At 51.1% G+C, this 70,996-nt stretch overlaps 1 protein-coding gene and 2 pseudogenes across 1 annotated transcript; 1 reads left to right on the top strand and 2 right to left on the bottom strand.

Moving 5' to 3' along the window:
* Nucleotides 1-30,352: 30,352 nt before the first annotated feature.
* LOC101413068 (C5a anaphylatoxin chemotactic receptor 1) lies at nt 30,353-44,221 on the bottom strand. Its single transcript, XM_004476392.5, has 2 exons — nt 44,155-44,221; nt 30,353-34,047 (listed from the first exon to the last, which is right to left on the bottom strand). The coding sequence occupies exons 1-2, from the start codon at nt 44,155-44,157 to the stop codon at nt 32,986-32,988; spliced, it is 1,065 nt and encodes a 354-aa protein (XP_004476449.2). The 5' UTR covers nt 44,158-44,221; the 3' UTR covers nt 30,353-32,985.
* Nucleotides 44,222-65,616: 21,395 nt separating this feature from the next.
* On the bottom strand, nt 65,617-67,054 carry LOC101412632 (tubulin alpha-1B chain pseudogene; annotated as a pseudogene).
* A 2,648-nt stretch (nt 67,055-69,702) lies between these two features.
* Nucleotides 69,703-70,602, top strand: LOC101412202 (DNA replication complex GINS protein PSF2 pseudogene; annotated as a pseudogene).
* The last annotated feature ends 394 nt before the right edge of the window (nt 70,603-70,996 follow it).

Below are 70,996 nucleotides of genomic sequence, written 5' to 3'. Positions count from 1 at the left end.
GAGCGCCAGGAGCAGCGCGGGGGCGTGCAGGGCCGGCAGGGGCGCGGCGGGCAGCGCCAGGAGCAGCGCGGGGGCGTGCAGGGCCGGCAGGGGCGCGGCGGGGAGCGCGGCCAGGAGCAGCGCGGGGGGCGTGCAGGGCCGGCAGGGGTGCGGTGGGCAGCGCCAGGAGCAGCGCGGGGGCGTGCAGGGCCGGCAGGGGCGCGGTGGGCAGCGCCAGGAGCAGCGCGGGGGTGCAGGGCCGGCAGGGGCGCGGCGGGGGAGCGCCAGGAGCAGCGCGGGGGCGTGCAGGCCCGGGGCGGCGGGCAGCGCGGCCAGGAGCAGCGCGGGGGTGCAGGGCCGGCAGGGGCGCGGCGGGCAGCGCCAGGAGCAGCGCGGGGGCGTGCAGGGCCCCGGCAGGGGTGCGGTGGGCAGCGCGGCCAGGAGCAGCGCGGGGGGCGTGCAGGGCCGGCAGGGGTGCGGTGGGCAGCGCCAGGAGCAGCGCGGGGGCGTGCAGGGCCGGCAGGGGTGCGGTGGGCAGCGCCAGGAGCAGCGCGGGGGCGTGCAGGGCCGGCAGGGGTGCGGTGGGCAGCGCCAGGAGCAGCGCGGGGGCGTGCAGGGCCGGCAGGGGCGCGGCGGGGAGCGCGGCCAGGAGCAGCGCGGGGGCGTGCAGGGCCGGCAGGGGTGCGGTGGGCAGCGCCAGGAGCAGCGCGGGGGCGTGCAGGGCCGGCAGGGGCGCGGCGGGCAGCGCCAGGAGCAGCGCGGGGGGCGTGCAGGGCCGGCAGGGGCGCGGTGGGCAGCGCCAGGAGCAGCGCGGGGGGCGTGCAGGGCCGGCAGGGGCGCGGCGGGGAGCGCGGCCAGGAGCAGCGCGGGGGCGTGCAGGGCCGGCAGGGGCGCGGTGGGCAGCGCCAGGAGCAGCGCGGGGGCGTGCAGGGCCGGCAGGGGCGCGGCGGGCAGCGCCAGTTGCAGCGCGGGGGCGTGCAGGGCCGGCAGGGGCGCGGCGGGCAGCGCCAGTTGCAGCGCGGGGGGCGTGCAGGGCCGGCAGGGGCGCGGCGGGCAGCGCCAGGAGCAGCGCGGGGGCGTGCAGGGCCGGCAGGGGCGCGGCGGGCAGCGCCAGGAGCAGCGCGGGGGCGTGCAGGGCCGGCGGGGGGCGCGGCGGGGAGCGCCAGGAGCAGCGCGGGGGCGTGCAGGGCCGGCAGGGGGCGCGGCGGGCAGCGCCAGGAGCAGCGCGGGGGTGCAGGGCCGGCGGGGGGCGCGGCGGGCAGCGCCAGGAGCAGCGCGGGGGCGTGCAGGGCCGGCAGGGGCGCGGCGGGGAGCGCCAGGAGCAGCGCGGGGGGCGTGCAGGGCCGGCAGGGGCGCGGCGGGCAGCGCCAGGAGCAGCGCGGGGGTGCAGGGCCGGCAGGGGCGCGGCGGGCAGCGGGGCCAGGAGCAGCGCGGGGGCGTGCAGGGCCGGCGGGGGCGCGGCGGGGAGCGCCAGGAGCAGCGCGGGGGCGTGCAGGGCCGGCGGGGGGCGCGGCGGGGAGCGCCAGGAGCAGCGCGCGGGGGCGTGCAGGGCCGGCAGGGGCGCGGCGGGCAGCGCGGCCAGGAGCAGCGCGGGGGCGTGCAGGGCCGGCGGGGGCGCGGCGGGGAGCGCCAGGAGCAGCGCGGGGGCGTGCAGGGCCGGCAGGGGTGCGGTGGGCAGCGCCAGGAGCAGCGCGGGGGCGTGCAGGGCCCCGGCAGGGGTGCGGTGGGCAGCGCCAGGAGCAGCGCGGGGGCGTGCAGGGCCGGCGGGGGCGCGGCGGGGAGCGCCAGGAGCAGCGCGGGGGGCGTGCAGGGCCGGCAGGGGTGCGGTGGGCAGCGCCAGGAGCAGCGCGGGGGCGTGCAGGGCCGGCAGGGGCGCGGCGGGGAGCGCGGCCAGGAGCAGCGCGGGGGTGCAGGGCCGGCAGGGGGCGCGGCGGGCAGCGGCAGGAGCAGCGCGGGGGCGTGCAGGGCCGGCAGGGGCGCGGCGGGCAGCGCCAGGAGCAGCGCGGGGGCGTGCAGGGCCGGCAGGGGCGCGGCGGGCAGCGCGGCCAGGAGCAGCGCGGGGGCGTGCAGGGCCGGCAGGGGCGCGGCGGGCAGCGCCAGGAGCAGCGCGGGGGGTGCAGGGCCGGCGGGGGGCGCGGTGGGCAGCGCCAGGAGCAGCGCGGGGGCGTGCAGGGCCGGCGGGGGGCGCGGCGGGCAGCGCCAGGAGCAGCGCGGGGGCGTGCAGGGCCGGCGGGGGGCGCGGCGGGCAGCGCCAGGAGCAGCGCGGGGGCGTGCAGGGCCGGCGGGGGCGCGGCGGGCAGCGCGGCCAGGAGCAGCGCGGGGGCGTGCAGGGCCGGCGGGGGCGCGGCGGGGAGCGCCAGGAGCAGCGCGGGGGCGTGCAGGGCCGGCAGGGGTGCGGTGGGCAGCGCCAGGAGCAGCGCGGGGGCGTGCAGGGCCGGCAGGGGCGCGGCGGGCAGCGGCAGGAGCAGCGCGGGGGCGTGCAGGGCCGGCAGGGGTGCGGTGGGCAGCGCCAGGAGCAGCGCGGGGGTGCAGGGCCGGCAGGGGCGCGGCGGGCAGCGGCAGGAGCAGCGCGGGGGTGCAGGGCCGGCAGGGGCGCGGCGGGCAGCGGCAGGAGCAGCGCGGGGGCGTGCAGGGCCGGCAGGGGTGCGGTGGGCAGCGCCAGGAGCAGCGCGCGGGCGTGCAGGGCCGGCAGGGGCGCGGCGGGGAGCGCGGCCAGGAGCAGCGCGGGGGCGTGCAGGGCCGGCAGGGGCGCGGCGGGCAGCGCCAGGAGCAGCGCGGGGGCGTGCAGGGCCGGCAGGGGCGCGGCGGGCAGCGCCAGGAGCAGCGCGGGGGCGTGCAGGGCCGGCAGGGGCGCGGCGGGCAGCGCCAGGAGCAGCGCGGGGGCGCAGGGCCGGCGGGGGGCGCGGCGGGCAGGGCGGCCAGGAGCAGCGCGGGGGCGTGCAGGGCCGGCGGGGGCGCGGCGGGGAGCGCCAGGAGCAGCGCGGGGGGCGTGCAGGGCCGGCGGGGCGCGGCGGGGAGCGCCAGGAGCAGCGCGGGGGCGCAGGGCCGGCGGGGGCGCGGCGGGCAGCGCCAGGAGCAGCGCGGGGGCGTGCAGGGCCGGCAGGGGCGCGGCGGGCAGCGCCAGGAGCAGCGCGGGGGGCGTGCAGGGCCGGCGGGGGCGCGGCGGGGAGCGCCAGGAGCAGCGCGGGGGCGTGCAGGGCCGGCGGGGGGCGCGGCGGGCAGCGCCAGGAGCAGCGCGGGGGCGTGCAGGGCCGGCAGGGGCGCGGCGGGCAGCGCCAGGAGCAGCGCGGGGGCGTGCAGGGCCGGCGGGGGGCGCGGCGGGGAGCGCCAGGAGCAGCGCGGGGGCGTGCAGGGCCGGCGGGGGCGCGGCGGGCAGCGCCAGGAGCAGCGCGGGGGCGTGCAGGGCCGGCGGGGCGCGGCGGGGAGCGCCAGGAGCAGCGCGGGGGCGCAGGGCCGGCGGGGGGCGCGGCGGGCAGCGCCAGGAGCAGCGCGGGGGCGTGCAGGGCCGGCGGGGCGCGGCGGGGAGCGCCAGGAGCAGCGCGGGGGCGCAGGGCCGGCGGGGGCGCGGCGGGCAGCGCCAGGAGCAGCGCGGGGGCGTGCAGGGCCGGCGGGGGCGCGGCGGGGAGCGCGGCCAGGAGCAGCGCGGGGGTGCAGGGCCGGCAGGGGCGCGGCGGGGAGCGCCAGGAGCAGCGCGGGGGCGTGCAGGGCCGGCGGGGACGCGGCGGGGAGCGCCAGGAGCAGCGCGGGGGGCGTGCAGGGCCGGCAGGGGCGCGGCGGGGAGCGCCAGGAGCAGCGCGGGGGGCGTGCAGGGCCGGCAGGGGCGCGGCGGGCAGCGCCAGGAGCAGCGCGGGGGCGTGCAGGGCCGGCAGGGGCGCGGCGGGCAGCGCCAGGAGCAGCGCGGGGGGCGTGCAGGGCCGGCAGGGGCGCGGCGGGCAGCGCGGCCAGGAGCAGCGCGGGGGCGTGCAGGGCCGGCAGGGGCGCGGTGGGCAGCGCCAGGAGCAGCGCGGGGGCGTGCAGGGCCGGCAGGGGCGCGGCGGGCAGCGCGGCCAGGAGCAGCGCGGGGGGCGTGCAGGGCCGGCAGGGGCGCGGCGGGCAGCGCCAGGAGCAGCGCGGGGGCGTGCAGGGCCGGCAGGGGCGCGGCGGGCAGCGCGGCCAGGAGCAGCGCGGGGGCGTGCAGGGCCGGCAGGGGCGCGGCGGGCAGCGCCAGGAGCAGCGCGGGGGCGTGCAGGGCCGGCAGGGGCGCGGCGGGCAGCGCGGCCAGGAGCAGCGCGGGGGCGTGCAGGGCCGGCAGGGGCGCGGCGGGCAGCGCCAGGAGCAGCGCGGGGGCGTGCAGGGCCGGCAGGGGCGCGGCGGGCAGCGCCAGGAGCAGCGCGGGGGCGTGCAGGGCCGGCAGGGGCGCGGCGGGCAGCGCGGCCAGGAGCAGCGCGGGGGCGTGCAGGGCCGGCAGGGGCGCGGCGGGCAGCGCCAGGAGCAGCGCGGGGGCGTGCAGGGCCGGCAGGGGCGCGGCGGGCAGCGCCAGGAGCAGCGCGGGGGCGTGCAGGGCCGGCAGGGGCGCGGCGGGCAGCGCCAGGAGCAGCGCGGGGGCGTGCAGGGCCGGCGGGGACGCGGTGGGCAGCGCCAGGAGCAGCGCGGGGGCGTGCAGGGCCGGCAGGGGCGCGGCGGGCAGCGGGGCCAGGAGCAGCGCGGGCGTGCAGGGCCGGCAGGGGCGCGGCGGGGAGCGCCAGGAGCCAGGCGCGCGGGGCCTGCGGGGAGGCTCCCGCGCCGCCACCTCGGCCAGCGCCGCGTTGCCCGGCGCCGCCACCAGGAAGCCCGCGGCGAACAGCAGCAGCGCGGCCCGGCGGCCGGGGTCGGGGGCCGCCGCAGGCGCCGGCGGGGCAGTCCACGGGGCCGTCGGGCGCGTCGCTGCAGTCCCCGTAGGCGTAGCTGTGAGACGCGTTCTCCATCTGGCCCCGGCTCCTGGCAGGGGAGAAACAGTGTGAGGCGCGGGGGTGAAGGTCCCCAGGCCCGTGGCTTGGGCGCGGGGGAAACCCCGGGGCACGAGCATTCTTGGAAAGTAGGCTATTGGGATGTCAGAACATCACAAGTTCTAGAATCCTGCAGTGTTAGGAGTGAGCTCGTCAGGACCTGGAATTCCAGCTCAGAGGGTTAGAATGCCGGCCTGATTAAAAAAAAAAAAATCTCAGGGTGCCAAAGTATTAAAAGATTAGAGCCCCAGACTAATATACGGGATTTTAGAGCTTTCTGTGTTGATGGAAATGCTTTATATCGAGGCTGTCCAAAAGATTAGCTACCAGCCACATTTGGCTATTGAATGTTCGAAATGCAGTTAGTGCAACCAAAGAGCTGAATCTTAATTAATTTAAATTTTACAAGCTGCTCGTGGCTAAGGGATTCCTCATTGGACAGTGCAATGCCAGAGCCCACTCACGGCTCAGAATTCTAGAATTTAAAATAGCAAAATTCAAATATCCATTAAGGACAATAGGTACTTCTCTTGGTTCTTTTTCATCTATATTTTCTCATCTTGTTGAAAACATACCACTGGAGCAATTATTTTCCTTTCCTTTTAAAGTTTTTTGATAAAACACACAGACAGTAAAGTGTACGTATCACACAGGTGCTCACAAGTGTTTCACAACCCGAACACATCCATGTAACTGGCACCCAGACCAAGACCCAGAATATTTCTAGATTCCTACTGAAGCAATTTTTTTAAGTAATGATAATGTTAGGAAAACTGAAACATGAAATAAAATGTTGACATCTCCACAGTTCATTCATTCATTTGACACATAGCTCCTGAGTACCTTTGTTCCAAGCGCTGTTCCAGGCACTGGAAGCACAGAGGGGGATAAGTCCCCCTCCTCAGAGCTCCTATAGTGGGAGGAGCCAGGCAGTAAAGAATTAAGCAAGCAAAATACGCAGTATCTTAGAAGGTGGCACATTCCCCCCAGCGTGGGACATGACTCCCGAGGATGAGCCTCCCTGTTGCCGAGGGATTACTACAAATCACCAGATGGTGATGTAAATAGAAAAAGACCTTGAATAAAAGGGTCAACTCAGACCAGCAGAATATCTCAGCCCACATGTAGGATCATGTGTTAAAAACTGCTTTTTGACCTTGAATAAAAGGGGGAAATGGCAAAGACAAGTGAGTTTATATGAATAAGAGTCTTCCAAAAAAGAGTCAGGAGGTCATCAGAGGGATTACACTTACACACTCCTCAGGAGGACCCCAGAAATGGCCAAAGTGGATACAACCCCAGGTACTGGTTCTCTTGAGGGCTACTGAGGCCCATAGGGATATGGTCATGGCAGATGGCCATGTCAGTGGGCCCTACTTTGGAATTTATGTCCCTGAGTGTGATGGAGTTGGACTCAGATGTGACCTTTCTACACATGCCTCTTCTGTCACTTTTACTGAACCTTTGGTTGGTGCTAAGCTTGGTGTATAATCAGAGACTTGAATCTTTGGACTGTCCGTGTGCCAGCTGGGCCCTGAGCTTCAGCAGAATTGCAACTCCTACTCTCTGGTTCGTTGGACTTACGCAGGTCAGCTAACAGGGAGGTGAAGATGGTCAAACACCACACCAGGGAACTGAGAGCAGAAGAGCCTACAACTGCGAGCAGAAGAATTGCATCCATCATCCATGTAGAATCTAAGCCCCCTCTTGATATAGAGATGGAGTGGACTCACCATCCCAGGGCCCACAGAATGGAGAAATAAAATATGGATTAGAGTGGACCTACTGATATTCTACTATAAACCTTTTGTGACGACAAATAGAAGAAATTGTATCATTGACGGGGACAAAGTGACCACAGTAGTTGCTGAGGGCAGGGAGAGGGAAGAAGAGATGTGATGAGGGGGCATTTTTGGGACTTTGGAGTTGTCCTAAATGATATTGCAGGGTCAGATGCTGGACATTATATATCCTGCCATAACCCACTGACTGTACCAGAGGAGAGTGTGAACTACAGAGTAAACTAGTATCCATGTGGTACAGCAGTGCCCTAAAATGTGTTCACCGAGGGCGATGAGTGTGCCACAATGATGAGGGAGGTTGTGGGTGTGGGAGGAGTGGGGTGGGGGGATGGGGGGTAGACGGAGCCTCTTATGTTTTTTATAATGTAACCTTTTTTGTGATGTATGTATCTTCAAAAAAATACAATTTACAAAAATGATGGGGTGGGGGTGGGGTGTGCTTTATATGGGAACCTCTTATTTTTTTTAATGTAACATCCTATGTGATCTATTAATTTTAATAAAAATTTTTAAAAAACAAAGCTGTAAAAACATGCATCATAAAATAAATAATAGAACAACAACAAAAACAAAAAGAAGGTGGTCCATGTTATGGAGTAACAATCACGTGGGGAAGCTGGATATGTCAGGATTTTAAATGAGTGCTCAAGGAGGGTCCCTCTGAGAAGGTGACACTGGCGCAAAGACCAGCAGGAGGTGAGGGAGGTTGCTGTGTGGGAATCTGGGCGAAGAGTGTTCCGGGCCGAGGGTCGGCAGGTGCAAAGGCCCTGAGGTGGGAATGTGACAGGCCGTTTCAAGGAACAGCGAGAAGCCAGCGTGGCTGGAGTGGAGCCAGTAAGGCGGAGCGTGCAGGGAGGTGAGACCAGGGAGCTACCAGGGGCCGCTGGGGTCACGGGAAGGACTTTTCATTTTTATTCCAAGTGAGACAGGAGCCAGAGGAGAGGGCTGAGTAGAGCAACAACAACAGCAAAACAATAATAATAACAAAGTAGTAGTCTCGTTCTTACTCTTAGAAGCCACCATGTGATACGTGCCAGGCATTGCTGCCAGCCTTTAAACATTACATCGCTCACTTCTTATAACACCCTTTGAGTTTGATTTTATTGTTATTCTGCAGATGAGGAAACTGAGGCACGGAGAAGTTCCATAACTCACCTGAGGTCATTCAGCTAAGGAAGTACGAGAGCTGAGTTTCAAACGGCGTTAGTCCCGCATCTGATCACCCAGAACCTCAGAGGCTGGAGCCAGCGACCCTGCGCCTCACGAGCAGGTGGTCGACCCGCTCGGTTTCCTCATGGGAGGATCGAGAGTCACGGAGGTGAACCTGCGCCACCGCCTTGGAGTTGGTACACGCAGAGCAGGTGGCACGGAGCAAGGGCTCGGGCTCGCGGGGCAGGACAGGATCCAGGGCTCCTGTCCCTGCCCAGCACGTCAGAGTAACCCAGGGGTCCCACCCAGCCCTGCGGCTCTCTGCTGACTATTATGGGCTGGCTGGCACTGCGCAGAGCACCGGTTGGGGGTGAGGCAATGCCAGGAAGGGCAGAGCAAAAGTCGGCTCTCCCCGCCACCCCCTCCACCCTGCCAGGGGGCTGCTACCAGGCCAAGCCCCCCTGTTTTTGTGTTTTGGGGCGTGGCGCTCGGCTTTCAGGGTATTTTCATCCTGAGAGTCAAACGGGTGCAGCTGTGTGGCCTTGGGCAAGTCACTTAACCTCTCTGGGCCTCCGTTTCTTCCTCTGTAAAATAGGAATAATAATACACCTACCTTAGAGGGCGTGGGGAGAACTCGGTGAGTTGAGAGGCGTGAGGAGCTGAGCACAGAGCCTGGGTCAGACGAATGACCAGAGGACCCACGTTAGCTGCTGCTAGGCGCGTGCACGTGGCCCTGCTCTCCCAGCCTCAGACCCCGCCCTTAATGGCTCTGGAGGGCTAAAATCTGGGAGCGTCTGCTGTGCGTAGACAACTGTGAGAGCCAATGTCATTTCCCTTTTCATCTTTTCAACAGAAACGGGAACGTCCCAGCAGCCGCAGCTCCGTCCTGATCTTCTCCGCTCGCCGCGCAGGCCCGTCGCCCCCCGTGGACACGCGCCAACTGCCTCCTCCCAGCGGCTCAGGTGCAGCGCCCGCGGCGCCGGCCCCAACCACGCGGCAGCACGACGGCACGGGGGGAGGAACAACGAGGAGCGGGCGCTGCGCGATCATTTTGTATAATAAGTAATAACTTATTTTTTAGTTCTACCCAGTTATCGCTCTATGGAATACTCCCATTAAAAGGACGAGTAGCGTTACCGTTATTGTTGTGTTAATTGAACTACTAGATGGCATTTATTACACACCGATTGTGCACCAAGATTAACCCTCACAATCACCCGTGAGGTCTTATTATTAGCTCCGTTTTCCAGAATGTCAGCGCCACGGCTTGGGGTTCTGCCCCGACCTTGGTATCTAGGCCAGCACCGGGCCCACAGCCGGCGCTGAATTGGTACTTGGGAAATGAAGGAATGAAGAAGGAAACTGAGGCACAGAGGCGCTAAGAGGAGCCTTGGATTTCTTTGTTTCTGGTGATACAAACACCCTTGTGCTGGACTCTAAACACATCATGCATTTGTGTTTCAGCAAGTCTTTTTTTTTCCATTTTAAAGGCAACTTATTGAAGTCTATCATTCATATATGAAAATACACAAACAATAAGTGTACGGTAAAAGTTGTGAACTTAGAAAACAAACATGCATGACATCATACATCACCCCACCACAAACACCTTGCAATGTTGTGAAACACTTGCAACAAATTATGAAAGAACATTGTCAAAGTATTGCTACTACCTATACTCCAGATCTTACATTTGGAGCATTTTCCCCCACCCTATTACTTTTTTTGTTCATGAACCATATAATTTAAAGCACACTATCAATGGCATTTGGTATAACCTGCAAGTTTTGCATTCATCACATCAGTCATTATGGCACTTTCATTACTCCAAAAAGAAAAATCAATAAAAAACAAAACCATTATCATACCCATATGTTAGCACTACTCCTTACAAAGCCTATGATGTGCTTTCACCGTTTCTATTCATTTCCAAACATTTGCAAACGACTTTTTACCAATTCCGCACAGATTAAATCTCAGCTTTCCCTCTCTAACCACATGCTTTCTCTGGTGATTTATATCCTAGCTATCAATTCCATTAGTTTGCTCATTATATTTTGTTCATAATAGCAAAATCATACAATATTTGTCCCTTTGTGTCTGGCTTGCTTCACTCAACATAATGTCCTTCAGGTTCACCCATGTTGTCACATGCTTCATTATTTCATTTCTTCTTACAGCTGCATATTATTCCATTGTGTATATATACCACAATTTGTTTAGCCATTTGTCAGTTGATGGACACCTGGGTTGTTTCCATTTTTTGGCTATTGTGAATAACTGTTATGAACATCAGTATCCAGATGTCTGTTTGTGTCACTGCTCTCAGTTCTTCTGGGTATATACCTAGCAGTGGTATTGCAGGGTCATGTGGCAACTCTATATTCGACTTCTTTAGGAACTGCCAAACAGTCCTCCACAGTGGCTGTACCATTCTGCATTCCCGCCAACGGTGAGTAAGTGTTCCTATCTCTCCACAACCTCTCCAACCCTTGTAGTTTTCTTTTTTGTTATTTGTGGCCATTCCAGTAGGTGTGTAATAATACCTCATTGTAGCTTTGATTTGTATCTCCCTAATAGCCAATAATGTTGAACATTTTTTTCAAGTGTTTTTGTTTTTTGGTCATTTGGACTTCTTTTTTTAGAAAAATATCTATTCGGGTTTTTCACCCATTTTAAAATTGGATTATATGTCTTTTTATTATTGAATGGTAGGATTTCTTTATATATCGTCCACATCCTATCCCTGCCTCTTGTGTTTCTCATTGTGTCTCCTCATTGTGTCATCTCTTTGCATCATCTCTATGCATTAGCTCACTGTACCAGCTCACTGTCTTGCTCATCTTTAGGAGGCACTGGGAACCAAACCTGGGACCTTCCATATGGTAGGCAGGTGCCCAATGGCTTGAGCCACATCTGCTTCCCTCTTTTGTATTTTTAATCTCACTTTTTGTGTCTTTCATTCACATAAGCTGTTATTTTTCTATCCAAGATTTCAAATTTTTCTCTGTGCTCACCCAGTGTCTTCTTAATGTCTTTTCATTCTTTTTTGTTTGTTTCTTTTTTTAAAATTTTTTTAAATTTTTAAAATTTTTAAATTTTTATTTTTTTCCAAATTCTACTAAATTTATTCATTTTTTAAAAAGATATTACATTAAAAAAATATGAGGTCCCCATTTGCCCCCACCGCCCCCACCCCACCACTCCCCCCCCAATAACACTCTCCCCCATCATCATGTCACATCCATTGCATCTGGTGAGTACATCTCCGGGTCTTGCTGCACCCCATGTCCTGTGTTCCACACCATAGAGCACACTTTCCCACGTTCCATCCAGTGGGCCATGGGAGGACATACAACATCCGGCAATTGTCCCTGGGGCACCACCCAGGACAACTCCAAGTCCCGAGAATGCCTCCACATCTCTTCTCTTCCTCCCCTTCCCCGCACCCAGCAGCCACCATGGCCACATTTTCACACCAATGCCACATTTTCTCAATTATTAACCACAATAGTTCATGAATAGAATACCATTAAGTCCACTCTGATCCTTACTGTATTCCTCCTTCCTGTGGACCTTGGCTTGGTTGTGTCCATTCCACATCTATGTCAAGAGGGGGTTTAGATTCCACATGGATACTGGATGCAATCCTCCTGCTTTCAGTTGTAGGCACTCTAGGCTCCATGGTGTGGTGGTTGACATTCTTCAACTCCATGTTAGCTGAGTGGGGTAAGTCCAATAAATCAGAGTGTAGGAGCTGAAGTCTGTTGAGGCTCAGGGCCTGGCTATCATATTGTCGGTCCAGAGATTCAAATCCCCTAGATATGTCTTAAGCTCCAGCACCAACTACAATTCCAGTAAAGTAGCATGAAAGGCTTGTGAAAAGAGATCCCATCTGAGTCCAGCTCCATCATGCAGAAACACCAGCTCCAAAGAAAGGCCAACTGACATGGCAATGAACCCCATCTGCCATGACCATAGAACCTGTGGGTCTCTTTAGCCCTCAAAAGGACCAATATCTGGGGTTGTATCTACTTTATCTGTCTCTGAGACTCTGCTCAGGTATGCATAAGGGCAATCCTTCTGACAACCTCCAGACTCTTTTTTTTAGAAACTCATAGCCATATGAACTCATTTGTCTTTTCCATTTCCCCCTTACTTTAGGTCAAACAACATTTTTAACTCCTGTTATTATATGTAGACAGGGCTATTCTGCTGGTCCACATTGAACCTTTAAATTAAGGTCATTTTCTAGTTACGTCATCAGCTGGTCCTTGGTAGTGATCCCTCGGTGCCAGGGAGGCTCATCCCCGGGTGTCATGTCCCACGCTGCGGGGAAGGCATTGCATTTACATGCTGAGTTTGGCTTCGAGACTGGCCACATTTGAGTGACACAGAGGCTGTCAGGAGGGAACTCTTAGGCACAGTGCTGCTCTAGGCCTTGTTCTTATTTCAGGTGTATAGGCTCACAAGCATAGTCATTAGTATCAGGGGCTCACTGTTGGACCCTCATTCCTTCCTGGTCCTTACCGTTGCACCTGGGGGACTGCCGCTGCTCCCCTAGGGACCACGACAGAGCCCCCCCCCCCAGCCAGTAACCCAGTACCCCCCCAGCTGTTGTTTTTAATTGTTTCCACTATGAATATATCCAAACATTTCCATGCACCCTGGACACATGCCCTGTATAACTCCCTGTCAACCATATATTGCCTGTCAATACATCCCATACCAGTATTCCTCCACTGCTGTTGTTGAACCACTCTGTGATCCAAAACTTCCTAAAAAGTGAAGCCCAATAAAATGTCAGGTTCCCTTACTAGTAAAATGGAATATAGCGATGAGTTTAAAGGTTAGATATAGAATACATATTGATTTGGAAAAATTCTACATCCTATCTTTTTCTTTTCTTTTTTCCTAATTATTGAGCTTCTCTTCACAAGAGCCCTAGATCACAGTAATTCATATATACAATATACAGTACTCCCACACATTCACCATAAAACCTTTTCCCTTCCACAGCGATAATCTTTTAACTTATTTATAACATATTTACTGAAACTGATGTACAGACTCCGAGACAATAGCTTTCAAACAAGGTGACATCTGTGCTTACATTGTGGTCCATACTTTAGGCTATACAGTTTTCTAAATTTTTTAGTTATCCTATGTTTTACATTATGGTTTACATTAGTCGTCTGTCGTCCCCTATATGTTTTTGGTGTAATATTACATGTTTTATATCCATCCTTGTGTACTCTTGCGAAACTCCTCTCTTGCCCCCACATTTACCTTGGTTCCATCCATTCAACATCCATTTTCCCCTCCCCTTGGGGCCCACAGCGACAGCCAATCTCCATTTCCCGAGGAGCCACGTCCAGAGATACTTGCAACAGTGTTCAGGGCCTGACTTGCTCAACTGCCCTAATGCCCTGGGAGCCACCCTTTCTCGAGAGATACAGTTCCCTCTATTTGATGGCATTAGTCCTCCCCAGGATGTGGGTCCACCCCCACTCTCACTACTTGGGTCTCTACCCAATGGCACAATCCACCCTGGCAAAATGAGCATTCAGACATTCCCCAGGAGTCCGTCCCGCGTCAGGCCATCCCCTCCGAGCATCCTAAACAGGTAACCCTCCTAGTTATATTTTGATACGGTTTTCTCAGCATTTTACTCTCAACCAACACCTGACACTCTCCTATGTTCGTATGTTGCCCCTCCCTCCCCCCAGTTTTTTGGGCAATATTACCCATCCACCCATCCCCAGCCCCCCTCAAACCCGCTAAGCCCCACCCAAAGGCAACCCCTTGCCCCAGTTTTATCTCTTCTTTGTGCTCATACTTACCACAGCTCATCATAGATTCCACCCCTGCAGACGTCGGCTCACATCCTTCCTCCACCCCCCTATTTCCTGTAAGCCTATCTTCCAGTCTCTAGCTCTCTGAGGCAGCTTGCTTATTTCATATCATTGAGGTCATGTAGTATTTGTCCTTCAGTGCCTGGGTTGCTTCACTCAAATAAGGTTCTCAAGATTCATCCTTGTTATCCCGTGTGTTTGTAGTGTATTTGTTCTTACAGCCGAGTAGTATTCCATTGTATGTATATACCACATTTTATTGATCCACTCATCTGTTGATGGGCATTTGGGTCGGTTCCAACTTTTGGCGATAGTGAACAATGCTGCTATGAACATTGGTGTGCATCTATCGGTTTGTGTCCCTGCCTTCAGTTCTGCTGGGTCTATACCCAGCAGTGGTATTGCTGGGTCATATGGCAAATCTATGTTTAGTTTTTTGAGAAACTGCCAAACTGCCCTCCAGAATGGTTGGATACTTCTGCATTCCCACCAGCAGTGGATGAGTGTTCCCATTTCTTCACATCCTCTCCAGCATTTGTATTCTTCTGTTTTATTCATAGCTGCCAATCTTATGGGAGTAAGATGGTATCTCATTGTAGTTTTGATTTGCATTTCCCTGATAGCTAGAGATTTGGAGCATTTTTTCATGTGCTTTTTAGCCATTTGTATTTCTTCTTTGGAGAAGTGTCTGTTTAAATCTTTTTCCCATTTTTTAAATGGGTTGTTTATCTTTTTATTTTCAAGATATAGGAGTTCTTTATATATGCAAGTTATAAGTCTCTTATCAGATATATGGTTGCCAAATATTTTCTCCCATTGTGTGGGTTCCCTTTTTACTTTCTTGACAAACTCCTTTGAGGTGCAGAAGGCTTTAATTTTGAGGAAGTCCCATTTATCAATTTGTTCCTTTGCTGCTCATGCTTTTGGTGTGATATTCATGAAGCCATTTCCTATTACAAGGTCCTGTAGATGTTTCCCTACACTGCTTTCCAAGGTCTTTATGGTCTTGGCTCTTATATTTAGGTCTTTGATCCATCTTGAGTTGATCTTTGTATAAGGTGTGAGATGGTAATCCTCTTTCATTCTTCTACATATGGATATCCAGTTCTCCAGGCACCATTTGTTGAATAGGCCATTCTCTCCCAGTTGAGAGGGTTTGGTGGCTTTATCGAATATTATATGGCTATATATATGAGGTTCTATATCAGAACTTTCAATTCGATTCCATTGGTCTGTGTGTCTCTCCTTATGCCAATACCAGGCTGTTTTCACTACTGTAGCTTTGTAGTATGTTTTGAAGTCAGGTAGTGTGATTCCTCCAATTTCGTTTTTCTTTTTCAGTATGTCTTTGGCTATTCGGGGCCTCTTTCCTTTCCAAATAAATTTCATAGTTAGTTTTTCTAGTTCCTTAAAGAAGGCTGTGTTGATTTTTATTGGGATTGCATTGATGTGTAGATCAGTTTTGGTAGGATAGACATCTTAATAATATTTAGTCTTCCTATCCATGAACAGGGAATATTCTTCCATTTATTTAGGTCTTCTTTGATTTCCTTGAACAGTCTTGTATAGTTCTCAGTGTATAAGTTTTTTACATCTTTAGTTAAATTTATTCCTAAATATTTGATTTTTTAATTTACTACTGTAAATGGTATTTGTTTCTTGATTTCTTCCTGATCTTGCTCATTATTGGTGTACAGAAATGCTACTAATTTTTGAGCATTGATCTTATAACCTGTGACTTTACTAAACTCATTTATGAGTTCTAGAAGCTTTGTTGTAGATCTCTCAGGGTTTTCTATGTATAGGATCATGTCATCTGCAAATAATGAAATTTTGACTTCTTCCTTTCCAATTTGAATGCCTTTTATATCTGGTTCTTGCCTCAGTGCTCGAGCAAGTACTTCTAAGACAATGTTAAATAGAAGGGGTGAGAGTGGGCATCCTTGTCTTGTTCCTGAGTTTAGAGGGAAGGATTTTAGGATTTCTCCATTGTAAACAATGTTGGCTGTAGGTTTTTCATATATACTCTTTATCATGTTCAAAAAATTTCCTTGTATTCCAATCTTTTAGAGTGTTTTTATCAAGAAAGGGTGCTATATTTTGTCAAATGCTTTTTCTGCATCTATAGATATAATCATGTGATTTTTTTCCTTCAGTCTGTTTATATGGTATATTACATTGATTGATTTTCTTATGTTGAACCATCCTTGCATACCTGGGATGAATCCCACTTGGTCGTGGTGTACAATTCATTTAATGTGTTGTTGAATACGATTAGCAAGTATTTTGTTAAGTATTTTTGAGTCTAGGTTCATTAGAGAAATTGGTCTGTAATTTTCCTTTCTTGTAGTGTCTTTGTTTGGCTTTGGTACTAGGGTAATGTTGGCATCAAAGAATGAGTTAGGCAATGTTCCTTCTGTTTCGATTTTTTTGGAATAGTTTCAGCAGGATTGGTGTTAGTTCTTTCCGGAATGTTTTGTAGAATTCACCAGTGAAGCCGTCTGGCCCTGGGCTCTTCTTAGTTGGGAGGTTTTTAATGACTGAGTCTATCTCTTTACTTGTGATTGGTTTGTTGAGATAATCAGTTTCTTCTTTCGTCAATATGGGCTGCTTATGTGTTTCTAGGAATTGGTCCATTTCCTCTGAATTGTCATTTCTGTTGGAATATAGTTTTTCAAAGTATCCTCTTATGATAGTCTTTATTTCTGTGGGGTTAGTGGTGATATCTCCTTTCTCATTTCTTATTTTGTGTATTTGCATCTTCTCTCTTTTTTTCTCTGTTAGTCTCGCTAAAGGTTTGTCAATTTTGTTGATCTTCTCAAAAAACCAACTCTTGGTCTTGTTTATCTTTTCAAGTGCTTTCTTATTTTCTATTTCATTTAGTTCTGCTCTTATCTTTGTTATTTCCTTCCTTCTTCTTCCTGTGGGATTACTTTGTTGTTTTTTTTTCTAATTCCTCCAAATGTGCAGTTAGTTCTTCAATTTTTGCTCTTTCTTCTTTTTTGATATATGAATTTATGGCTATAAATTTCCCTCTCAGTACTGCTTTTGCTGCATCCCATAAATTTTGGTATGTTGTGTTATCATTATCATTTGTTTCAAGGTAGTCATTGATTTCTTTTGAGATTTCCTCTTTGACCCACTGTTTTTCTAAGAGTGTGCTGTTTAATTTCCAAATCATGGTGTGAAATCTGGGCCTCTGGCCCTTGCAAATTTCCAGCTTGACTCTACTGTGGCCAGAGATATTGTTTTGTATGATTTCTATCTTTCTGAATTCATTAAGCCTTTCTTTGTGGCCTAGCATATGGTCTATCTTGGAGAATGATCCATGTGCACTTGAGAAAAATGTATATCCTGCTATGTTTGGGTGTAATGATCTATATATGTCTATTAGATCCAGCTCCTCTAATATACTGTTCAAATATTTTGTTTCTTTAGTGATTCTCTTTTGAGATGTTCTGTCCAGAGTTGATAGTGGTGTATTAAAATCCCCCACTATAATTGTAGATGCATCTATTTTACTTAGTTTTTCCAGCGTTTGCCTCATGTATTCAGAGGCGCCCTTGTTAGGAGCATAAATATTTATGATTGTTCGATCTTCTTGACAGATTGTCCCTTTCACTAAAATGTAGTGTCCTTCTTTGTCTCTCACAATTTTTTCACATTTAAAGTATATTTTGTCTGATATTAATATAGCTACTCCTGCCTTTTTTTGGTTATTGTTTGCTTGTATGATTGTTTTCCAACCATTCACTTTCACCCTCCATGAGTCTCTGGGTCTAAGATGTGTCTCTTGTAGACAGCATATAGATGGGTCATATTTCCTTATCCAATGTCCCAGTCTGAGTCTTTTGATAGGTGAGTTTAATCCGTTGACATTCAGTGTTATTACTTTCAAGGAATTAGTTGTGTTAGCCATATTTTGATTGGACTTGAGTTTGTCATATTTTGTTTGTTTTTTTCCCTTCTCTTTTTGTCTTTTTCGTTACTTTTACACTCTCCTCCAACTCTGCCTGTCCTGTTTTTTCCTTTCTTCCTGCAGAACTCCCTTTAGAATTTCTTGAAGGGGAGGTTTCTTGTTGGCATACTCTTTCAGTTTCTGTTTATCTGTGAATATTTTGAACTCTCCATCATTTTTGAATGCTAGTTTAGCTGGATAGAGTATTCTTGGTTGGAAATTTTTTTCTTTTAGTACCTTGACTATATCATACCACTGCCTTCTTGCCTCCATGGTTTCAGATGAGAAATCAGCACTTACTCTTATGGAGCTTCCCTTGTACGTGATGGTTTTCTTTTCTCTTGCTGCTTTTAGAATTTTCTCTTTGTCTTGAGCATTGGATAATTTGACAACTATATGTCTTGGGGTGGGCCTGTTGGGGTTTATGACAATTGGGGTGCACTGTGCTTCTTGGATATGTACATCTGTCTCTTTCAGTAGATTTGGGAAGTTTTCAGCCATTATTTCCTGCAACACTCCTTCTGACCCCTTTCCCTTCTCTTCTCCTTCTGGGATGCCTATAATACGTATGTTTGAGCATTTTGCATTGTCATTCAGGTCCCTAAGTCCTAGCTGGATTTTTTCTATCTTTTTATCAACCAATTCTACTACCTGTTTGATTTCCGATGTACTGTCTTCCACATCACTAATTCTCTGCTCTGCCTCTTCTAGTCTGCTGATATTTGCTGCAAGTGTATTTTTGATTTCTTGAACTGTGTTGTTCATTCCCATCATATCTGTTATCTTTTTGCGTATGTCTGCAATTTCCCCTCCAAGTGTTGTCTTCATGTTGTTAACCTCTTCCTTTACTTCATTAAATTTGTCAGTGATAAATGTTCTGAGATCTTTAATTACTTGTGCGAAGTTCTGCTCCCCTTCCTGGTTTTTAGTTTGTTCATTGGATTCAGCCATGTTTTCCTGATTACTGGTTTGGTTTGTAGATTTTTGTTACTGTCTGGTCATCATTTTGTCTTGACGGGTTTAATCAGTTCCTTAGCTTCTTTGTCTATTCTTGGGGATTAATTAGCTGTTGTCTTTGTGTGTTATATCTTCTCTTTGTCACTTTGTTCTTCTTATTCTAATTTCTTATTGCTGGTTGAGTTCACTTTAAAGGAAAGTATTAGGGCCAGGGAAAGGCAATTGTGTAAGCAAGGAAAAAGTGTAAAGTAGTATTGGTGATAAATGTTAATAGAGCAACAATATGAGATCTGGGAGGATGGATATTAGATTCATGTAAGTTGTGTAGAGTTATAGCAGTAGGTAGAGTACCTATAATGAGGTAGTCGACTGAATATGGGAGGAAGATGGTATGAATTAAAAAGCTAGTGTTTTTGTGAGAGAGGAAAAGAGAAAAGAAAGGCAATAGTTTCAAGAGTGGATAAAAGACAGAAAACAAAACAAAGGTATCAGAAATTAAGAGTTAGACACTTTGGGGATCAAAGAAAGGGAGGTGGAATATAGGAGAGACAGTAGATGATGGAGGATATCAAGATGTAGGGGAAAGGGGATAGTGTAGGTAGCCAAAATCAATTCACACAGAAATGAGGCAGCGGAGGATGAGGAAACCCAGCAAATGTGAGGTGTTCCCTGCAGCACCTATTGTATAATTAAGATAAAATAAAATAAGAAGAAAATGAGGGACAAGAGAGAGGGAAAAAAGAAAGAAGAAAAAGAAAGGAAGAAAGTAAAAGGGGGTGGGGAAAGGGAGGGGAACAAGTAGGGAAAAGAAAAAAAAGATACAGAACAACCACAATAGCAACAAGGGAAAAAAACCCTAAATAACTGAAAAAAAAAAAGACTTTGGGGGATATGCTGGGAGAAAAGACTAGGAGATAATGCAATGTTAGCAATCAGGACATTAAAAAAATAAAAAATAAAAAAAAATAAAAACAAAAACAAAACAAAACAAAAAAGAAAAACGCAAACGTTGAGGGCTAGGACATTCAAGGACCTCAGATGGACCTCAGGGCGTGATGGATTCAGGGACGGAAAGTCTGAGATATTGAAGACTCAAGAGGTGTGAGTCTCTGGGGTGTGGGCCACCAGGGTTTAGGGGACTCAGACCTGGTTGCCTCAAGTCCGGTTAACAGGGAGCCTGGGAGCACCGCAGTGCATCACAGCCTTCAGGGATCCCCGCAGCTGGGTGCCAGCCCTATGGGAGAGGTCACATCTGCAAACTCTAACCTACATGTCGGAACCGCTCAATTCACTCACTCACTGGGTCTATTCTGTGGCTGTATCACCAATTCCACTTCAGGACACCTCCCACCCTGTAAGCCCCCAGAGCGGCCACCTGGGGGCGCCTCTACACTGCAGCCAGTTTAATGACGCAGATCAGTAGCCAGGCCCGGGGGTGGGGCTCCAGCCGGAAATGTGAATAACAGAGTCCAAAACCGAAATTCCCATGCTTTGCAAAACATTCCCCTAATCGACTTCCAGACATCTCCCACCCTGCCAGACCCTGTAACAGCCTCCTGGTGGCGTCTCTTTATTGCTAGCAATTTAAGGCCGCTGCAGATTGGCAGCTGGGCTTGGGGGGGCGGGGCTCTAGGCGGAAGCGCTATTATTTGTGTCTGCAATCAAAAATTCCCGGCTTCGCAATAAAACTCCCGTTTGTCTCCCCAAATTGGTCTGCAAAGGCCTCCCGTCCTGTTAACCCCCCAATAGCCCGCTCAGGGCTTATGAATTCCCCCACTACTGCAGAGCCTCCAGAAATCGCCGCTGCAGCGCCGGTGTCGCAGCTCCACCCACCCCAGGAGGGAGTGTCAGGCTCGCAGCTCCCACCTCCGTGTAATAGAGTCTCAATTATATCTTACAGATGAATTTTCTCTGTTACCTTCCCACCAAATCGATGTCCAGACATCGCCTGCCCTGCAAAAATCCCAAAACAGCCTGGTCCCGAAGAACCTCCAATGCTGCCCAGCCGCTCCTTTGCAGGAGAGACCATCAGGTATGCTCACTCAGCCACCATCTTGCCCCTGACCCTGTCTTTTAATTCTTTAGCCATTTTGTCCTTCAAGTCCATGATTTGATTTAGGAGATTTGTCTGGACCTCATTGATTAGCTATTTCAAGTCCTGTGTCTCATCTGGAGTTTTGATTTGTTCCTTTGCCTGACTCCTGTCTTCCTTTTTCTTAGTACGGCTTGTAGTAGTTTTTGCTGATATCTAGGCATCTGATTCTGATGCTGAGTTTACTCTGATGTTCTGTTTCTCTCTCTTGCCTAGGGATTTACTGTTAAGCAGCTGTGTGTTACCACTGTTCTTTGACTCTTGATTCAACTAGTTCTAGATATTTAGGATTGCCCCTCCCTGTTTAACTGCTCAAACCAGGGCTAAGGGCCTGGTAATGGGGTGCAGGCCAGTTTCCGAGGGCCCTGGAGAGGGGGCCGGTACAGGTACTGCTTTGCCCCTTTTATGTATTTATTATTTTCCTTTTTCATGCACTTCTCTGGTCTGGCCAGCAGATGGCGCTCTTGGGCAGCCCTCTCAGCTCAAACCGTGGGTGCTGTGGAGAAGGCATTCAGTGGCACTCTTAGGTGTGGGGGGGGGGCGGCGCAGAAGAGATGACCTCAGGGCTCGCCAAGCCTCACAAACATTCTCAGAAGCTGTTCTCCTCCCTTGGCGGACTGCACCCTCCCTCCCTCTGCCTCCTCAACAACCAGCCCAGTGCAGTAGAGAGGATATTTGAAAAGACAAATTATCTTTAGCTGCCGGCTCTCAGGGCAATGATGCCACCCTACCCAGCCTGGAAGTGGGTCACCCCTCCAATGCAGCAGACCAGGTTTGCTGGCCAAAATCTGAATTTACTGAAGGCTGTGTGCCTCCCTCTCCCCTTTCTTGGGGAAGAGGACCCCTGACACCCCTCAGTCTGCAGCCACCTCAGTCCATAGCTGCTGCAGTCTGCAGAGAGCTCTTTGCTCTGTAGGTGGGGGGATGGGTGCCTGCTGCTGCTTTTTCAGCTCTATTCATGGCATTTGTCACCAGCTGAGACCCCTTTCCTTTGCCCCTGTCTCTTCTCTGTGGTGTCTCTCCTTCCCCTGGTGTCCTGAGCTCCAGAGCAGCCCTCCAGACAGTCTCCTCCTGTCCTCTAACTGTGTTTTTTGTCTTTTTGGGAAAGAATTGATTGCTCTTTCTCTCCAATCCTCCATCTTCCTGGAAGTCCTCTGTTTCATCAATTCATGCTGTGCCATTTTCCCTGAGAAGCTGGGGCAGACTCTACCAGAGCTGAACCCGTAGCACCTCTGGCAATCCTCTCCCACTGCTGTAGAAAAACATGCTTACCAAAAGACATGTGCTAGGATGTTCTCAGCTGCCAGGAGTAGGGAACCATCCAAACATCCATCGCCAGGAAAATGGACAGACACACTCACGGGATATTCACACTATAGAATCTACTGGGACAGCAAGAATGAACAAACCACAGGCAAGGACTGGATATTTTTCATAAATATAAGGTAGAGGCAAGGGCCCAGACTCAGAGGAGAAAGTCCTGAATGATTCCATTCACATAAAGTTCAAAACCAGGTAAAAGGACTCTGCGGGGTTGGGCGGCGGGACGGCGGCGAGGCTCAGGAGTAGCAGGGTGGTGACCAGCAGGGGTCCAGCGCAGCCTCTGGGAACTAGGCTAGTTCTACTGCTTGACCCAAGAACTGGCTCTATGGACGTGTTCAGCGGGTGAAGTTGCCACAGAGCTGCCCAGTTCTGGTGTGGACACTTTTCTGCGGGTGTATTACACGTCAAAACTAAGCTAGACGGTGGGAATGTAAAATGGTGCAGCTGCTGTGGAGCACAGCTCAGTGGTTCCTCAGAAAGTTGAACATAGAATTAGCATATGACACAGCAATTCCACTTCTAGGTATGTACCCAAAAGAGCTGAGAGCAGGGACTTGGACAGATATTTGCGTACCAGCCGTTCACTGCAGCCTTATTCACGATAGCCAGAAGGCGAAAGCAGCCCAAGCGGAAGAATGGGTCCACAAAACGTGGTCCGTCCATGCAAGGGCTATCAGTCACCCTTAAAAAGGGAGTTTACACGCTACAGTGTGGGTGCACCTTGAAAACTGCACTAGGTGAAAGAAGTCGGACACAAAGCACAGCTGTCTTATGGTGCCCCTTAAATGAAATAACTAGAACAGGCAAATCATAGAGACAGCAGGTGGATTACAGGGCTTCCGGGGGCTGCGGGGGGTGGGGGGAGAATGGGGCGTTATGGCTCAATGGGCGTGGAATTTGTTTGGGTGATGAATATGCTTTGGTAACGGATGGTGGTGGCGGGAGCACAACACTGTGAAGATAATTAATGCCACTTAATTGTACAAACAGAAACGATGAAAATGGCCCATGTTAGCTTATGTATATGTCACCACAATGAAATTTAAAAATAAAAAATAAACAAAATAAAACTGTGACAGAATCTTCCTTAAGAAGCAGCGTGGCTGTCCTGAAGGCCCGATTCTGCACTGGATGTGCGACTTTGGTAAATCCGCCAGAAGTTGCAGCAAGTCCTGCTCCACCATCCACGTCTGAGAGCCGTGGTTTTCTGCAAACCTGAGCGTGACCATAGCTTCTGATCCTTTGACAAAGGCTTTTCTATTGAGCTTGCCCAGGTCAGTTCCAAAAGTCTGGGGCTCTGGTGTGGACTCCACCGCAGTGGTGATAAGATCGCAGCCCTGGGGAGTGGCTGTGGCTCAATCGACTGGGCTCCCGTCTCCCATACGGGAGGCCCTGGGTTCGCGTCTCGGGGCCTCCTTGTGCAGGGAAGCTGGCCAGTGCCCACGGAGAGCTGACGGCCCGCACCTGCAGAGAGCTGGTGCAGCAAGATGAAGCAACGAAGGCAGACAAGCAGACACAGAAGAACATGCAGCAAATGGACACAGAGAGCAGACAGCAAGTAAGCCACGGGGGGTATAAATAAATTAAGTAAATCTAAAAAGAAAAAGAAAAAAAGGTTCCAGCCCTAAAATTCGCGTTTCAATGCCCAGATTCTGCAAACAGTTCCACGATGCCCAGGTGGTGAAGTCCCCCCACTCCTTCCCCCTCTTTCCCTCCATCCTCACCTTCTCTTGAAAGAAGGCTCCCGACTTGGCCATAGCCCTCCTGGGAGCACGATGCAGGGCTGCTGCTGGGATTCCGCACTGGGCACCGGGTCTGGCCGCCTCCGGGCACCACTGCCTCGCCAGCTGGGCAGACCTTGGGGATCCGGGGAGACAGGCGTGGCCTCTTCCCACTCTGGCTGTGTGTGTCCTGAATCTTCGCCGTGACTCCCACAGCCCGACGCTCCCAGGGCAGGAGAGCCCAGCGGAGGTGGGCGGGCGCCGCCAGCGGCCCCAGTGGCCAGGGTCGCCCGCTCCCGGGACTCGTCGGGCGCGGTGGGCTGCCAGGCCTCGGTGCTGCAACCACGGGGCGCTCCCGGGCCGCTGGGCCTGCGGAGGGGGTGCTCGCCGCGCCTGCCGCCCCCTGAGGAGCTGAGGGCCTGTTGTGTGGGCAACAGCTTAGACTCACACACCCTGACCCCCCAAAAAGCCAAGGCCTGAGGCCTCAGAGGCAGATGAAACCCAAGCTCACCCTGTCCCCTCGCCTCAATTCTCCGCCTTTAAAATGCGTGAGGGAAGCGGATTTGGCTCAAAGGGTAGAGCATCCGCCTACCACATGGGAGGTCCGCGATTCAAACCCCGGGCCCCCTTGACCCGTGTGGAGCTGGCCCATGCGCAGTGCTGATGCGCAAGGAGTGCCGTGCCACGCAGGGGTGTCCCCCGCATAGGGGAGCCCCACGCGCAAGGAGTGCACCCCGTAAGGAGAGCCACCCAGCGCGAAAGACAGTGCAGCCTGCCCAGGAGTTGCACTGCACACACGGAGAGCTGCTGCAGCAAGATGACACAAAAAAAGAGACACAGATTCCCAGTGCCGCCAACAAGAATACAAGCAGACACAGAGAACACACAGGGAATGGACACAGAGAGCAGACGACAGGGGGAGGGAAGGGGAGAGAAATAAAATAAATAAATGAATAAAATAAAAGGCATGAGAAGGCATTGGTAACGCTGCCTCTTCACCACAGCTAAGAACATGAACTCGGCCCCCTGAGCCTCAGTTTCCCCACATGTGAAGTAGATGGGTGCTGGGAGAATCAAACGGACGAATAGATTTAAAACACCCAGAAAGGTGCATGCTACGGACATCTTTCCTGAATCAACAACAAAAGGAGAAAATAATGTGAGCTCTTAAAACGCCCACCCTCAGGGCCGGCTCTCGCGAGAGGAAGGGCCCCGGCGTCGGAACCTGGCTTCAGCAGTTCCTTATGTTTGCGCTTCTCTCTGCGTGGGCCTCAGCAGTTTTCTTCTGTTGTTGTTGACCGAGTAAAGTCATGTGAGTAGAGAAGATCGTTTCTAAGGCAACAGGCTGGGGCCCGTGGTGACTCGGGCGTCTCCTGCCCCCTCTCTGCCCTGGCTGACCCTGGCCTCGGACCACCAGAGAGACAAACACCCCCCACCCACTCTCCAAGGGGGGCCTCCTCACCCATCTCCCGCCAACCTCAGGCCTCTGTGGGCAAAAGGCACAGAGAGAGAAGCAGCCCAGGCTGGGGAGCTGCTTTATCAGCTCAAAGCTCCTGTGACGTGCAGAGTGGCAGGTTTCTGCTCCTCAGGTGGCTTGATCTTCAACTCATAAACGTCTGGGGACAGGAAGAAACCGTAGCACGGATCCAGAGCAAGTGGCCACGGTAGTTGCTGAGGGCAGGGAGAGGGAAGAAGAGGTGTGATGTGGGGGCATTTCAGGGCTTGGAGTCGTCCTGAATGATATCTCAGAGTCAGATGCTGGACATTATATACCCTGCCACAACCCACTGAATGGACTGGGGCAGAATGTAGACTACAATGTGGACTATAATTCATGCGGTGCAGCAGTCCTCCAAAATGTCTTCACCAAATGCAATGAACGTGCCACACTGATGAGGGAGGTAGTTGATGTGGGAGGAGTGGGAGGGTGGGGTGGGGTGTGTGGGGAACCTCTTATATTTTTTAATGTAACACTTTTTTTGTGATTTATGTATCTTTTTAAAAAAGACAATTTAATAAATATATATATATATTTAAAAATGCTGGTACAGTTTCCTCGGCTTCTCAGAGGCAAAGGTCTTCTGGGGACCTGGAGCTGGGGGCCGAGGTCGGGGGCTTGGCAGCCTCGGAAGGCCGGGGAGGGGGCGCGGCAAGGGCACGCCTGGTACAAAGGGCAGGGGCCCGCCTGGGGTGGAGTCCTTTCTCAGCCCCCCTGCGAGGTGCTGAGCTCCAGGCCCCAACACCCTGGCCATTTCCTCCCAGGAGAAATTTAGAATGAGAACATTCTAGAAGGGTACTAAGTCGACCCACACCCAAGTGCCATTTTTGTGGGTCAAAACAAGTTGAATTTCAGCAAATCTATAGAGACAGCAGCTTGTGGCTCCCTGGGCTGGGAAGAGGGGGACACGGGGCGAGGCGCGAACGGGCACGGAGCTTCCTTTGGGTGATGAAAACGGTCTGCAATTGGGCAGCGGAGGTGGTGGCACAATGTTGCAAGGGTGCTAAATGTCACTAACGGTAAAGTTTACGTTAGGCGTACTTTGCCGCGATTTTTTTAAAGTACACAATACTAGTTAAATTGTTACATATACCCCCAAACAGGCTGATTTGGGCAATTTCATAAGGTTTAACTTAATGCAGTTTCATAGGGAAAGGGCAAGATGTGGGAAACATAGCCTCTTTTGACTAATATCTAATTACGTGATACCGGATGCAGAGAAAGGAGCATCTGTCAGCTAAGAGCAAATTCTGGAGCACATTAACTACACCAACAACGAGGAGGAAACCACCACCCATCTCAGAGGCTTTGCGGATCGAGTTCAAAGGAAACTTTTGGTAAAAGGTCAGACAGGACGTGGTTCAGGGTGCGAGCGGTCAGCCACAACTCCTCACCTCTGCCCTTGTCGGGCCCAAGCAGCCACAGACTGAACGAGGTGGCCGTGTTCCAATAAAACTTTATTTACGGAAAACAGGCTGGGGGCCAGCTTCTGCCCAGAGGCCGTCGTTTGACATCACTAAAGGTGAGAGGGCAGGAATCACAGAGCCTTAGGATCGAAGGCTATTTGATGCCGGAGATCCTGCCTGGTTAGTCGCGGGCCATTTGAAGCATGGGGTTCTAGAATGTCAGAGCAGAACTTTGTTCTGAACATTAGCCAAGGAATTCTAAGCCATGTGTGACGACCGAGCATGTGAAATGTGGCTGGTCCAAAGAGCAAGGGGCTGGAAATGCAAAATGCACGCCGGATTTTGAAGACAGTACAAAAAGAGAAAAAAACAACATAAACACAAAACGGCTCCATCATTTTATATATCGATCATCTGTTGAGATGGCAATATTTAAAATAGATTCTAAAAACTCATTTTACCGCTTTGTTTTCTGTTTGGCTATTACTTGGCTGCTAGAAAAACGTAAAATCGCTGTCTTAGCTTGTCAGTGCTGCTGTAATGAATGTCCCCGAGGGGCTGACCGAAACAACAAGAATGGACTGGCTCACGGTGTTGGAGCATGAGAAGGCCAAAATCCAGGTGTGTGCTGGATCGCGCCGTCCCTGAAGGCCGCTCGCTGCGGGGCGGGGCAGCAGGCGTCACACCTCAGCCTCGGCCTCCGTCGCAGGCGGCTCTCCGGCCCGTCACCCACGAGGCCCACGAGCCCCTGCCTCGAGGAGTCAGTCATGCTGGGAGAAGGACGCCCTGTCTGTTGGCTTCACCTTGACTGCTGACGTCAGCTGACAAGTGGGCCCACATCCCAGGACGGGGCCAGGACCTGAAGGCGTGTGTGCAGGATGCGACCATCTGTGGCGATGGCCCACGGGGCCAGCCGTTTCACCGCACAACGCTGACCCGGACAGGCACCTCCTGGGATGGCGGTGGGATGTCGGGGAAGGCTGCCCGGGGTGGGTGCTGGGAGAGGCCGCAGGGGGAGAGTGTCGGCCAAGGGTGGGGAGGCGCCCCGCGGGGTGGGGGGGAGACCACCGCCTGCCTCGGCCCGGCCGTCACTCACTTCCCGTCCCCACAACTTCCCCTTTGGAACTTGTTGACCCAGCAGATTCCCCAGCCCACTTCCCCTCGCCCTTCAGGCCACTTCCTTCCTGGGCAGGGTTGGTCAACACCAAACAGAGGCCGCCCCGGAGAGGGCCCCTGATCCTCTTCGTTGGTCTCCAAGAGTTCCTGGCAGACCCTGCCCTTAGGACAGCATCTCTCCCTCTGAGTCAGGGTGGAGGGCGGACCGCACGGCCCACAACAAACTTCTCAAACCAGGAAGGCTTGCAGATGGTAGGGAACAAAGATGGAGTGTGGGAGGCAGAGGAGGAAATCAGGGAGGACTTCCTGAAAGAGACAGCACCCCCAAAGGAAGGTAGAATGGCGCCAGGGGTGGTCATTTAAAAAAACAAACAAACAAAAACTGGCTGGTTATGAGGATACCACACTAATGCGGGGTGTTAATAGGGTGATATATGGGAGCTCTCTTTTATGCCTGATTTTTCTGTAATAAAAACAAAATCGCCACTAGAGGACTAAATCTAGGGCTATCGACTGTGGGGTGATGGGAGGAGGAAGTGAGTTAAATCTTCATCTGTCAAGGCAATAAAAAATAGCTAAAGTTAAACAAACAAAACGACGACGACAGAAAAACAGACTGGGCAGCTGCGGGACCAGGCAAGGGCCAGGCAGGGGGCCGAGGACGGAGGGGGCTCGGAGGAGGCAGAGCATGCGGTGGGGAGAGGGTGGCACCCAGAAAATCCTGAGGCTCAGCCTGGGCGAAGGGGTGGGTGGCAGGGCCTCCCTGGGACAGGGAAGCGGGGGGGGGGGGGGGGGGGGAGGCAAGTTCGGGGAAGGTGCTGCGGTCGGTTTGGGCGGGGCGAGCGGGTGGGTCGGGCCACGTGAGGGGGAAAGTGTTGGGTGATGTTGCAAGAGAGAGAGAGGAGGTGCGGGTACAAGAAAGCAGGGGGGACGAGCGGAGAAGGCAAAATCTGCAAAAAAGCAGAGATGAAGCCAGCCGGGGGGGCAGGGGGGCCCATGGCCGGGAAGGAGGCCTGCGAGGGGGGAGGCCAGCAGCGGGCGGCCCTGGGGGTCAGGAGGCCCTGCAAACTGCAGGGAGCCGGGGCTCGGGGCTTCCCAGCCATGTGGCACCAGGAGGCCGGTTCAGGGGGAGCAAGGCTCAGGGCACGTGCTGTCGCAGGGACCCGCATTCCTTACCAAGCGGCCACGCAGACCACACACCGCCTCTTCTGTGGGCTCAGCCGAGCCCATCGAAGTACCCCAAGCAGACGCAACAATCCTCGGATTCGCCCGAGGCATCACCAGCCCCCAGGCTGCGGCGGGGTGGGGGGGGTGCCAGCTCCTGAGCCCACCTGCTGGAGAGGGAAGCAGGCTCCAAGCCCAGGGCCCCAAGCCCTGGAAGCCAGCCAGCCCCAGGCAAGACAGGTGCAGAGGGCGCGACAGACACAGGATTTTGAAGACTTTGCCCAAAAAGAAAAAAGTAAAAAAATCTCATTAACTTTTTTTTTATCACTACATGCTGAAAAAAAAGTATTTTTGATATATTGGGTTAAATAGACATCTATTAGATCATTATTCCATATTAAATATCATGACATAACAATAGAATAGAATATACACAATAGGACTTAACATGACTCTAATGTAGTAATAGATATCATTATAACGATATATTTATTACTGTAGTAGAGAGTCTAAATGACAGATTATTCTATAAAATATTTCTATTGTCGGGAAACGGACTTTGGCCCAGTGGTTAGGGCGTCCGTCTACCACATGGGAGGTCCGCGGTTCAAACCCCGGGCCTCCTTGACCCGTGTGGAGCTGGCCATGCGCAGTGCTGATGCACGCAAGGAGTGCCGTGCCACGCAGGGGTGTCCCCCGCGTGGGGGAGCCCCACGCGCAAGGAGTGCGCCCGTGAGGAAAGCCGCCCAGCGTGAAAAGAAAGAGCAGCCTGCCCAGGAATGGCGCCGCCCACACTTCCCGTGCCGCTGACGACAACAGAAGCGGACAAAGAAACAAGACGCAGCAAATAGACACAGAGAACAGACAACTGGGGGTGGGGAATTAAATAAATAAATAAATCTTAAAAAAAAAAAAAAATTTCTATTGTTAATACAGCATATCGTAGTTATGTTGTATTATTAGACATACTGCTATTATTTCATCTGTTTCTTTTTTAATACGGCTTTACTAGAAAATTTTAAACTACGTAGGGGCAGCATATTTCTGTTGGAGAGTCCCGGCCTGTACAACATTTCTAGCCAATCTGCACAACTCCCAAGGCCACACATTTCATTTCACCAAGAAAAATCACTCAGAACGCCCTTTAGGGGCCTGTGGACTGGTGCTAAAACCCCTGCGGAAGCTCTGCCCAGGGGTGCTTCCAGGGGGCCTCTGTCAAAGGCTGGAGAAGTGCTTCTCCAAGAAGTGACTCCACGAGAGCCCTTCACCTTGGAACAATGTCAGGAGACACATGTCCACACCGACCCCCACGCACACAACACCACCAAGCAGAAACATCTTCAAGTCGGTTAAAAAGCACACGACGTGGCAAGAGCGATCGTTTTTTATTGTCATTATTAAACTCATGCGTGCTCTTTTTTCTCTTCGTTTTTTAAAATTACTATTTTTAAAATATTGTTTACAATCTGCTTCAGCCACTCGCTTTTATAAAGATCGCACCTGCAGCCCTCTCCCCCCACCCAGGCCTTCGAGGGTGTCAGGAGATGCTTTACAGCGCAACAAAACGGCCACCCAAGTCAAAGTTTGCACACATTTACATTCAGAAAAGAAACATTCCCGTAATTTATAATCAAGAGTACACTTTTCTTCTTCTTCTTCTTCTTCTTCTTCTTCTTCATTAAGTTTATTTTCCACTGAGGTAAAGTATAGACTTTATGGCTGGGAAATCAAATACAGTGTTTTTGACCTTTGCTATTGACCGGTCGGGGGTCAACATGACAGAACAGGTTTTGGCAAGATGCAAATAATAAAAAGATTCTCCTTCTGAAGTTTGCTCAGGAGCAAGTTTGTTGTTCCGGCAGCCTTTTCATTGGACTGTTGGGGGAAATGGCCCTGCTGCCTCTCAAATCACTTGTCTGAGAAAACTTACTTCTCCCCAAGGCAGCACCTTTTCATCATTTTCTGCCTCTCATGTTGTCCAGGTCTAATCCTCCACTGATTCCCATTAATTGTATCTCCTAAAATAATTTCCTCTACCTCTTGGCTTGGCCACTTTTAATTCTCTATTTTTTTTTTTTACTTTTTTTTTTAACAAATTACTTTTATTGATTCATATTAATAAAGCATAAATCCATCCAAAGTGTACAATCATTGGTATTCAGTATAATCACTTAGTTGTACATTCATCACTTCAATCATTTACAGCGTTTTCATTAGTCCAGTAATACTAATAATAATGGAAAACAAAAACCAGTCAAACAAACATACAAACAAAGTGCACTCGGCCTCTCTTACGCTTCCCTGCCAAAACAGAGCAGCTATTCTGTCTCCGTCTCTCTAGTTTACTTGTGTTTATATTTTATTTTTAAAAGCCTTATATATGCAATATCACCCATATTTGTGTTTTACATGAAGTTTCACTCTGTTATATAGTCTCATGTTACATTTTTCAGTTTTCCTTCCAGTAGTATACGTGTCCTCAGACTTTCCTTTCGACCACAACATGTCATACCCATGTACTAGCTCTGCTAGTCACAAACACCACGATGTGCTCTCACCATTTCCATTCATTTCCAAAGATTTACAAACAACCTTTTAGTCAATTCTGCACAGATTAACTATCAGCTTTCCATTCTCTACCCTCATTCTATTTTCTGGTGACCTATATTCTAATTGTTAAATTCCATGAGTTTACATAATATATTTAGTTCACAATAGCACAATCCTACAGGATTTGTCCTTTTGTGTCTGGCTTGCTGCACTCAACATAATGTCCTCCAGGTTCATCCATGTTGTCATAGGCCTCACGACTTCATTTCTTCTTACAGCTACATAATATTCCGTCCTGTGTAGACACCACTATTTGTTTATCCATTCATCAGTTGAAAGACACCTGGGTTGTTTCCAATTTTTGGCAATTGTGAATAGTGCCACTATGAACACCGGTGTGCAGAATCTGTTTGTGTCACTGCACTCGGTTCTTCTGGGTACATACCCAGTAGTGGTGTTGCAGGGTCACGTGGCAAGTCCATATTCAACTTCCTTAGGAACTGTCAAACTGTCCTCCACGGTGGCTGTACCATTCTGCATTCCCAACATGCACGCCATTTTAAACACCCCCTGTATGATTCCATTTAAATAACATTATTGAAATGACATTACAGAAAGGGAGAAGAGATTAGTGGTTGCCAGAGGTGAGAGCGGGGGAGGCAGACACAGCTATAAAAGAGCATCCAGGGGGTTTCCTTGTGGGGACGAAATGTCCTATATCGTGACTACATCAATGTCCACAGCCTGATCAGGATAGTTTGACCAGTTTTGTAAGATGTAACCAATTGGGGGAAACTGGGGGAAAGGTACCTACTCAGGAAACCCTCGGTATGATTCCCCACGACTGCATGTCATCTACAATTACCACAAAATAAACAGGTGAATTTTTTTAAAAAAGTTCCAACAGAACAGCAGTTTACAAAGTAAAATCCCCCTGTACCCCGTTCTTCCCAAGGTACCCCGTGGATGAGCTTCCGCCCAGCCAGTAGGTCCCTTATTTCAGCCGCTCCTGTTCCTTCTTCTTGCTTTGGACATCCCTTCAGATCTCATACTCTTTTTCTAAAATAGATGCCAATTAAGTAACGTTTCAACTTCATGTCTTTTCTTTACATCAACTGACTTATCCCAGGGTAAATAAGGGTCGTGTGCTTTTTGCTTTGACCTTAACAAGAATACCTTTGGAGACACCGGGTACATTTTCCCCCCTAACCCTCTGTGAAATAAACACCTAACTACTGAAAAAAAACGGTTTCGAGTTTCGGCAGACGCCCTCCGGATGGAACGTGGTCCCAAACGTTCTCAGAGGCAGGCCAACGACGCCCGGGGACGTGCGAGGTCCTCCGCCTCCGACGGTCCCTCGGGTGGGAGGAGCCGCCGCGCCGGGAGCCGAGGAGGAAGGACGGGCCGGGCGAGGCGGCGCGGAGGCGGCGGCCGGGCCGGCCCCGCGGGCCTCACACCGCCTCGCTCTTCTCGGCCGACCCGTCGGCGGTGGAGCGCGTGACGCTGCGGCTGTCCCCGCCCGGCGTCTCCTCCGTCAGCACGTGGCGCAGCAGCGAGCGGAACGACTTGCGGAAGCGCGCCCGGAAGCCCTGGCCGGCTACCACGTAGATGACGGGGTTGATGCAGCAGTTGAGGTAGGCGATGGCGATGCAGAGCGGGTCGACGCTGAGCAGGCGCTTGAAGACGGCCGAGCGCGCGTCGTGCAGCGCCAGCATCAGCCCGGTCACCTGGTAGGGCAGCCAGAAGACAAAGAAGCTGGCCACCACCGCCACCACCACCTTGAGCGTCTTGGAGGAGCGCGTGGCCTTGCGGCTCCAGGCCCGCAGCAGAAGGACGGTGTAGCAGATGGACAGGGTCAGGAGCGGCCACAGGAAGCCCACGACCAGCCGGACGCTGGCCACCACCTTCTCCGCCATCCGGTGCGCCTTGTAGTCGACGCCGCACGTGATCTTGTAGGGAAAGTGCTCCTCGCTGGTCCTCCGGTACAGGAAGGAGGGGATGATCAGCAGCACGGCCAGCCCCCAGGCCACGCCGCAAGCCCCCCAGGCCAGGCAGGGCCCCCGGAAGTTCTGGCACCAGATGGGGTTGAAGACCAGCAGGCAGCGGTCGGCGCTGATGAAGGCCAGCAGCAGCACGCTGGCGTACATGTTGAGCAGGATGAGCGAGGGCAGCACGCGGCAGGCCGCCTCGCCGAAGACCCAGTGGCCCTCCTGGAGGAGCGACGTGAACAGCACGGGCAGCGCCAGGCACGACAGGAGGTCGGCCAGCGCCAGGTTGAGGAACCACACGGCGTTGATGGCCCGCCTGGCCTCGGACCCCGTCACCCAGACCACCAGGGCGTTGCCGGGCACTCCCACCAGGAAGACCAGGGCCAGGACGATGAGCGCGACTATGTTGGGCACGCTGATTTTGGGGCCGCCGGGGGACCCGTCCACGGGGCCCCCGTGGTCCAGGGGCAGGTCGTTGTACCTGTCGTAGTTGTCGTACTCAGAGGTGTTGTTCGCCAGGAGGTCCTGGGCGGGGAAGCAGAGGGGCGGGGAGGGGGTGAGGCTGCGGGCACGCGGCGGGGGACGTCTTGGTGGCCAGCCGCCGCCTCTCAGAGCCGCCCGTTTCTCCCCAAAATAGGCGGGTGTTGAGGGCTAACAGCCAGCTGGGGCGATATGCTGGTGATTAAAATACTAAAACACCTCCGCAAAACTGATAAAGAGCCTATGTCCTGGAGGCCCCCAGACCCACCCACTGAGCCACCCTCACTCCTCCCTGGAAGACTCTGGACTTTTCCATGATCCGGAAACCAGATGGTTAAAGCGTGGCCCTGCTACCTTGTGGGATCCGCTATCTGCTCTGGTAGGGACTGACGGTTGGAGATTTTTAGTATCTCCCCAAACCTGAGATGATTGTAATGGACAGCGTCTCCCCCCACCACCATCCCCAGCAGCCTAGCCCCCTCCCTGCCACCTTCCACCCCGAGGCAGGGGCCAGCTCTGTGTCCATCTGGGGGTGGGTACCTGTGGCCTTACAGAGGAGGTCGGGGTTCAGCAGGACCTCACCCACCTCAGGGACAAAAATCAGGGGGGCACCCAAAACACAGCATTTCAAGAGAAATTGTAATTTAATGTGGTATTTTTAAGAATCAAAATTAAGACCAAAAAAAAAAAAGATTCAAATTTTAAAGAAAGACGGGCTGTTCTTGTTTGTTTCTTTGACGACCCTGTGTTGTGCAACAGGCACTGTGGTTTCCAAACAGGCCATGATTTGTGTTTGCAGCCAGGCAGACTTACACAGACTGACGATGTACCAACCGATTGGGCAACCCAGAGCTTTCTGTATGGTCATGTGTGTTTTTTAGTTTGGAGATTTGTTAACTTTTTCTGTTTGGTTCAAACTATGGCAAGGGTTGGGATATTTTGATAAGGGCACGTAAGTGTGCACACGTGTGCTTTTGTCTTGGGGTCCAGCACTGGGTTAGGAGGGCAGGTTTGAGGTCGATCCACCAGAATCCAGATCCCGGATGTCCCACTGAAGTCGGCACGGCCTCTGCAAGGTGCTCTACTGCTCTCTCCTCTGTTTCTGTCCTAATAGACGGGCCTCAGTGCGTTCACTCCTGCAGAGAGCTTGGCAGTCCCTCGGCTTTGGCTTTCACTCCAAAGCCCCCACGTGGTAGGAGAACTTGTCAATCTCAGAACAGAGGCAAAATGTCTGAGGACAGCAGCAGAGGAACGTGGAATAAGAGAGAGATTTTTCCTTGCCAAGGTGAAGGCAGAAGGAAGTAAAGAAACAGAGAAGGCTATGAATTCAAGAGCAGAGGAGACTGAAGCACCCAGATTATGGTCTCTAAATACCACGAGACTTTCCGGCGGTGACGACCTCCCTTCAGGAACACGCCTCTCACGAGGACCTCCTCCATCCCTCTCCAGAGAGGAGAAGAGGAAACGCGAGGAGAAGCGCCTGTGCAGAGCCCCCATCCCTGCCTCCTGGGTGTAAAATGCCCAGGAGGCTGTAAAATCAGCTCGGTCTGTAGCCACACACAAGCAGTGGTTTAGTGTGTGGGCTGCTCCACTGTCCTCTGCCAACCTACTAGAGGAAAAGCAAGGCTCACAGAAGGATGCCCCTTCTCACGACGCAGCACTAAAAGCACCCTGCGGGAGGAGGAGCGGGAGACCGTCCCAATCAACATTTGGGATACAAAAAATACAAAATGATAAATAAATAAGTAAATACCATTAGCCATTCAAAGGAACCAGGGCTCCTGGAAGAAAGGTTGAGCCATGTTCTGGGGCAGGAAAGATACACAATATACAAGACTATATTGTACTGGAAAAGAAGGACGTTCTTAAAGAATGACACGGACATGTCAAAAAGACACAGGAGACAAACTGAAAGAGCCCCCATTAGCCATAGAACAATTTGAGCAGCAAATAATAATACTAATCACTGCAATGGGCTGAAATCCATTGAGTTCCTAAGGATCTATGCATTACCAGTGATAAGACAGACAAACTTCACATCACCTTAAATACCGAAGGCAGGTAAAGATATCACAAGAAAACGAGGTCATAAAGGATGTGGCAACACAGGAGAACCTGGAGGATGTTATGTTGAGCAAGGCAAGCCAGACACAAAAGGACAACTCCTGTACGATTGCGTTACCATGAGCCAAATATATTGTGTAACATGCGATATGACTCAAGAAAAACTTTATAGGTGTCCAGTACATTTAATTGAGAAATGTATGTTTTTATTCAACTGTATTTTCTTATTTTTAAATTATTGTTTATATTTTCAATTATTAAAAATACAAAATAAAACTTAAAAAAAAGGTATCACAAGAAAAGGAATTTACAGAGGAGCGGATGTGGCTCAGCAGTTGGGCACCTGCCTCCCACATGGGAGGTTCAGGGTTTGATTCCTGGTGCTTCTTAAGGAAGACGAGCAGACATAATGAGCGAACAAGCGCAAACAGCGAGCAGACAGATGAGGGTGCCATCGGGGCGGGGGGGAGGAAATCACAGACCACAAATATAGATGCAAAATACTAGCAAACTGAATCTAACAGTGTGTTAAAAGATTATACAGGGAAGCGGACTTGGCCCAGTGGTTAGGGCGTCCGTCTACCACATGGGAGGTCTGCGGTGCAAACCCCGGGCCTCCTTGATCCGTGTGAAGCTGGCCCATGCGCAGTGCTGATGCACGTAGGGAGGGCCCTGCCACACAGGGGTGTCCCCTGCGTAGGGGAGCCCCACACGCAAGGGGTGCACCCCTTAAGGAGAGCCGCCCAGCGCGAAAGAAAGTGCAGCCTGCCCAGGAATGGCGCCGCCCACACAGAGAGCTGACACAACAAGGTGATGCAACAAAAAGAAACACAGATTCCCGGTGCTGCTGGTAAGGATAGAAGCAGTCACAGAAGAACACACGGCGAATGGACACAGAACAGACAGCTGGAGGGGGGGGGGAGAAAGGGGAAAGAAAGAAATAAAATAAATAAATCTTTAAAAAAAAATAGATTATTCACCATAATCAGTGGTATTTATCCCAAGAATGCAAGGGTGGTTCAACATAAGAAAATTAATCAATACACCACATAATAGAATGAAGGAAAAAGATGCACATGATTATCTCAAATGATCCAGAAAGAGCATTTGAGGAAATCCAAGATGCTTTCTTGATTAAAAAAATGAAAGAAAAAAAAAAAACACAATGAGAAAACTAGGGATAGAAGAACCTCCTCACTATGACAAAGGGAACATGTGAAAAAAACCCAGCTAATGTCATACTCAACAGTGAAAGACTGAAGGCTTTTCCTCTGAGATCAAGAACAAGGCAAGGATGCCTGCCTCCACCCTCGCTATTCAACATTGCACTGGAAGTGCTGACAACTAGGCAAGAAAAAGAAATAAAGGTAAAGAAGTCAAACTATTCCTACTCACAAATGATATGATCCCACTTATAGAAACAAACAAACAAAAAAAACCTCATTGGTTACCTTTTTATTCTGCAAAGGGAAAGAATCAAGCATTTCTCCCACCATTTCCATACAGGGGCAAATATTCAAATGGGAACGTTCTTTATAGAAGAATTTAAGAATAACACGTGCAGGAGAAATGAGAGGAGTGATGAAGTCGTGGCTCTGGGCAGCGATCGGCGTCTGATAAAATCCTTAGGTGAACCCCTGATGGACGCCCTTACGAGAAAGGAGTCGGGCCGGCATCCCCTGCAGCCACCTGCCAATCGCAGCACCCCAGGGAGAGAGAGAACTGGATCTTGTGCACCACCTGATGGGGTGCAGCAGGAGGGATGCAGCAATGGAGTCGGGGGGGGGAATGAACCTGAATCTAATTGGGGTTCTAGATCTAAAACTACCCGTTTACCAAAAAAGCGGGGGAGAGCAGAACATGTTAAATGACACCGCAGGGATGCAACCAGTGGGAAACGGCCAGCAGACGATCGGTTTCTTCCACAAATGAGGGGCATTTAATAAAAGGGAGGCGAACGGTTATGGTTTAAAAGAGTTTAAGAGATACATCATCCATAAAGACAATGCGGAACCTCATTTGGATCCTGAGTTGACTAATCAACTGGAAAATATGACATTTTGAGATAATCAGGGAAACTGTAAAAATGGGTTGAGTACTTGATGAGGTTAAGGAGTCAGTGCTGATTTCCTTGGGTGTGATACGGTATTGTGCTGATGTGAAAAGAGGGGGAGCTTCTCTGATAGCGATACACAGAGAAATGAGACGTGTTGGGTTAGCTTTAAAACACTCCAGCAAAAGGAAGAGCTAGAGCAAGAGGGAGCGGGAGAAAAGGAGAGAGAGGAAGAGACGGAGGGAGGGAGCGAGCAAGGGGAGGGGGGAGAGGAGGGGTGCAGATGGCCAAGAAGGGCAAAGTGCTGACAACTGTTGAGACTGGGTGCGGGGTGCATGGGGTTCAGTACATCACTCTCTACTTTCGCATGTTGGAAATTTTCCAGAATAAAATAAGATGAAGGACAGAGGGGTTCTGAGGACTTCTTTCCCGACAGAACTGCTGGGAAGCGCTCCTTCATGTGCCCAAGAGGGAAGTTCTGCCGCAGGGGACAAGGGGGCTGGAGAGAGCCTTGACCACGGTCCCGGCCCCAGAGCACCAGATGTGGCCGAAAAGCCTCCCCCAGGGCAGGGCAGCAAAGCCCAGGCCTGACCCTAGCGCTTTCATCCCGACCACACCCTCCAGGCAGGTTTTAGTAATACGCCCATTTTACTGATGAGGTCACCGAGGCACGGGAGGACGAAGCCGAGGGGAATTCAGACCCCGACAGGCTGGCATTCAAACCCGGCAGGGCTGCCCCCAGCATCTCCCGGGGGTCTGTGGGGAGCATAAGGGCACCTCGGGGGCAGTGTCTGTGGCAGGTGGAGCCGCCTGTCCTCAGAGGCCGCTGTGACACCAACCCAGGGACGGAGGGATGTTGGAAACTGAGGCGCAGTGTGTGGTCTAGCAAGGAGAGACGCTGTCTCCGTGGCTAGCTTGCAACCTAAGGAATGCAGCGTTTGAGTGCTTGATGGCTATCAGGATGATGCCACAGGCAGAGATTAAAATGCGCACATACACTTGACAGTAAATAGAACACTTAGAACTTATGCCTTGAGATAAGATTTTCTGAGCTCCTTAGACTATGAGTAATGCGGATAGTTAACTGCATGTTGCTGCTTGTTCTCACGCAGACTGGGGTATATAGAGAGCCCCTCGTAAACAATAAAGTTGTCTGAGGAGTCTCTACTCACAGACCCCCTGATCCCAGCTCTCTCTCTCTTTCTCTTTGTTTCATTCTCCTCTTTCTCTTTGTTTCATTCTCCTTTTTCTCTTTCTTTCATTCTCGATACCCTTCGGGCCCAAATCTCCAACAGAGGGACAGCGAGAGAAGATGACTTGTTGCTATGGAAATATTCAGAGCTGGATTTCTAGTGCACGTGAATTCACAGACAGGTTTATACCCGCTAAAGCAAGGTTGAAAGCAAATCGATTTTTTTAAATTTTTAAATTAAAAATAAACAAGGGAGCACCTGTGGCTCAAGCGGTGGCGCACCTGCCTCCCACATGGGAGGCCCGGGGTTTGGATTCCAGTACCTCCTAAAAACCAAAACAAACAACATGCAAACAAACGAAAAAACCAACTCAGGGGAGCCGCCGTGGCTCAGTGGTTGAGCGTCGGCGTCCCACATATGAGGTCCTGGGTTCAACCCCTGGCCCCCATGCCTAAAAAAGAAAAGGGAGAGAAGAAAAGAAAAAAAAAAAAAAAAGCTTAGCCTAGTCAGTGCCTGAAACATAGCAGGACAAGAATAACATTGCGGTTCTTATTCTCGTCATGATTACAATTACTGAAGAATAATCAGTATCTTTCTCTGGACTACTCCTTTTTCGGGGGGTAGGGAGCAATCTTTTTTATGTCTAGCCCCCTTACATTCCCCTAGAGACAGCCAAGCTGATCATGGCAGTGGGCACTGGTGGCAGGTTCAGGCCGGTGATTCAATTATTGAAATGCAGAGTGCCAGCTGGTGCGTGGGGGACAGTGTAGGACACGCAATACAACAGAAGAGGGTTCAGCCGCACAAGGAAAAACATTTTCCTTAAGTGAAAGAAGCCAGGCACAAAAGGACAGGTAGTGCACAATTCCGTTTTTATGAAATGTTCAGAATGGGCAACTCCCTGGGGACAGAAAGCAGATTAGCAGGTGCCAGGGGCTGGGGGGGACGACGGGGGGTGACTAATGGGTACAGGGCTTCCTTTTGCGCTGATGGAGCTGTTTTGAAACGGGGTAGCTGGGATGGTTGCTCAACACTGTGGATGTGCTAAATGCCACTAAATCTAAAACGGTCAGTGTCATGAAGAAGGGCTGAGGCACAGTTGCAGGGGACACCCAAAGGCAACGTGGGGTCCTGGGCTGGATCCTGGAGCAGGAAAAACAAAGGCGCTGTCAAGGGCATTCGCTGGGACAACTGGAAAGATTGGACTATAGTCTGCAGATGAGAGAATAGTGTCACATCAGTTGTTAAATTTCCTGATATTTGCAACTGTCCTGTGGTCGTGTCCTTGTTCTTAGGAAATAACACTGAAGTATTTGGGGGTAAAGGGGTATAAGGTCTGCAACGAACTCTCAAATGGTTCAAAAAAAGATGGCTGATGATGATGGTGTAGATGGGTGATTGACAGGGTATATGATATGATATGACAGATGATATAGACAGAGCGATATGGATGGATGGATGGATGGCTAAAAAGCAAGTAAGGAAAATCTAGGTAAGGAGAATAAGGAAGTTCCTTGTACTAGTCTCACTTTTTTTTTTTTCCCTATATGTTTAAAATTATTATTTCTAAAGAGAAAGTTTAATTTTTAAAAAATTTCTGTTGGTAAATAGTCCCGACCTTGAGCTACTCCTCCACCCCAGCACCCTGGCTGTCCTGGTCCCCAACCTGGGAACCCTTCCGCTAAAGCGTTAGCGGTGGCCACAGTAGCAGACCCCAGCCCGTGCACGGGGGGCATCCGCGCCTTCACATTTGTTCACTGGTTTTTACGCCCCCCCCCTGGACCTAACACACGAAGCTAACTTTTTGCCTCTGCCGGTTTCACAAGCTCTTGGCCACCCTCGGCTGCTGAATGACTCAGACCCCACGGAGAGGAGGCCCCCCACCCTCTGCTCTCACGTGGTACTCCTCTCTGACAGCTGACAAAGCGCCTTTCCTGGCATGAGCTCACTCGGTCCTGTCCGCTCACTGGCTCTGTGAGCGCAGGAGAAAAAGTTGCTGATCGAGACGCTCTGTGGTTTTCAGGATCTTCCCGAGGCGAAAGGGTTACAAAGCCTGGCTCCGCAGCATCCCCGCTGAGACTAGGAGCAACCCAAGTGTCCAGCAAGAGGGGACTGGCTGAACAAATGACGACATAGCTGAGGCCATGGCTACAGCAAAAACAAAAACGAGGAAGTTGTTCAAGTGTTGATGGAGAGAGACGTCTAAGACCTGTATTCACTGCAGCTTCGGTTTTAAAGATGAAATAGTTGGAATAATCGAAATCTCCTAGCGGTAGGGATGTGCCCACCCATGGGAGTACTACAGAGCGGCTAAAAGAGGAGGCCGCGCCCTGAAATGCCTGGGGTTGTAGCAGTGCCTTCCTCCGCAGGTTGTCTTAAAATGAAATTACAGTCGATTCGTGTTCTTTGCAGGAGTTACGTTCTACAAAGGCCCCACAAACGCTGAGTTAGCCACTGTCGAACCACTCTTCCCTTGGGAAATACGGGGGGAGGCTCCTGTGAGCCTCGGGTCACATTTTCCTCAACCAATCAATACATGACCTCCTTTTGTGCATGTTTCTGTTTAAAGACACCTTGTTTAAAATACATTACTGCTTCATCAGCCTCGGACTCCCGGCCCCCAGCGCTGCAGGCCATGCCTGGACGGAGCTTGTCTAACACGTGTGTTCCTGCCATCAGGCCCTGCACCGCCTCCTCCCACTTCAAAACTCTAGACCGCCCCTCGGCATGACACAGGAGGGCCATTTTACACAGCAGAGTCATCCACGAAAAGCGTGAAAATGTGAAAAGGATGACACAAAATATACTACCCAAAGGACGCTTGTTTACAGGAAGAGAGCTGAAACAAGAAGGCAGAGCGCTGCCTTGGTGGACCTCAGCTGGGAATGTGTGCGGGCAATTCAAAATGTTCACCATCCTGCAAATGTCCTTGAACGACTGCAAAAATGCTGCCAGGGGAAGGAGCTGTGGCTCCATCGACTGGGCTCCCGCCTCCATATGGGAGGCCCAGGGTTCGCATCCCAGGGCCTCCTTGTGAAGGCAGGCTGGCCTGCGCCCACGGAGAGCTGACAGCCGCGCCCGCAGAGAGCTGGCACAGCAAGATGATGCAACGAAGGGAAATAAGCAGACACAGAAGAATGCGCAGCGAATGGACACAGAGGGCAGACAGCAAGCAAGCCACAAGGCGGGGGAGATACATAAATAAATAAAATTAAAAATTAAAAAAATCTTTTTAAAAAACGTGGTCAGTACTGATTTTGGGGTTACAAATAAATTTTAAGGTAAATATGGAATCCGTGAACACTGAGGATCACCTATAGTTGGTAAGCATGAAATGCTTAGCACGGTGACTGGCATGCATTAACAAATGCTGGTTACTAATCTCAGATGTTATTCATGAAAAAAGCACGCAAAAAGCATATGTCTATTGGAAGGGGGCAAAAAGGACAGACATGTATACATTGAGTGCCATCTGTATGCCAGGCACTGTTGTAAGAAATTTCATTTTGGTTTTTCCACAATCCTATGATGAAGGACCTATTATAGCCCCACCTTAAAGAAAAAGAAGGGAGCAGATGTGGCTCAAGCAGTTGGGCACCTGCCTCCCACATGGGAGGTTCAGTTCCCAGTGCCTCTTAAAGAAGACGAGCAGGATGGCGAGCTGACGCAATGAGATGATGCAGCGAGGAGACACAATAAGAAACGCAACAAGCAGGGAGCAGATGGGGCTAAAGTGATAGGGTGCCTCCCTTCCACATGGGAGGTCCCGGATTTGGCTCCCGATGCCTCCTATAAGAAGACGAGCAGACACAGAGAGTAGGCAGCGAGTGCAAACCACGAAGGGCAGAGAGAAATAAATAAACAAACCTTTAAAAAGAAAAAGAAAAAGAGAAGGGGATCCAGAGAGGGAAAAGCATCCTCAGCTCTTAGGCAGCAGAGGCAGGATTTGAACCCAGGCCATTGCGATTTCAGGACCCCCCACATCAAACTACCCCCTGCTCCCTGCCCTGAGCATCTGCAGATTATTTCTGGAAGGATCCACCAAAACCCAAGGGGGCCTCTGAAGGTCATGACCAAGAGTCTGAGGCTCTGGGGCGGGCAGGGAGCCTTTGGGACATGGGAATGTGTTATGGAAAGAAGCAAACGCTGGCCTTATTCTGAAAGCCCTTTTGGCCCAAGTCAGGTGGAAAGTGGGGACGAGGGGAACAGAGCGCTCTCAGACCCGCCCTGGTCCATCCCACTCGTCCCGGGTTCCCCTTTCAGAAGCACGTCAGCGCCTGCAGCCCTGCCGGGCTGGGTCCCCGGCCCCGGGGACGGAGGCGGGAAAGGGGACCCTCATTTAGCCTGGACAGCGTCTCCCTGAGGCTCACAGAACCCGGGGCACTGCCACCAACCACGGAAGAACTCAGGACACCTCCCCGCCGGCCTGGGCCTCGGTTTCCCCGTCTCTGTAGTTCAGACCGCCTGAGATCCCACAGAGGTAACCTCATTCCTCCAAGACGGTCCCGCTCTTGCCAGCCCCCCAACCGCCCCACCCCGGCCATTCCCACGGCCCAGAGCCCTTTCCTGGACGCCTGCACTGGTGCAAGTCTCAGGCCTCCTCCAGGACGCAACTGGGGGCTTGCTGGGGGCCCCAGCCCCACGGGGTTGCTGTGGCTCCCATGGGCCCTGGACAATCTTAACCCGCCTCAGCCCAGTCCTGGCGTGGGAGAGTCTGAGAGAGAAGGAGGGAAATGGAGGAGGGGGAGAGGGGAGAGGGAAAGGGAGAGACGGAGCGGGGAGGGGGCCGGGGAAGGAGGGCGAGAGGAGAGGGGCCTGCGTGCAGGCCCCGGCGGGACTCACCATCTTCCAGCTCCGGGGCTCCCCGCGCCCTGCCTGTGGGTCCCTCCTGGTCCCCGCCGCCCGCAGGGCTGTGGCTTTTAAGGTCCCCAGGAGGGTGCAGATAGCAGGGAGGAAATGACCGCCTTCCCCCTCGGGCGTTCCCATTGGTCCGAGCATCAGGCACCCCGGCTGGGGCTCCCCCTCCTGGGGTACGCGCACCCGAGGGAGTCCAAACACCCTTCCCAGTCAGAGGAGGGAGGCCAGCACGCAGAAAGCGAAGGCCGCCCCACCGAAGCCCAGGCCCTTGGGCCTCAGTTTCCCCACTGTAAACCATCTCTTTCTGCGGACCTGCCCAGGGGTCCAGCTGGACTTGTCTCCCGTGGGGTCCCCGGGAGCAGGCCCTGAGATTTCCCCAGCCTCCCAGGCCGTTTGCTCTGAGCCCCAGAGAGGCCAAGCAGCTCCGCGGAGGTGGCCCAGTCCTTGGTGAAGTTTCGCTGTTCGATCTTCCGCCCCCGGCGTTTTGAAGTTAGCCAGAAAAGGAGCCCCCGAGCCACCACCATCTGTCGCGCGGTTTCCTTTCCAGCCTTTTTCTGGATTCTTTTGGAGACATGCTAGAGCCGGGGGAGACGGAGGAGCCCATATGATCAATCTCCTGGGGCTGCCTTGAAAAATGACCACAAACTGGGTGGCTCAAAACAGCGGAGCCTTCTTCCCTGAAGGAACGAAGGGGGGGCAGCTCCGTCTCTGGGAGACACCCCCTTCCTTGCCTCTCCCGGCTTCGGGAGCTGTAGGCACATCACTCCCATCCCTGCCTCGGCGGGACATGGACCCCGGTCTCTTTCTTTTAAAGCCACATGTGATTGGGTTAAGGGTCCATGGGGATAACTCAGAAATGATCTCCCGGCTCAAGAGCCTTCACTTCAGCATATCCGCAAAGACCCTTTTTCCCTTCTGAGCTGACATTCCCAGGTTCCAGGGGCCAGGACCTGACAGTGCTGGGGGGCCAGGACTCAGCCGGCTGCAGATTCCCGGCGGGGTGGGGCAGGAGTCAGGCGAGGACTGGGTCACCCGCAGATGGAAAGGAGAGGAGGACAGAAAGCAGGGTGAGGCTGGCAGAGCTGCGCTGCGGTGACGTGAGCACCCTAAGAGCAGGTTTCCTTTAATCATCCTCATCTCCCTCCGTCTCCCTCTTGTGAGAGCACTCATGAGGACATTCAGAGCCCACCTGGGAAAATCCAGGAGAATCTCCCATCTCAAAACCATTAATTCAATCACATCTGTAAAGTCCCTTTTGCTACGTTCAGGAGAAGAAGATGTGGACATCTTTGGGGGACGTCATTCTGCGGGCCGCAGTAGATATGAGCATTATCGTGGTTTCAAAAGCCCACTCGTTTTCCCCACGCTGTCTGCCTCTCTACAACACGTCACCCGTATCTTTCCTCCACATTCAGTATTTTTAGAGCAACTTTCCATTTTTTAAAAACTAAGAAAATGTTGCAAAGGTAAACCACGCTCATTGCAATCTTTAGAACAATCCAGAAATGCACCCCCACCCACTTCCGTCCATATCCCCCACCCCCACCCATCCCTCACCCAAATGAACCATTGAAAATCTCTGGTCCGTCACCCCATTGAAACTCCTAGAAGCAGTTTGGGGTGTATCCACTCAGACTTTTACAAAGGTGGTGTGCGTGCACAGCTCCCGCAGACTTGGGCCCTGCGTTGGAGCCGCGTGACTCCGCAAGGATTTTGAAGTTGGACCTGCCTGAATTCGGGGCGCCGTGGGAATGCGGTGTTGTGCTGACTCTGACCTCAAGGGGGCGCCAGAGCGCAGAGACATGAGAGGCCAAACCACGTGCATTTTACTTTTAGGATTTTGGACCAAAGTGGCATCTAGCCTTAAAGCACGGGTTTTTTTTTGACTCTGTGGACCTCTTCTCTGAATAATTTTTTTGCAGTGTAATTTCAATCTTGAAGAGAAGTTGCAGAATAGAAGGAAAAAAAAAAAAAGCTACTCCTATATCCCCTTCACCCAGATTTAGCTTGCTACGCTATCGACTGATGTGGGGGATACATCAGTAACCGATGGTTAAGATTTGACAAATGGGGGGAAGCGGGTGTGGCGCAATCACTCGGACACCCGCCTACCACGTGGGAGGTCCTGGCTCCCAAGCTGGCGCCTCCTAAAAGGCGACTCGCAGCTGCTGCCTCCACCGCAGCAGAGCTCGACTCCGCCCCCGCCGTAAGGAGCAGAGTCCCCCAGCCAGGGACGCCGCAGCCCGCGGGGAGCAGGTGTGGCTCGGCCTGTTGCGCTGCCTCTCATGTGGGAGGTCCTGGGCTCCAGCCCGGTGCCTCCTGCAGGAAGCAAGCAGACAGGCAAGGAAACCATCTGGGGCAAGAAAGAGGGACAAAGAAAGAAATATAGATTGAAAAAAGAAACATTTAACAAATGATCACGATTCCTGAATCATTACACAGATGCTTTTTCTTACTTTCTACTATATTATAGACTAGCCAAAAGTTAATACCTGAAATGACTGAAACTCACTAGACTGAGGCCCTTACTTACACTGGCTGTAATACTGGTGACCACCCCATCTTGCCTTGTTTGAATCCATAAAAGCCCTAAACTCCTTAGGCTTGGATTGACAGATTTTTAGGCCGATAGGCTGTGTGATCTCCTGCTTTGCTCTTAGCAATAAACTTTCTTTCTTTGCAACCCCAGTATCTCAGGAATTGGCAGAGAACCTCCCACTTTTGCTCAGTAACACCTCTATGCCTGTTTCTATATTTCTCTATATCTACTCCTTTTTTTCTGACTCATTCGAGAGTAAGCTGGAAACATCAGGCCCTTCAACTCCTAAAATCTCCCGTGTGTATCTTTTAAGAGCAAAGACATTCTCATTCATGACCACAGCTCAATTGATCAGAATAAGGAAATGCCCTGCTGAGACAATGGACTATTAAGTAGCCTGCAGTCCTTATCCAGGTTTCATCAGTTGCTCCAGTAATGTCCTTTTTCACTATTTTATTGTCAGAATGTTTTTTGTAAGTAGATTTTTCTTTCTGGTAAGTGCATTTAGAAGCACCTTGTTCCATTTTAGCAGCGTAACTAATCCATTGTTTATTTGAAAACTGCTTTATTTCATCACTTCCCTGTTGGTGGGAATTTAGGTTGTTTCCAATATTTGTGCTCAGACTGCATTGCAGCAAGCCTCCTTATGTGTACATCCTTGTGTCCGTGTACACATTTTCACCGCAGGTAATGCTCTAGAAATGGAACTGCAAGGCAGTGTGTGTATCCACCATCCTGTCAACTTTACACCGTTTTCTTTTCATCAAGTGGAACTGCACCTCTTTTTTTTATTATTATTATTCATTTTTTAAAGATATTACATTCAAAAAATATGAGGTCCCATTCAACCCCACCGTCCCCACCCCACCATTCCCCCCACAGCCACACTCTCTCCCATCATCATGACACATCCATTGCATTTGGTGAGTACATCTCTGGGCATCGCTGCACCTCATGGTCAATGGTCCACATCATAGCCCACACTTTCCCACGTTCCATCCAGTGGGCCCTGGGGGGATCTACAATGTCCCGTAATTGTCCGTGAAGCACCACCCAGGACAACTCCAAGTCCCGAAAACGCCTCCGCATCTCTTCTCTTCCTCCCACTCCCCGCACCCAGCAGCCACCATGGCCACTTTTCCCACACCAGTGCCCCATTTTCCCTGTGGACCTTGGACTGGTTGTGTCCATTGCACATCTATGTCAAGAGGGGGCTTGGAACTGCACCTCTTAATATGGAGCAAGTCTGAAATGAGACATGCCGTGAGCGTAATACACACACAAGATTTTGAAGACTTTGTAGGAGAAAAAAGAACATAAAAGACCTCAAAGGGAAACGGACTTTGGCCCAGTGGTTAGGGCGTCCGTCTACCACATGGGAGGTCCGCGGTTCAAGCCCGGGCCTCCTTGACCCGTGCGGAGCTGGCCATGCGCTGTGCTGATGCGCGCAAGGAGTGCCCTGCCACGCGGGCGTAGGGGAGCCCCACGCGCAAGGAGCGCACCCATAAGGATGAGCCGCCCAGCGCGAAGGAGGGAGCAGCCTGCCGAGGAATGGCGCCGCCCACACTTCCCGTGCTGCTGACGACAACAGAAGCGAACAAAGAAACAAGACGCAGCAAAAAGACACAGAAAACAGACAACTGGGGGAGGGGAAGGGAATTAAATAAATAAAAATAAATCTTTAAAAAAAAAAAAAAAGACCTCAAAAATAATTTTTATGTTGATTACATGATGAAATAATATTTCAGATGCCTTATTAGCCAAAATAGATTCTCAATTATATTCTTGTTACGATTATATATTAAATGTCTTTATACATAACAACATAGTACTGCAGAATGTTTATCCTCCCTGGCCCTGTCTACAAAATGCCAGCCATTGAAATAGCTAAAACATGGCCCTCCACACCTCCAGACGCCCCTGGATGATTCTACTGGGATGATGGATGTGCAGTTAAAATGGGAAGACCAGGTGAGAAGGCAGAAAGGGCTACAGATCACAGGAAAGAGCAGGGATTCCTTCAGGGAGCACTCAGAGGAAAAACTGGTAGGCCTGATAAGCCACAGAGTGGGAGAACATACGTTACTTCTCCTCAGCAAAAGGCTAATTTCTAGAATCTATAAAGAACTCCTACAAGCCCAAGAAAAAAACAAGCCAGGAGGTAAATGGGCCAAAGGCCTGAGAGGTACTTCATGAAAGAAGCAATCCAAGTAGCCAACAAATGCATGAAAACATGCTGATTTCTTCCTTGCTCAAGAGGGAAGCACAAATCCAAACCATGCAGTGGTTCCACTCTGCACCTTCCAGAAAGACAACAATGAAGAAGAAGTAAACACAAAGCCTGGATGACAATGCCGGCAACCGCGACCCTCACACTGGTGGGAAAGGAAAATGGCGCCACCATTTTAGGCAACGGTTGGGCAGTATTTTCGTTTCCTTGGATGCTCAAGCAAATACCACGCAATGCGGAGGCTTAAACAAGGGGGATTTAGTGGCTGACGGTTTTGAGGTTAGGAAAAAGTCCAGACCAAGGCGTGTCATCAAGATGAGGCTTTCTCCCCAAAGACTGTGGCATTCTTGGTCCTTAGCTCATCACATGGCAAGGCACATGGCAGTGTCTCCTGGGCTCTCCCTTCCCTTCCAGGTTCTGTTGATGTTCAAGTCTGTGCTCCCTCTGTGACTTTCTCTCCTGCCTGAATTTCATTCTTTTTCTAAAGGACTCGAGAATAGGAGTAAGACCCATCCTGATTGAGGTGGCCACACCTGAACTGCAGTAACCCCATCAAAAGGTCCTACTTACATGGATTCACACCCACAGGAATGGATTAAGTTTAAGAACATGTTTCTCTGGGATACATACAGCTCTCAACCACCACAGACAGTATCTACTAAAGCTAAACACACACCTACCCAATGATCCAGTAATCCCACTGCTCGGTATTTATCCAACAGAGACGCAAACTCATGTCCACCAATAGCTATGGACTAGAATGTCCATAGCAGCTTTATTCATAATAACCAACAGGTGGAAATGAACCAAAAGCCCATCAACGGCAGAATGGATAAATTGTATATTCATGCAATGGAATGCTATGTAGTGAACCAGGCTAGTAAGATGGGGAATCAATAGATGGATCTGGAACCTGGCAAGGAGGCCCCACATGGACATCAATAACCCCAAGATGGCTGCTGGAAGACTCTTGCGAGAAATACAGTTCAGAACAAGATTTCCTCCAGAAGCCAAGAGAAGCCCCAGATATTTTCCAGGGGCCTTATTACTGGGGCCTCCTGGGGGATTGACAGGTGGGGGCAATCAATCAAAACAGCAAACAGCTGGAATTCCCCCCTGCCATTAGCAAAAAGTGGAATAATTAACAGTTTACAAAGCAGGTGTAAAGGCTGAACTCTCTCTCTCTCTCTTGCCTTTTGACCCCTGTTCTTGCCTTCTGCTCCCTGCTCTGACCATGTCCCCCCACGGATTAAGACACAGGTAAAACCTGGGCATTTGTCAACTAAATGGGAAATGGTAGTCTGTAAATCAGCCCGCGTTATCGCTTTTCAGCCCTTTCCCCTCTACCTGGGACCCATGATCTGTTATTTTCTCCCATTTCTCTTCCCTCCCTACCTTAATAATAATAAATTACTGGACTAACTAACCTGACATACTCTTGAAATTTTTTTCTGCAGCATAGTCAAGAACCTAGACAAAATCCAATTACAATAGCAGTAAAAAAAGATTGCATAAACAAATACATGCCACAAACAACAAGGCTGAATCTCAAAGACGTTCTGTTGCGGGAAAGAGGGCAGATACAAAAGCGTACATGCTTGTGACAGTTTGAGTTTAGTGAATCCCAAAAAACTGTTATGTTCTTAAACTAATCCATTCCTGTAGGTGTGGTACCCTTTGATTGCAGTAGAGTCACTGTAGATGGCTTGATTCGATTGCTTTTGGGGGAACGACGTCAGGGAGGCGTGGCTCGGGCTGAGGCTCCGCCCTCTTGCTGGGTCTTGTATAAATGGAGACACAGAAAGGGCCCCAGGGAGAAAGGACGCTGCCCTATAGATCCTGGCACGTGTGAGGGAGGACTGCAGGGAACCAGGGCAGCCCCGAGAGGCTGAGAGAGGCCCTGGAGCCTGGAGCCAGCCAAGCACAGAGGCTCGGAAAGAGGTCCCCGAGGGGCGGGGCCCGGGAGCAGCTCCAGGCCGAGACAGCCCTGCCGCACGCCCGATCGCCACGTGGCAGCACCCCGGGCGCCCCAGCCACACCAAGGGAGAAAGCGTCTCTGAGGGTGCTTTGATGTGGATGTGTAAGCTCTTGCCCTAAATAAAATGCCCGTCATAAAAGCCAACCCGTTTCTGGTACTCGGCCTCGGCAGCCCTGTGGCAAAGGAAGGCGCTGCTCTATAATTCTGTTTCCATGAAGTTCGAGAACAGGCACCACTATAATCAGGGATAGCGATTACTTTGGAGGGGTGGAGGGGTGGACATGGGCAGGGGAAGCAGGGCGGAGGGCGAATTCTGGGGGCTGGGAACATCCTTTTCCGGGCTCCGAGAGTGGGCTCCACAGCGCCCGCCCGCTGTGCGAACTCTGGAGCTGCGCCTGTGAGGTGGTGACCCCTCCTAGCCGCGCCTCCCCCTTCCAGAAAAGCTGCTTTGCTCCGTGTTTTAGGGCTGCCTGGGAAGTTTCCCAGGAGCCGGGGGCCTCGGGCTTTGGGGCGCACGTGGCCCTCCCGGAGCTTCCGAGGCAGGAGGTGGTGCCCCCCGCAGTGCTTGGGCGCCCTCCACCCTCTGATCCGGCCTCAGGGGGATGCCGGCCCCAGCGGGGCCTGGGAACCCCGGGGGCGGGGGCCTGGGAACCCCGGGGGCGGGGGCAGCGGGAAGGCCCGCCCCTCGGGGAGGGCGGAGCTGGAGGCCGAGTCAGGTGGAGAAAACGCTAGCTGGAAAATGAGCTTTGTTAAAATTTGCCTTTTTAAAGCAGCTCTGAAAAATTCAAGTCCCTTCCCCAATCCAGTTGAGCTGGTTTTCCGTTAGTCGTGTATTCTTAGTTCTTAGGTACTGGAAGGACCCTACCCAGACCTTCCAGTTCTCGGGAATAAGACATCGCAGCCGAACTGGTGCCTGGAGCAGTTTATAGTCCAAGAAATTTGTGACTTCCCTCGCTGATAAAAGGCTGTGCTCACCCGCCTCCAGCTGGAGTTTTGCATACAGGAGATAAGGCAAAGCCTATTAAGAAATTTGCCCACATCCCCCTCTATTAAAAAAAAAAAAATTCCAGAGTCATCACCCACGATCGCCTCCCTCTGGGTGAGTCATCACTTGTCCCCAGAACTTGGAACATTCCACGTTGCCCCCCTCACCCACGCAGCCGGCCGGGAGAGGTGCAGAGGCCGCAGGCCCGAGGCCCCAGCTGGCTCGAGGGGTGGACACAGCCCAGGGCGAGCACAGGGGAGGAACTGGACGGCAGCGCCCCTGGGACGCCTTCCCCCAGGCCACCGGTGGATCCCTGGAGCCCAAGTGGTGGAGGCCACGGGGGCCGCGTAGGGGAAACCCAAGCTGGGGTCTAGGGTAGGTTTGAGCCGGGAGCGAGCAGCCCCCCCTTCCCCCGGTATCTTTCCCAGGCCTCCCCTCCACCCTGCCCCACCCCACCCTGCCCCTGAGAACCCCAGAGGGGACGGCAGAGAAGGAAGGACTCGGCAGGCCCCGGGGGGGACAACGTGGAGGGCAGAGAGGGGTCCTCCAGAGCCGGGTTCCAATCCCCACCCCTCCACTCCCTGCTTCGCAAATCACTTCAGGTCCCCGTGCCTCAGTTTCCACATCTGTAAAATGGGGGTTATCCATTCATCCAGGATGGTTCTGAGGATCAGACGAGACCAGTTTGGTGAAGTGTTTGGTAACATGCAGAACATGCAAGCTATTAATCTTGCTGTGGATGTGGTAATTAGGAGGGGGTGAGGATGGGGGGAGGGGGGAGTCACAGTCCAAGGAAATAAAGAAACCTGTTCTGCTGCACCTGTTCACAGGATCGTGGGCCACGTCATCCCAGCACCACTTTCACGGAGTCCTTATGGGCAGTAAGTTGGGTCATGTTTTCAAAGCATCTTATAAAAGGCCCCTGAGGAACAGGAGCCAATACAAGCTCCCATTATTGTTACTCGGAAAGATTCTAGGAGTTTCTCACTCTAAAGTTTTTTTAAAATATGAGAAGTGTGAGCATCTTCCAACCTGAGATATCAGTTCTAGGATTCTCTGAATTTTTAAAATTTTTATGTATTTTTTTTACACACAACAAAATGCATTTTTTGTGGTGTACAGTCCACGAGTTAGACAAAGGCACAGGGTTGCATAAACACCACCCCAGAAAGTTCTCTCGTGCTGCCTCTTTGTCGTCAAACCCTCCCCAGCCATGAGCCCTGGCATCCGCAGATCCGTCCTCCATCCCCACAGTTTCGCCTTATCCAGCAGGTCATACACACGGAATCAAACAATATGCAGCTGTAACGCCGCAAGGTCGAGCCGGGAAGGCCGACGGGGAGGCCAGCAGCTGTCCTGCCATTTACTCACATGTCGCGATGGCAGCCGTCGGGCAGCCACTATGCTGTACAGCAGGGAAACAAGGATTATAAAAGGCTGGACGGCACAGAGGGTCTAGCTAATGCACAGAGCAGCTGGAGGGGGCCCACCTAGTAAATGATCATCAGTGAGCACGAGCACGGCGGGGGGATCTTGTGGGCTCCCAGGACAGTAAATCCTGGGTTCGAGCCCTCAGCATTCCTTTGAAGCGGACGGTGGTTGCATCTCTGCGTCAAGCTCTCTCCTGAATGAGGGAGTGGGCCACCAGCCTGGATGGCCCTCCCCCCAGCCCCTCTCCCTTCAGGATACGGAAAGGGCACTCCTTCTGTATACCCTGCATCAGCTCTTAGACTCTGACTTCTTTCCCGTGGCACGATGCACTTAAAAGTCCCCCTTGTGGGGCATCAGGAGCCCCTTCCCTTTCATTGCTGAGTCGTATTCCATTGTGTGGGTGCATCACAGTTGTTTGGGTTTGTTTTGTTTTTTAATCCATTCAGTTGAAGGACATTTGAGTTAATGCCAGTTTCCGCATTCTCAGGCAGGGTTTTCTGGGACCAGAAGTTTTTGTTTCTCTTGGCTAAGTCCCTAGGAGTGGGCTAGCGGGGTCCTATGGTAAGTGTGTTTTTTGTTTGTTTTTTATTTCTTACCCCCGCCCCTTGTCTGTTCTCTGTGTCCATTCGCTGTGCGTTCTTCTGTGTCCACTTGTATTCTTGCCAGCAGCACCAGGCATCTGTCTTTTTGTTGCGTCATCTTGTTGTGTCAGCTCTCCGTGTGTGCAGCATCATTCCTGGGCAGGCTGCACTTTCTTTCGCGCTGGGCGGCTCTCCTTACTGGGCGCACTCCTTGCGCGTGGGGCTCCCCTACGCGGGAGACACCCCTGCGTGGCAGGGCACTCCTTGCGCGCATCAGCACTGCGCATGGGCCAGCTCCACACGGGTCCAGGAGGCCGGGGGTTTGAACCGTGGACCTCCCATGTGGTAGGCGGGCACTCTATCCCTCAGCCAAATCTCTTCCCAAAAGTGTGTTTAACTTTATGAGAAATGGACCACGCCTGTGGTGTGGCCGCTGACAAATGACCACAAACCGGGCGTTGTAGCAGAAGTCCAGTCTCTCCCAGTTCTGGAAGCCAGAAGTGGAAATCAAGGCGTCGGCAGGGCAGAGCCTTCCTCGCCGCTTCCAGCTTCCGGGGGCTCCGGGCGTCCCTGGGCTGGGAGCCGCATCGCCCCCGTCTCTGCCTCCACGGCCTCCTCCTCCGTGTCGTTTCCTCCCCTTCTGTTTCTTCAAGGACACGCGTCATTGGACTTAGGGCCCGCCCAGGTGACCCGGCATGACCTCCTCTTGAGGGCCTCAGCTTGGTTACGTTTATCCGAGGGCGGTCAGGTGCAGAGGTTCCAGCTGAGGGCACACCCCTGGGGGAGCCCCACTCCACCCACGCACCCACGCACGGTTTCCCGAGTGGCGCCCGCGCGGCGTTCCCGCCAGCGCACTCCCGCCCCCCACGACCCTAGGCGGCGCTGAGCCGGGGGAGGGGACGTGGGCCCGGGGAGGGCCGCGTGGCACCGCCTTGGCGACTGACCTTGCGAGCCACAGCCCGTGCCGCCCACGCTGTGGTGGGCAGACCTGCAGCAGCAGCGTCTCGCGGACGTGTTAGAGGTGGGAGTCGGGGCCCCCAGCCCTGCGGGACTAGAACCTGCTTTTAGTTTTCATTGGGGTACCGCCCACCTAACATGAGCGCTGCCATTTTAACCATTGGAAGCGTACAGTGCGGTGGCGCTCGTTGCAGCTACAGCGTGGTGTTACCGCCACCGCCATCTATGACCGAGGCTTTTTCGCAACGTGCATTTCGACAGGACGCCGGGGTGACTGCTGAGCACGGAAAGGTTAAGCGCATTGGACCAGAGGGCCCCGGTCCAGCTCTCGCCGGGTCAAGGGCGCCCTCCTGTGGCGACGTTGCAAACCCTCTCCTTAGCGTGCTTTAGATTGATCATAGGTTTATGCGTCCACAGTCAGCTATGAAATGAAGGCAGAGGTGTTTTCTGGGAAATAAGCAATTTATATAATTATCTATTTCTAAACTGTTTAATATCCCTTCTTTTGAAAATGACAAAATCTGGAAAACAAAGCCCCATGAGAAAAATGAAAATAGAGCAAGATTTATAGACGAGGCGGCAGCTTTGCTTGGGTTTTCCCCAAATCATACTCAAAGGCAATAACTTGGGTGCTGGTAATTTATCTGGGAGGCGATGCTGAGAAGCTAGAGTGAGGAACTGGGGAATCGACCCAAAACAGGGAGGCGAACTAATGAAAGGTATGCTGCTGAGGAGTGGCTTGTAGCTGTGGGCACCTGGGGTTCAGTCCCGCTGGGACCCCCTGAGAAACCCGGTGGAACATGTCTCAGATTGTCCCACTGGGGGCTGGGGAGGCCGGGGCAGCGATGCCGCACCTGCCATCTCCCTTTGGTTAAGGGTCGTCCCAGGGGGCCATTAAATCCCCCCACACTTTGGGGTTGCACCTGGGGTCCAAGTAGGGTCAGAGGTGCCAGAGAAACCCTCAGGCGGCGAGGGGGACGTGACAGCTGAGTTGGGAGGCTGTCCATGTGCTGGAAATGGCCGGCCACAGTTGTCGGTGAACCCAGGAAGGGCAAAAAGCGAAAGGGCAATATCCACCAACACAGATGAACCTTGAAAAATTTGGAGGGCAAAAAATTGTCTCCGTTCTGACAAAGCAGCGTAATTCTCTCTTTTTTTTTAGGTGGTACTGGGGATTGAACCCTGGACCTCATACATGGGAAGCAAGTGCTCAACCACCAAGCTATGTCTCCTTCCCAATCAGAGTTGGGGTTTTTGTTTTGTTTTCAGGAAGTACCAGGGATCCACCCTGGGACCTCATGCATGGGAAGCAGCACTCAACCACATGAGCTACATCCGCTCTCCCCTAATTATCTTTTCATAGAAATCAGTTTCTCTCCTTTACCTCTAAGTCAATGGTGAAAAAATAATTATGAACTATCAGACATAAAGGGCACTGAATGGTTACATTGTCTGAAGCAGAAACTTCTCAGCATACCAGGAGGCTCAAATACCTCATTCTGGTTGGAAAGAAACTATACCCAAAGAAATAGAGGTAATAAGGCATATAAAACGAGCGTGATAACTATCCTTAGAGAAACAAGGGGGGGGGGGGGAGAAAAGAAAAGAAACAAGGGAGAATATTGAAACTTAAAGCAAGAAGAAGAAGTTATAAAGTAGAATCTAACTGGAGACAAGGGATAAATGAACGTGTGAGCTGAAAAATACTATCCCAGAAGGCATCAATAAGGGGCAGAGGGAAGAAAACTTTGAGGGAAAAGTTAAGGTATGTGGAAGACATCAATAAAAGTTCCAACTTCCATCAACTAGAACCTCCCTGAAGAAGAGAAAAGAACGGATTCAGAAACACTATTTGAAAAATTAGGAAGTAGGAATTTCCCAGAAATAAAGATATAAAACTTCCTACTGAAATGTTCGCTTCATAATGAGCAAGACAGGTGGGAAAAAATAACATAACCAATAAATATTAGTGAAATTTTAAAATATCAAGGAAATGGAGAAAATCAGAAAATAATAAAATTCATTGATTTCTTTTTTTTAAAGAGGTACTAGGGATTGAACCCAGGACCTCATACAGGAGAAGGAGGCACTCAGAAAATAAAATTCAGATTGGCATACAACTTCTCCACAGCAAAGCTATGTGATGATAGAACACAGCTTTGAATATAGAAAAGTATAACCAGCTGAACAGTTATTTAGATTGAGCGTGATATACAGGACTCAGAAATTTTACTCCCAAAGATATTCTTTAAAAGAACTTAGGGGAAACAGATGTGGCTCAAGGAACTGAGCCTACCACATGGGAGATCCGGGGTGTGGTTCCTGGTGCCCCCTACAGAAGACGAGCAAGACAGCAAGCTGGCACGACAGGCTGGCACAGTGAGCTGATGCAACAAGATGACACAAGAAGACACAGAGAGGAAAGAAAATGAGAGACACAGCAGAGCGGGAGCAGAGGTGGCTCAAGCGATTGAGTGCCTCCCTCCCACATGGGAGGTCCCAGGTTCAGTTCCCGGTGCCTCCTAAAGAGAAGAGGAGCAGACACAAAGAGCACACAGTGAATGGACACAGAGAGCAGGCAGTGAGCGCAAACAATGAGGGGGGTGGATTAAATAAATAAAATAAATCTTTAAAAAGAATAATGATTGGACATCAGTGAGAATGTCAGAGTAGGGGATTCCAATACGTGACTTTACACAAAAGCACTGAATAAGATGTCAAAGCATGTCATAATAAACTTTAAAAATATATATAAATAAAAATTAAAATCCCCATTCCATAAACAAAGCCAGACTACGTCCTTGGAAAAATAAAAATAAAAGAACTTAGGACATACGAAGCAGATGTAGCTCAAGTGGTTGAATGCATGTTTCTCATGTAGGAAGTCCTGGGTTTGATCCCCAGTACCTCCTTAAAAAAAAAAAAAAACAACACTCAGTGGGGAGCAGATGTATCTCAGTGGTTGAGCACCTGCTTCACAAGGTCCTGGGTTCAATCTCCAGTACCTCCTAAAAAAAAAAAAAGAACTTAGGACAAACATACTTCAGCACCAAGAGGAATTAATTCAGGAGGAAGCTACACGATATTGGAAACAAAGTGAGGGAAAAAAATAAGCAAAGTAAGAAGTAACTGCAAAAAGAAATGTTTATCCATACAAACTTGGATCTAAAACTCAAGATAAAAAAAAAAGATTTAAAAAAGATTTTAAAAATAAATAAAACTCAAAATAGAAGGAAGCGGATATGACTCGGGTGACTGGTCCCACCTACCACATGGGAAGTTGCTGGTTTGGACCCCAGTGCCTCCTAAAGAAGACAATGAGCTGGCATGACAGGCAGGCGTTGCAAGCTGACACAGCAAGAGACACAAGAAGAGAAAACATAATGATACAACAAAGCAGGGATCAGAAGTTCCCGCTGTCTCCTAAAGAAGACAGTGAGCTGACACGATGGGCTGGCACAGTGAGCTGATGCAACAAGATGATGCAACAAGGTAGAGCATCTGCCTACCATATAGGAGGTCCAAGGGTTCGATACCCAGGGCCTCCTGGCTCATGTGGTGAACTGGCCCACGCACAGTGCTGCTGCGTGCAAGGAGTGCCAACCCACACAGGGCTACCCTTGTGTTAGGATGCCCCCTGCTCAAGGAGTGGTCCCTGCACAAGGAGAGCTGCCCCACATGAAACCGCATCCTGCCCAGGAGTGGTGCCAGACACACGGAGGGCTGACACAGCAAGATGGCGCAACAAAAAAGAGACACAGATCCCTGGTGCCACCTGGGAGAATACAAGGAGACACAGAAGAACACACAGCAAATGGACACAGAGAGCAGACAACGGGGGGAAGGGGGAATAAATAAATAAATCTTAACCTAAATAAATATTTTTTTTAAAAAAAGATGATGCAACAAGAGATGTGATAGAAAAACAATGAGAGACACAACAAAGCCGGGAGCAGAAGTGGCTCAAGTGATTAGGCACCTTCCTTGCATATCAAAGGTCCTGGGTTCAGCTCCTAGTACCTCCTAAAGAAACAAGGAAGACGAACTGATACAGCAAGTGAAAAGCAACAAGGGGGTGAGGAGAAACAAAAAATTAAATAAATACAAAATAAAATAAAACTCTAGATAGATACCAAAATGGGACTTGCAAGACATAGATGGAGGGAAGCGGACTTGGCCCAGTGGTTAGGGTGTCTATCTACCACTTGGGAGGTCCGTGGTTCAAACCCCGGGCCTCCTCGATCCGTGTGCAGCTGGCCCATGCGCAGTGCTGATGCGCACAAGGAGTGCAGTGCCACGCAAGGATGTCCCCACGTAGGGAAGCCCCATGAACAAGGAGTGCGCCCCGTAAAAAGAGCCACTGAGCACGAAAGAAAATGCAGCCTGCCCAAGAATGACGCCGCACACGAGGAGAGTTGACACAAGATGATGCAACAAAAAGAAACACAGATTCCCATGCCGCTGACAACAACAGAAGACGCAGCAAATAGACACAGAGAACAGACAACTGGGACTGGGGGGAGAAGGGGAGAGAAATAAATAAGTCAGTCTTTAAAAAAAAAAGAAATAGGTGGAGGGCAGAGGGACTGGAGAAAGGTGAAGGCCTGCTTATGTTCTTATCTTGTTGGGGGAGGGAATATAGATATTGATGTGATTCAAACACTGGTCAAAAAAGTAAGTATTAGCATGGCTCCTTAATAAATTAGGGAACTACTAATGTAATAATATTGAAGCTTTCAAATTGATATAGCCAATGGAAGGTGGGAAAGGAGAAATAAAAGAAAATATGAAAGAGCATAGTAAGTAGAAAACATGAGCATAATGGCAGAAATAAATCCTAATGCTGTTAGTCAGCAATTACAATAAACGTAAACGTGTTAAATTAATTGATTAGTGACTCTAATATTGTGTTTTCAAAAATTCAGTAGTGAGCTATTTGCAAAAGAAACACAACACCAAAAGACAGAAAAATAAAGGAATGTAAATACAACCCAAAGAGCCAAACAATTTATATTTTAGACAAAGAGGAATTGCACTTCAAATGGAAAAAAGACATTTCATACCAGAGAAAAAGAAACAAGAGGTCTAAAAGATATAAAATTTCCTACCACTCACTTTCTTCCTTGCTCTTTCCAACCAAAATGGCCTTTCTGCTGTTCCTTGAACACCCAGGTATGACCCTAAGACCTTTATGTTTACTGCACCTTCCTAGAACCTCTTCCCCATGACAGCTGCATGCTTATTCGTTCTCTTCATTCAGGTCTCTGCTCAAATATCACCTCCTATCACTTGCCAACCCCATATTCTGCTCTTTTTTAATCCATATATTCATTTATTCAACATTTGTTTACTGAGAACCTAATATATGCCAGAGGCTGTTCTGAATGGTTAGGCTACAACAGTGAACAGAGACAAAATCTTTTCCTCCTCGAGCTGGCCTCATAATGACCAGAGACAGACAAAAAACAAATAAACACATAATCATGCAATGTGTCCGATGGTACCGAGTATTGTGGGGGAAAATAAAGCAGGGAAAGAAGATCGGAAGAGCCAAGGTATTTACTCTAGAAGTAGTGCTAGGAAAGGCTTCACTGGCAAAACAAATACTTGGGCAGAGAGCAGAGCCAAGCAGGAAAATAAGCCTTGTGTGAATCTGGGGGAAGAGTGGTCCAGGCAAAGAGACCAGCAGATCTTGAGGTGGGAGCGTGTCTGGCAAGTTAGAGGAACAGCGAGGAGGCTGGTGTAGCTAAGCAGGGAGCACGAGGACAGCAGGGCAGGTAAAGTGAGTGAGGTAACAGCTGGTGGGGGACCAGGTTGTGCAGGGACAGTCTTTTACTCTGAGAGGGGCAGAAGCCAGGGGAGGGTGCGGGCAGAGGAAGGGCAGGGCCGGCTTACGTGTGGACAGGATCCCTCCAGCTGCCTCGTGGGGACAGACCGTGAGGGGCAGTGGGGGGAATTAGGAGCCCAGGGAGGTGGTGGCTGAAATCGTCCAGGGGAGAAATGAAGACAGAACCCTGCCAGAGAATAGTAGAACGAGACAATAAAATAAGAACGGATATAGACTGTAGACAATATGAAAGATATATTTAACAAATTGACCTCATAGCTCTATATAAACCTTTGAACACAGGAAAGAAAATGTGTTTTCTTCAAGAGCAGCATGGCAACGTCACCGAAAAATCAGTCACGTCCCAGGTCACAGTGAAGCCTCAATACATTTAAAGAATCAGCATAGAAGAGCTTGTGTCCTCTGACCTTAATGCAATAAAATATGCATCAATAACAAAATAATAACTTAAAGAGTCCTATATATCTGGAAACAAAAAAATACTTGTTAGGGAAATCTAAATCAAAACCATAACATACCACTTCAAACCTACCAGAATGGCTAACTCAGAAATATGGAAAATAACAAGTGTTGGCAAGCATGATGAGAAACTGAAATGCTCATATGGTGCAGCCACCCTGAAAACAGGTTGGCCATTTCTCAAAAAGTTAAATATAGAACTATCATATGACCCAGCATTTCCATTCTTAGGTATATACCCAAAAGAACTGAAAACAGGGTCTCAAATAGATATTTACATATGAATGTCCATAGCATTTTCAAAAGGTGGAAACAAAAGATCAACAGATGAATGGATAAAGACAATGTGGTGGATCTGTACAATGGATTGCTATCCTAGTCAGTCACCAAAAGGAATGAAATTCTGAAACATGCTACAATATGGATGGACCTTAAAGCATTCAGCTTTGTGAAATAAGTAAGACATAAGAGAATAAATATTATATGATTCCACTGACATGAAACATCTAAAATATAAAGACGGAAAATAGATTAGAGGTAACCAAGGACTGGTGGGAGTGGGGAGGAATGGAAAGTTACTGCTCACAGGTACAGAATTCTCTTTGGGGTGATGGAAACGCTTTGGTAATGGATGGTGGTGATGGTTGCACATTGTGAATGTAATTAATCTACACTTAAAAATGGCTAAAGTGGTCAATTTTATTTTGTGTATCTTTTACCACAGTCAAAAATAAAGATTTTAAAGTTAAAGAAATCAATGCCTAATAAAATTATCCAAAAAATCTTTTTTTTTTTAGATTTTTTCTCTCCCCCCACCTCCAGTTGTCTGCTCTCTGTGTCTATTCGCTGTGTGTTCTTCTGTGACGGCTTCTATCCTTATCAGCGGCACCGGGAATCTGTGTCTCTTTTTTGTTGTTGCGTCATCTTGTTGCATCAGCTCTCCGTGGGTGCGGTGCCATTCTTGGAAAGGCTGCACTTTCTTTCGCGCTGGGTGGCTCTCCCCACGAGGCACACTTCCTGTGCATGGGGCTCCCCTATGTGGGGGACACCCCTGCATGGCATGGCACTCCATGTGCAAATCAGCACTGCACGTGGGCCAGCTGCACACGGGTCAAGGAGGCCTGGGGTTTGAACCCTGGACCTCCCATGTGGTAGATGGACGCCCTAACCACTGGGCCAAGTCCACTTCCCTATCCAAAAAATCTTGTCAGCCTTTGGGTTAAGGACAAACTCATAAGGAAAATCACAAAATACTTTCAGTTGAATGAGAATGAAAATGCAACACATCAGAACATCGAGGTACCACTAGAGAAGCTGCAAGTATGTTGATCAGAAGACTGTCATTGAAGAGAAATAAGAGAAAGACACAGACAAAAGACAAAAGGAGATGGGAAAAGGTGAAAAAGAATAAAAGGTGAGTAAGAGAGAGAGAAAGAGGTACAGAAACAGAAAGAGGTAAGAATTTGCCGAGGTTGGACAAAAACAAAAAGGGGGACATGATGGGAGATGTTTTGTCCTTACCTTGCCCTTGAGTTTGCCAATTCTCTGATGTGTCCAAGCCCTGTGTGACTTGGGTCGTGGTACTTAAAGGAAGAAACGTGGGTGAGAATATGATTCTTGGGATTCCCGTGGGCTTGGGCCATTTTCCAGGATTCAGGGGTGGGGAAGAAAAAGAGGCCACCAGGTCCCTATGATAAATTTTGAGCAGGAAATAGCTCAGGCAAAACAGAACTTACCAGGAGAGTCAGAATCGGGTGCGTTAGACCCCGGAAGGTCTCCCAAGATCATCTACCAGAAACGGGATCTGGGGAACTGTACAGAGACTCCCCTCCTGAGCTTCTGGGAAGCTCCCAGACCCAGAGAGGCTGTGCAAGTCCCTAACAGTAGACCAGAACTCCGGAGACTCCCTCCAGCCAAGTCCTGCTGGTGATTTTAGGGTTGCTGCAGGAGCCCCCCCAGTGATCACTCTTCCCTTCTCCCCTTTTACCTTTCTAGTTATTCAGGTATTCCCCGTCTTCCTCTGGGTTCCAAAGCAGACCTTGAGAGGAAGCCACGTAAAAGTAATCTCTTAGGAAGTATTGGTAGGGGGGGACCTGTGGGGGGTGGGGACGTGAGGCGGGGAAGGGAAGGACACCAAGGAGAGCCCCAGCAGGGAGAGTAACTGGGTAACTGGCTCAATCCCATGGAAACTGGAGACACTGCGTGTCACAGCTCAGCGCTGTCCTGGTGCAGGGGAGGAGGGCATGCAAGCTCTCAGGCTATTCCCTGCTCTCCACAAGCTGGCAACGCAGCTTCCGGCGGCCTGAATGCAGTCCATCGGCAGAGCGGCGCTGGTCCTGGCCGCTGGGAGCGAAAGCCCAAAAGGAGCCATGGTACACAAAATGAAGTCGGAGAGTCCAGGGCATATGAAAAGAACACTGACAGTATCAGCCACATCTCTCCACCCTACTTCTCTCCATCTTGGGCATTAGCGATGTAGCCTTGTCCACAGTTTACCTCCAAGTTTGCATACACCCAAGCCACTGTCCAAAACACAGGTTCTAGAGAGGTCAAGCCAGACAGAGATTCTCGGGGGAGAGAAACGGAGGGTGTGCGCCTAATTATCAAAATACACACCCTGGACTACAGTGGAAAACTGGAGGTGGTGAAGGAGAGGACATCGACCAACAAATCCCAGGCTGCTGGAGCCGACCAGCACGGGGCTCTCACATTGCCTCAGGCATGTTCAGCAGGACGTATAGAAGCCTGGCCACAGTTGGGAAGGGCAGTGGAGAGAAAGATGATGGATGCTGGCCCCCTCGTCCCATCACCAATATTGCTTTCTTTGGCCCCAATTCTTCACCTTGCCCTGGCTTCTTTATGGCCCCTTGATGTTGGAGTTGACCCCATGACTTGCTCTGGGCAACCATCTCTAAGCAGAAGTGACAGCATGCCGATTTCAAGCCAAAGGCCTAAGAAACTACATGTATTTCTGCTTGCCATCTCTGCCATCAACAAGAGAACATGCCCAGGCTAGACCACTGGTCCCAGGATGAGAAACACATGGATCAGCCTCCCCGAGCCAACCTGAAGATACATGAATGAGAGATGATAGTAAATGATTGTTGTTTTAAGTCCCTGTGTTTTGGGATGGTTTGTTACGCAGCAATAGGTAGCTGATACACACAGCTTCCCCTGGTCAGGATGAGATGCTGTGCAAGAGAATTGTCAGTCAGAAAGGCAGAAGCCCTGATTCATATAAATAATGTTACTGTCATGGTACTAGAAGGTGGTACTAATCCAGACTCTGCCATCCATCTGGGGTGCCCGGTGCTGTACTGGGTAGCAACCAAGGGCAACTTGAAGATGATTCCTATCTTTTGGTACCATGAAACTTCTACAAATATCCAAGACTCTAAGGGTGGAAGCTATTGCCTAAGGAGACAACCCAGTGGAAAAGTGGGCAAAACAGCTGAATGGGTCCTTCACAAAAGAAGATGTCCAAATGGCTAATAAACATTTGAAAAGATGCTCAACTTGATTAATGACCAAGGAAACAAAAATATAAAACCACTGTGAGCTACCTTTACATACCCACTACACTGATGCTGGAAGGACTGACAATATGAAGCACTGAGGAAGATGTGGAGTAACTGGAACTCTCCTGCACTGCTGGTGAGAGTATAAGTTGGTGTAGCAGTTTGATTTTTTTTTTAAAGATTTACTTTTTATTTATTTCTCTCCCCTTCCTCCCCCTACCCCAGTTGTCTGTTCTCTGTGTCTATTTGCTGTGTGTTCTTCTTTGTCCACTTCTGTTGTTGTCAGCGGCACGGGAATCTGTGTTTCTTTTTTTTGTTGCGTCATCTTGCTGTGTCAGCTCTCCGTGTGTGCAGCGTCATTCCTGGGCAGGCTGCTCTTTTTTCACACTGGGCGACTCTCCTTACGGGGCGCACTCTTTGCGTGTGGGGCCCCCCTACGCGGGGGACACCCCTGCGTGGCAGGGCACTCCTCGCACTCATCAGCACTGTGCGTGGGCCAGCTCCACACGGTCAAGGAGGCCCGGGGTTTGAACCATGGACCTCCCATGTGGCAGACGGACACCCTAACCACTGGGCCAAGTCCACTTCCAACAGTTTGATATTGTTTATGAATTCCAAAAATAGATATTGGATTATGTTTGTAAACTGATCTGTTCCTCTGAGCATATTATACTGTATTGGATTCAGGGGTTTCACTTTTGATTAAATTATGATTAAGGCTTTGATTGGGCCACATCAGTAGGATGTTGAGTCCCTACCCCTTGGTGGGTGGAGACTCAGAGGAAACAACACGGCAGAGGAGTTAGTTGGAGTTTTGATCCCAGAGCCCAGGAAGTAAACACACAAGAAGCAGATACACAAGGAAAGAGAGAAGACTCCACTAGACATGGCAGAGGCCCCAGAGCTGAAGTACTGGGAGTGAGACATGCTGTAGGGCTGAGAAATGGGCACTAATATTCTCCTTCTTCCTCACCTTCTCCTTCAACAGAATCTACACCAACCTCCTCATAAGCCTTCTCGAGGGCAGCCATGTCCTCACGGGCCTCAGAAAACTCTCCTTCCTCCAGTCCCTCCCCCACGTACCGGTGAACAAAGGCACGCTTGGCGTACATCAGGTCAGACTCGTGGTCGAGGCGAGCCCAGGCCTCGGCAATGGCTGTGGTGTTGCTCAGCATGCACACAGCTCGCTGCGGCTTGGCCAGGTCGCCACCAGGAACCCCAGTGGGAGGCTGGTAATTCATGCCGACCTTGAAGCCAGCGGGACACCAGTCCACAAACTGGATGGTGCGCTTGGCCTTGATGGTGGCCATGGCAGCACTGACGTCTTTGGGAACCACGTGGCCCTGGTACAGCAGGCAGCAGGCCATGTGTTCACCGTGGCGAGGGCCGCATTTCACCATCTGGTTGGCCGGCTCGAAGCAAGCATTGGTAATCTCTGCTACAGAAAGCTGCTCATGGCAGGCTTTCTCAGCAGAGATGACAGGGGCATATGTGGCCAGAGGAAAGTGGATGCGGGGATAGGGCATCAGATCTCCATTCAGGGCACCATCGAACCTGAGGGAGGCTGTGATGGAGGACACAATCTGGCTAACAAGGCGGTTAAGGTTGGTGTAGGTTGGGCGCTCAAGATCAAGATTTCTGCGACAGATGTCATAGATGGCCTCATTGTCTACCACGAAGGCACAGTCTGAGTGCTCCAGGGTGGTGTGGGTGGTGAGGGTGGAGTTGTAGGGCTCGACCACAGCCGTGGAGACCTGGGGGGCTGGGTAAATGGAGAACTCCAGCTTGGACTTCTTGCCATCATCAACAGAAAGGCGCTCCATCAGCAGGGAGGTGAACCCAGAACCAGTTCTCCCACCAAAGCTGTGGAAAACCAAGAAACCCTGAAGCCCTGTGCCCTGGTCAGCCAGTTTGCAAATTCTGTCCAGAACCAGGTCGATGATCTCCTTGCCGATGGTGTAATGCCCGCGGGCATAGTTATTGGCAGTATCTTCCTTGCCTGTGATGAGCTGCTCAGGGTGGAAGAGCTGGCAGTAGGTGCCAGTGCGAACTTCATCAATGACTGTGGGTTCCAGGTCTACAAACACTGCCCTGGGCACATGCTTGCCAGCGCCGGTCTCACTGAAGAAAGTGTTGAAGGAGTCATCTCCTCCCCCAATGGTCTTGTCACTTGGCACCTGGCCATCGGGCTGGATGCCGTGTTCCAGGCAGTAGAGCTCCCAGCAGGCATTGCCAATCTGGACACCAGCCTGGCCGACGTGGATGGAGATGCACTCACGCATGGTGGCTACGGGATGGAAGGCGAAGACGACAGGAGCAGACACGGGTCCTGGTTACTGTTCCCAACAAGCTAAGAGTCGAGGTAAGTAACGCCTCCTTGTTTCTTAATAAACTCTTTACTCCCTTGCCTACCTGATGGCGTGTCCTTAAATTCTTTTATGTGACATAGTCCAAGAACATAGAAGCCCAGAATGCAGAGGGTTCTGCTAACACTATAGTTGTTTTATGTTTCCAGTATGCTGCCATGCGCCTTTGGGCCATCAGTCCCCCACTCCGAGGCAGAAAATCCTAGTGGCATAAGCTAATTGCTTTTCCAAACACTTCCAGGTAGATTCTAGTTCTGTCTGTCCAGCATGGTGGCCACTAGCCACACATGGCTATCGAGCACTTGAAATACAGCTGTTCCTGATTGAGATGAGCCATCAGTGCAAAATACACTCTGGATTTTAAACACTGACTATGAAAAACGGAAGGCGAAATATCTCCTTAATCATTTGTATTGACTACCTATTCAAATGATAATTTTTAATAACATAGTGGGCTAAGTAAAATACAGTATTAAAATTTTTTTTTAAAGATTTATTTATTTATTTCTCTCCCCTTCCCCCCACCCCACCTCAGTTGTCTGTTCTCTGTATCAATTTGCTGGATCTTCTTTGTCCGCTTCTGTTGTTGTGAGCGGCACGGGAATCTGTGTTTCTTTTTTTGTTGTTGCGTCATCTTGTGTCAGCTTTCCATGTGTGTGGCGCCATTCCTGGGCAGGCTGCATTTTCTTTTGCGTTGGGCAACTCTCCTTACGGGGCACACTCCTTGTGCGTGGGGCTCCCCTACGCGGGGGACACCCCTGCGTCTCAGGGCACTCCTTGCGCGCATCAGCACTGCGCGTGGGCCAGCTGCACACGGGTCAAGGAAGCCTGGGGTTTGAACCGCGGACCTCCCATGTGGTAGATGGACGCCCTAACCACTGGGCCAAGATCGCCGCCCCAGTATTAAAATTAATCTCATCTGTTTCTTTGCATTTGTTTAATGTGACTACTAGAAAATGTAAAATTATGTATGTGGTTTGCATTGTATTTCTGTTGGACAATGATGTTCTAGAATGTTCCTTCATAGTTAGAATAAATCCTAAAGTGTTGTCAGAATCTTCTGTTTTCTGGCCTGTAATGTTGCACTGAATTTCATGAAAGGGGTATGTATTTTGGTGTAATAAAGTTTAATTTTGCTACTCAGTGGTGAAGTTATGACTGCAACTACAATCATTCAATCCTTTTGAGGGGGAAGCAGTAATAATCAATATGTCAGTCAAATCAGACACTAAAATAACAAAATAGAGTGCTCATTAGAATATATATGGGCATAAGGACATATGCGTGGGCCATTTTCTCTCCCAAGAGGATTATCTTGATTCTATCTTAAAAAAGGAAGTTTTGAAGCACCTACATTGAGTCATCTTACATTAAAAGAATTCTGAGCTTGATAAAATGTTAGGTTTTTTGAGTCACATCAACCATGAAGATGGAGGATTGGAAATAAAGAGGAATCAATTCTCTCTGAGAAAAAATAGATGGAGGGCAGGGAGAGACTGTCTGGAGGTCTGCTCTGGAGCTCAGGACACCAGGGGAAGGCGAGACACCACAAAGAAGAGACGGGGACAAAGGAAAGGAGCTTCAGCTGGCTGACAAATCCTGTGAGAACTGAAAAAGCAGCCGCAGGCACCCATCCCCCCACCTACAGAGCAAAGAGCTGTCTGCAGACTGCAGCGGCTGTGAACTGAGGGGCTTTAGGGGTCCTCTTCCCCAAGAAAGGAGAGAGGGAGGGACACAACCCACAGCAAATTTAGATTTTGGCCAGCAAACTTGCTCTGCTGCATTGGAAGGGTCACCCACTTCCAGGTTGAGTGGGGCTGTGACATTGTTTTTACACTGAGAGCCAGCAGGGACCTAAAGATAATTCGCCTTCTCAAACACCCTCCTAACTGCCCCAGGCTGGTTGCTGAAGAGGCAGAGGGAAGATGTGGCTGGACAAGGATAGAGAACAGCCTCTGAAAATGTTTGTTTGTGAGGCATGGTCAGCTCTAAGGACCTTGCTTCTGCACTGCCCTAAAGAGTTCCACTGAATGCCTTCTCCATAGCACCCACCCTCTGAGCAGAGAGGTCTGTCCAAGAGCGCCATCTGCTGGCCAGACTAGAAAAGTGCATGAAAAGGGGGGAAAATAATAAATACATAAAAGGGGCAAAGCAGGTGACTTTCTGCCCCCCCCCTCCAAGGCCCTTGGAAACTGGCCTGCACCCCATTAATGGGCTCTTAGCCCTGGTTTGAGCAGTTAAACAGGAAGGGGCAATCCTAAATATCTAGAATAAGTTCAACCAAGAGTCAAAGAACAGTGATAACACACAGCTGCTTAACAGTAAATCCCTAGGCAAGAGAGAGAAACAGAACCTCAGAGTAAACTCAGCATCCGAATCAGATGCCTAGATATCAGCAAAAAACGACTACAAGCCATACCAAGAAAAAGGAAGATATGAGTCAGGGAAAGCAACAAATCAAAACTCCAGATGAGACACAGGACTTGAAACAGCTAATCAATGAAGTTCATACAAATCTCCTAAATCAAATCATGGACTTGAAGGACAACATGGCTAAAGAAATAAAAGACATTAAGAAGACACTGGAGCCTGGCCGCTGAGGGCTCCGCGGAGGCTGTGAGTCCCGGCCGCGCCCGGCGCCATGGAGGCGGCCGAGGTCGAGTTTCTGGCCGAGAAGGAGCTGGTCACCGTCTTCCCTAACTTCAGCCTGGACAAGATCTGCCTTATCGGGGGGGATCCGGGGCCTTTTAACCCTGGCTTACCAGTGGAAGTGCCTCTTTGGTTGGCAATTAACCTGAAACAAAGAAGTGTCGGCTGATCCCACCTGAGTGGATGGATGTAGAGAAGTTGGAGGTGAATCGGGACCATGAACGAAAGGAAGAAACTTTTACCCCAATGCCCAGCCCTTACTACACGGAACTGACCAAACTCCTGCTCAATCATGCTTCAGACAACATTCCAAAAGCAGATGAGATCCGGACCCTGGTCAAGGATGTGTGGGACACTCGCATAGCTAAACTCCGGGTCTCTGCTGACAGCTTTGGGAAGCAGCAGGAGGCACGTGCCAAGCTGGACAACTTGACCCTAATGGAGATGAACACCAGCGGGGCTTTTCTCACACAGGCACTGGGCCACATGCACAAGCTCCACACAAACCTCCAGCCCTCGGGAAGTACCCAGTCTCAGGACCTCTAGAGGACCTTGACTTTGTAAACGTTTCCCATCTGGTGGTAGGAGGTTTTCAGGGCAATTTGTGAGTGCATCAGGCTTCAGGAAGTGATAGAGGAACTCACAGTTGTGGAGTTCTAGAAGTATTTTTGAATGTCTAAAATACATGTGCAGTTGTGCAAGGAATGGATTCATAGGACTGTTGGAGAAGCAAGAGGTTTGTGGTTTGTCCTCAAAACTCAGTACCCTGGAACATTCTTTGATTCCACATCTATTTCTAGAAGCCAGCTTTATTTTTGGGGAGGGGAATAAAGGCTTTGGTAAAACAAAAAAACAAAACAAAAAACAAAAAACAAAAACAAAAAAAAAGGACACTGGAGGTGGCTGACTTGGCCCAGTGGTTAGGGCGTCCGCCTACCACATGGGAGGTCTGTGGTTCAAACCCCAGGCCTCCTTGACCCGTGTGGAGCTGGCCCATGCGCAGTGCTGATGCGCGCAAGGAGTGCCCTGCCACGCAGGGGTGTCCCCCACATAGGGGAGCCCTATGCGCAAGGAGTGCTCCCTGTAAGGAGAGCTGCCCAGCGCGAAAGAAAGTGCAGCCTGCCCAGGAATGGCACCGCACACACGGAGAGCTGATGCAACAAGATGACACAACAAAAAGAAACACAGATTCCCATGCCGCTCACAACAACAGAAGTGGACAAAGAAGATGCAGCAAATAGACACAGAGAACAGACAACTGGGGTGGGGGGGGGAGGGGAGAGAAA

The sequence above is a fragment of the Dasypus novemcinctus genome, chromosome 18 (genome assembly GCF_030445035.2).
Source record: "Dasypus novemcinctus isolate mDasNov1 chromosome 18, mDasNov1.1.hap2, whole genome shotgun sequence".
Classification (NCBI taxonomy): domain Eukaryota; kingdom Metazoa; phylum Chordata; class Mammalia; order Cingulata; family Dasypodidae; genus Dasypus; species Dasypus novemcinctus.
The sequence above is the reverse complement of the archived record's forward strand: the minus strand, read 5'-3'. Positions and strand labels throughout refer to the sequence as shown.